Consider the following 55154-nt stretch of genomic DNA (forward strand, 5'->3'; position numbering starts at 1 on the left):
CCCTTTAAAAGTCTCCCCGTTGCCCTGTGTTACAGGAAATCGGGTGTTTCCCAGTCGTCTGTGTTTTTTTTCCCACCTGCAGCTGATGGGCACCGCCCCTTCACGCTGATTGGCTAATAGTTCAGTTACAATGAAACAGGTTTTTGATTGGTTGTGGTTACTGTTCATTATCGGTTTATGGCGCAACTAGCCAATTGTGACAAAGAGGGCGGGTTTTCCGCAATACGGGTGAGAAATGAAACTGTCAGCTGAGCTTTTGTGTTAAGAAGTCGGAAGTGCGGAGAGGAAGCTTGCGGTTTATAGAGCTCTATAAAAACTGAAGTGTCATCCTGCATCTGTGACATGACAGCACGATTGCAGCGTCCTTCTCACCACTGGCATTTACAGGTTGTTTATTCAGATCGCTGTGCTTGTGTTTTCTCTCTCCGAAGCGCTTTATTTCTCGGCCGTATAGGACTGTCATGAGATCAGTTTGGGCATGGCGTCCTTCCCGAGTTTCTGTAAGACGGCGGGAGCAGCGGAGGATGAGAACGGAGAACCGGACCGGTCCCTGCAGCACATGCTGAAGGCCATCGCAGACGAACGGAACCGACTGAATATACGACAGGAGATAAGCGGGATCGGTGAGCATGCATGTCATGTCATGTCATGTCATGTCATTTCACACCATACCATACCATACCATACCATACACAGCTCTATAATACATTTCTCATATAGCTCTATAATACATTATATACTGCTCTACAATACATAACTCATATAGCTCTATAATACATATCTCATACTGCTCTACAATACATATCTCATATAGCTCTATAATACTTATCTCATACTGCTCTACAATACATATCTCATATAGCTCTATAATACATAATATCTCATACTGCTCTACAATACATATCTCATATAGCTCTATAATACATAATATCTCATACTGCTCTACAATACATATCTCATATAGCTCTATAATACATGATATATCATACTGCTCTATAATACACATCTCATACTGCTCTATAATACATGATATACTGCTCTACAATACATATCTCATATAGCTCTATAATACTTATCTCATACTGCTCTACAATACATATCTCATATAGCTCTATAATACATATATCATACTGCTCTACAATACATATCTCATATAGCTCTATAATACTTATCTCATACTGCTCTACAATACATATCTCATATAGCTCTATAATACATATATCATACTGCTCTACAATACATATCTCATATAGCTCTATAATACATTATATACTGCTCTACAATACATAACTCATATAGCTCTATAATACATATCTCATACTGCTCTACAATACATATCTCATATAGCTCTATAATACTTATCTCATACTGCTCTACAATACATATCTCATAAAGCTCTATAAAACATAATATCTCATACTGCTCTACAATACATATCTCATATAGCTCTATAATACATAATATCTCATACTGCTCTACAATACATATCTCATATAGCTCTATAATACATGATATATCATACTGCTCTATAATACACATCTCATACTGCTCTATAATACATGATATACTGCTCTACAATACATATCTCATATAGCTCTATAATACTTATCTCATACTGCTCTACAATACATATCTCATATAGCTCTATAATACATATATCATACTGCTCTACAATACATATCTCATTTAGCTCTATAATACTTATCTCATACTGCTCTATAATACATAACATCTCATACTGCTCTACAATACATATCTCATATAGCTCTATAATACATAATATCTCATACTGCTCTACAATACATATCTCATATAGCTCTATAATACTTATCTCATACTGCTCTATAATACATAACATCTCATACTGCTCTACAATACATATGTCATATAGCTCTATAATACATAATATCTCATACTGCTCTACAATACATATCTCATATAGCTCTATAATACATATCTCATACTGCGCTACAATACATATCTCATATAGCTCTATAATACTTATCTCATACTGCTCTATAATACATAACATCTCATACTGCTCTACAATACATATCTCATATAGCTCTATAATACATAATATCTCATACTGCTCTACAATACATATCTCATATAGCTCTATAATACTTATCTCATACTGCTCTATAATACATAACATATACTGCTCTACAATACATATCTCATATAGCTCTATAATACATAACATCTCATACTGCTCTACAATACATATCTCATATAGCTCTATAATACTTATCTCATACTGCTCTATAATACATAACATATACTGCTCTACAATACATATCTCATATAGCTCTATAATACATAACATCTCATACTGCTCTACAATACATATCTCATATAGCTCTATAATACATAACATCTCATACTGTTTTACAATACATATCTCATTATTTTTCCTCCTTGTACAGTCATACTGTTGATATTATCTTCCATAGATGTTACACTGTTTATCCTGATCATTTCCTTGCTGCTTCTATCACCTCATGGCCGTGTCATATTGCTTATATGTGCAGCTCAGATCTATACTGATGCTTCTTTAATCAAATAATTATCAGATGATCCATCTTCAGTCCAATCACACTGATCACACTGATGGCTTCAAAATTTTAACTATAGTCTAATGTGTGTGTATATATACACATTTATTTTTAATTTGTTAACTGTCAGTCAAACAGTTCAGACAGACGTCTTGTTTAACTGTGATACAATATAGTATGATCCCCCAATCACATGATCCTTCCTATTAATGCTGCTAATTCCTCAATACCATCCAGCATCCATGCTTAATGTAGAGGAAGTATAAGATTAATTTAAAACATCACATGTCATGTGATCTCATATGCCAGACATACAAGTTACTGTTGTCAGTAGCTAAGACCATGAGGTAAGACATGTGACTCTTACGTCACTGTCCTAAACCTTTTCATTCAGTGGTGTCATGGAGTTTTGCTGCCTGTTTATCAGCCATATATCAGTAAGACATTATGGCAAAGAAAGGACAAGACAAAGACTCAAATTATTAATAATTAGAAAAACAATCTGTATTAATTCTCTTGTCTGAAACCTTGAGCTTACAGCATCATCTCACACATTTTTAATATAACAAAGACGGCTACAATATGTCCAGGTTGAATTTGAAATGATCTGTAATTACAAGGTCTGGCATTCAGCCTGCGAGCCTGTTTACCATTTTCATTGTATTTCCATCCCACTTTACTGACCAGGTGTGCAAAGTGACATTGTAGAATAAATTATCATATGAATTGACGTCCTTTTCACTGTTGCAAGGCACAGGCTTATGAATAAACCTTAAAAAATGGAACATCCTCAGCGCGGGTCCCTGAGGAATGGCGCTTGTTCGCAAATTTGTTGTTTGTCTGCTCATGATGTAGCTGCGGTGTAAGAGATTTATTTTTTTTTTGTGCGATAATACTTTGGAAGGTCCAGAGAAGGTAGGTTGTTTGAAAAAGACAAAAAAGGGAGATCAAACTGATTATACAAGAGATTACTTTACATTTACATTTACGGCACTTGGCAGACGTTCTTATCCAGATCGACTTATATTACCGTATTTTTCGGACTATAAGCTGCTACTTTTTACCCCACGTTTTGAACCCCGCATCTTAAACAACGAAGCGGCTAATTTATGGATTTTTCCTGGGTTTTTCTCGGTTTCACAAACTTCAAGCCAAAAAACTGAACCCTATAACATTAGACCAATGAAATTTCCGAACGGAAACGAAAAAACGCACTTCACCTGTGTTCTGAGCTGCACGCCATTGGGAGAAAAAACTTCCACCGGTGGTGATTTTTAAACGCACAATGATGCCAAAAGATAAACTCTCAAGTGAAATAGTTGTAAAAGGAAGGAGGAAGACAGTGAACAATGACTTTCTTGGTAGGCTACTGTTTAGATACAAGCCGCTGTAACGCGTTGAGTCTGGGTGAAGGGTGAGCTTGCTATCTCCAGTTGCAACAGAAATCATATAAGCACAGAAAGGTTTCCAAAACGCGTGCTTTTTTATTTTTCTTGGCAACAGTGTTATGGGTTAGTCAAAGAAACTTAGAAATGAGCATCAGAAAATAATAAGGACATATTCCTCGGTCTTGCACACATGCAGGAATACCGGAAAAAATGCGGCGGCAGGCTATACCCAAAATGCCGCTCTGCTCTTAAAGAAGCCACAACATATTTCACCCGTTATTCCGTGTAACAGACACTGTCTTCCGGTAAAGCCTGTGTAAAGTTCATTAGTTTCAGTGTAGATAGTCAAATTCAGTGGGTGCGGCTTATATTTGTGTGCGCTTAATAGTCCGGAAATTACGGTAATCTCATTCATACAACTGAGAAGCTATTAGCTAAAGGGCCCTGCAAAAATTGCATTTAAATAATCTGACTAATAAATCAAATAAACACAAAAAGATTACAGAACTTAACATTAATGGAAATAGTATGACCGATTGTGCCACTATGGCTGATGAATTTAATTCATATTTTTTACAATCTGTTGAAGAACTAACAAAAGAATTCCAGCTTGTCAATCCTCTCAATTATCCATTAAGAGCAACCTCAACAGATTCCTTTTATATTAAAGAGGTGTCGGATATAAAAGTTGCAGAAATAATTAATAAACTTCCAAATTCTAAGTCTGATGACATTTTTAGGATGAACAGTTGTTTTCTTAAAAAGTATAAGGATGTCCTTGTCAAACCATTGACCCACCTTGTTAATCTTTCTATAAGAAACAGTACATTTCCCAGTGCATGGAAACAAGGTATAATTATTCCTGTGTTCAAAAGTGGTAGCCAAGACTCAATGAGTAACTATCGCCCTATATCGATTTTACCAGTCTTATCTAAAATTATTGAAAAAGTTGTAGTAGTGCAACTGAGTGACCATTTAGAAGCCAGACAGCTACTCCATCCTCACCAGTTTGAGTTTAGAACAGGTTATTCAACAGAAATAGCAAATTGCTGTTTAATTGAAAAAGTAAAAAAGTCCCTGGACAAGGGTAATGTGGTGGGGGCTGTATTTATTGACCTTAAAAAGGCATTTCATATGGTCAATCATAGTTCGCTTTTATCTAAAATGTTAAATTTTAATTTTTCAAATGAGGCAGTGTTGTGGTTTACATCTTACCTCCAGTCTAGAGTACAGTGTGTTAAAGTTGAGCAAAACATATCCACACTCTCAAACATAAAAATGGGCATTCCGCAGGGTTCTATACTTGGCCCTGTGCTGTTTAGTCTTTTTATAAATGACTTGCCCCTGCACTGCTCTGATGCCAGATTTATGCGGATGATGCAGTTATTTATGCACCCGCCAAGTCACCTGAGCAGGCTGCAGCTGTATTGTTTACTAGTATGTTTGACATCCAACAATGGCTCATCCAAAATCAACTAGTTTTAAATCTCACAAAAACAGTTTCTATGTGCTTTTCCATTAAAAAACTCGATTTAAAAGGAAGATTTAATATTAATATACAAAATAAAAAATTAATCCAGTTACAGAATTCAAATATCTAGGATTGGTTTTAGATCCTCAACTAAAATTTGATAAGCTCATAAAGAACATTTTAAAAACAATACAAAGTAATCTCAATTGTTTTAAATTAATTAGAAGTTTTATACCGCACCGGGCAGCCCTGCTGTACATGCATGCTATGATTTTTTTCTCATATATCGTACTGCATGACAGCATGGGCTCAAGCCACTCCTACTGCAACCAAATGCATACGTTCTGTATACAACAGAGCAATAAATATTATGGACAAAAAAACAATTTGACACCATCACTGTACCATTTTTAAGAAATATAATTTAATGAATTTTGAGAGTTTTAGCAATTTTTGCTTTCTTAAATTAATTTACAAGTGCATTAATCATTTAGTACCTGAGCCACTAAGTTCATTTATTGAGAGACAGAGCAGCACTCGAGTCACTAGGGGTTTTACAAATCAAGACTGTAAAATCCCATACTGTAGGACCAGTTTTGGTCAGACTACCTTCTTTGTGAAGAGCTCCAAACTCTGGAACTCATTACCATCTGACATTAAGACTATACTGGAATTTAATGTGTTTACTTCCAGGCTAAAAAAACTGGTTAAAGACAAACCAAAGGTGCACTCATTTTTAACTAGTAGGTAAGAGTTGTATATGATATATGTGTGTATGTAAACTTTATGAGTAAATCTCATGGGTAAATTTTATTGTGTATGACTAGGGACAGGAATAGTCCATATCATGGTATTTGTTTAAATTGAAGTAAAATTGATGTAAATTCTATTGTGTTTAGAGCCCAACCAGGGACAGGAGTTGAAAATTAGCATTTGCTATGAACTTTTTATGCAGCATTTCAGTGACAAGCTTGCTTTGACACTATGTACGTTTGCATTGTCAAATAAATAAAATGAAATGAAAGTGCCCAAGAGTGGCAGCTTGGTGTAGCTGGGATTTGAACTTAAAACCTTTAGATCCAAAGTCCAATGCCTTAACCACTAAGCTACCACCTCCCAGTGGCATTACACCCAGTGCATTCAAAAAAGCAATAGAATTTAACACAACAGCAAACTCAGAAACGCATCAACTACAGCTTGCTAAGCTCTAATGACATCTTCATGTTTCAACTGAAGCCACAACACATACCCAGTGTGACCTTCTGCCTTTCTGTTGATGGTGCAAAATGATACTTCATCACCACTAGTTAATAGACATCAGTCATTATCATTATAAAGGACACTAGACCAAAGAATATAATTACTTAAAATCACCTCTTCCCATGATTCACCTTCTTAGTTATTTTCCTCAGTCTGTATTAATGCATGTAATTAGTTTACTATCGCTTGTTATACCACTTTCTAATTATCTATTCTGTTCATTTGTTGTTTTATCACAGCTCTTGAAGTGGTCAAAGCTGAGCTTTAAATACCTTTTAGAAATATATTCTTATATGGTCTTGTTTTTGCAGTAACAAAAACAAAACTTGCATAATACATTGTATCTCAGGTTTGCTTACATGTAATGCATAAGTTTGGAACAACTTTTAAATTTGCATTTAACCAAACTCATGTATTTCCTTTGTATTTGGATTAATTTGGATTTTTCTGGTAGATATTTGGATGGTAAACTCCACACTCTCTTCTGAAGGTTGTACTGAAAAAATGGCTCTTAATGTGCAGTTATTTCGTTCAGTGATCAAGAAGTGCTAATGTACAGGCCCCACTTAAAGACCCCTTACTTAACAGGTCACGAGTGCACACTTAAAAGACTCATTTAGGCACATTTAGGGCCCTGTGTATTTATTTGTTCTTGATATACAGAATATGGGAAATTTTCAGGTTTCAGTTGGTTTAAAGGTCAACACTATGGGGTACACTTGCAATAATAGGGCTGAGTGGAAAACATGATTCTATTCTGATCTGAAAATTGGGTCTAGGCACATGCTAGAGTGGAGGAACAAAGACACACAGATGGCTTTCAGTTTCGGGTACAAGGAGAGTAAACAGGTTACAAATGTATAACAAGGACACATAGTGTCCTCATGTTTCCTAACACTGTCCCCAGCTTATATTTGTATGTTATCGCTGTAGAATAAATACAAAAACTTTTTGTGGTTATGTTTTCTTTACAGGGAAGCAGTTTGAGGAGCTTTCCCACCATTAACTTAATGTAGCAACTATGAATAGTAAGTTAGTTTTTTTTTTAGTTGAAAGCCATTTTCTCTGAGATGACGACTACTGACATTTAATTTGATGCTTTGTGTAATAGAAATCTTTGCTGATTCTGTTTACTGTTATTGAGGCAGATACATTTCTGGCAGTGTTTGGCTTTGAAGGCCATATGGTTTTACAGAACTGGGGCCTTCTATCCTACTGAGAGGTCCTTCTGGCTTTGAACACAGGGAGTCATTTACCAGCCAGACTGTACTTTACCCTGCTTAAAGAGGGGGATGAATAATAGAATAATATAGCACAAAGAAATCTAAATGGTATGTAATACTATACTATATATGTATAATTTGTATTCATTTAGTTCAGTGCAGGTAACAATCTGTATGAACCCTATAAATAAATGGCACAGGACCTGCTCTTTAAGTCAAGGTATTCCCATCGTGTAAAACCTGACATAGTTTGTACATGTTTATGTATTTTACTTAAGCTGCCAGTTCATATTGGGTCATTGTGTAATTAGAATATTTGTAAAAGCACAACCATTAAAGATCAGACAAATTATTTTATATTTAAAGTCATTATAAGTGAGGGCACAAGACAAAATTATTATGACATGGAAAATGGTGAAACATTTCAGAGAAAGTTGCATCGTCTTAGTTAGTAAGTTGTATAGTTGCTGATCTGTGTCAGTTTCTCCACTCTGACCTTTGCTTAATGACTAAACAGATGTTTAGGGTGGGGGGGGGGGGAGATGGAGGAAAATAGGTTACCTGTAAGTGCAAAACAAAAACATTAGTTTAGAAGGCAACAGCCAGCATCTCAGCATTAACACAAAAACTCCAAAAAGCTTTTACAGTTTGCTTTCTAATGAGCTTTAACATGTACGTTTTTTTAAGTTTTATTCATTTATATACTGTACATTCTCTCTTCTGAATAGCACAACTTCCTTTAGACAAGATTTTAGCATTTACATAATTACATTAATAGTATGCAAAGCTGAGTGCATGGCTGCAATATTATACTTTTAATAATAAAAATAGACAGAAATCATCAGTAGATTCATTTAGGCTCATATTTCCGCTTACTGTAAACATCCTCCAGCTCACTGTTTCTGTGGCATCTAAGATTGACATGAGCTGTAACCAATCAGCAGCAAGTATGTGCAAGTAATCTTATAAGTTTTAGGAAATTTATTTTCTTTCAAATTCAACTAGAACCCCTTACACTCAACTCAACTCAACCCAACACATATTATATATATATAAAATATAATAATATTTTGTGATAAAGAGTGAATAGTTTACCAGCTCTGCTGTCTTAGATAGCCATGGAAATGAGTTTTAAGTCCCGCTCTTGACAAATGAGGTTTAAGTCTCTCAAAGGCCCAAAAAACCAGAACATGGGTGTATTTTAAATGAGGTTCAGGGCTATTATTAGACCAGTGCTCCATTCAACGTGTCTGCCAAGTGCTCTACATCATTAGTGTGTTCTAGCTCTAGTCTTTTAGTACTGCTTCCATGTTTCCATTATTAAATATATATTTTTTTCTTAATAAAGGCTTTCTATACCATTGTGTAACCTACAGTCACACGTCTGCTTCTCCTGTCACAAGTTCCTTGTTAATCATGATGTTCGTCATCTTGTGTACTCACTCTTCAGGTGTGAATATTTTAGAGCTTAGACTTTTGGAGGGTTTTGTGCTTTGCAGTCAATAGAATGATAGAATGAACACTAATGGTGTAATATGGGTCAGTCTTCTGTAGTGGCCCGCAGAGCCGGCTGTAATAGATATTATTGATTGCAGTCCTGCAAAAAATCTATCATAGACGAAAGTGTTAACTTTTAACTATTCCAAAAGAAATGCCGTTGTGTAGCATATGACGTTATTTCCTGCCTTTTTCTGCCTCTGTTTTACATATTTATAGTCACATTGGAGAAATAAGCAAATATTTGTACCATTTTATAAGTAAAGGCTTCATAGACATCTTATTGAATGTGTATCGTTTTATCTTTTCATTTACAGATAGCATATTCATTACATTTATTAATTGCAGCTTATTCTTTTGATTCTGAACATACAGCGGTGGCTTTTCGGACCACATTTAAAATCATAGATTTTTATTTATTTATTTAAAAATTGGAAAGTTTTAAAATATTTAAAAGTATTTGAAGTATGTGATCAGGTGACACTTTGATAGATTGTATGCCAAATGGATGAACAAACTTGTGGCAGGGAACTCCGGCTCGAATTTACTGTCGTTAAAGCAAGAAAATCCAAAGTTCATTTTTATAGACTCTACTTTTCACTCAAGATGTTGTCAGTGATTACATTTTTCGAACTACATCAGAATAGAATGCAAAATAGAAGTGCTCTTAGACGTTTAGACCCCACTGTATATTTACTCTGTGTTTTGGGAAGCCTGGGCTCTCATGTGTTAGAAGGAAACCAGAGAAACACAAAAATGCAGAGAAAGCTCACTACTTCTTTATTTCTGCTCTGGTCATCGTCAGAGCTGTCTGACCTCAGCGGCTTCCTGCACAACACATTCTGGGAATAGTACACTGAGGGTGGAAATAACGAAGAGTAATGGTTTAAAGTACTGAGTGGCCTTGAATCACCCTGCGACTTTCTGCCCTGCTAATGTTAAAGTATCGATTCCAAGAAAAGCAGAATCTGCATATGTTAGTATACTCCATCTTAGAGTCCCATGCTGGTAGAGCCATGATCATTAAGGATTGTTAATTGTTAGAATTAAAGAATAAATATTTCAACAATATTTTAATGACATATGTGCAGTGTTTCTTGTTAAGCCATGCCACAAAGCACACTCACAGCATGTCAGTCATGTTTAAACTCCTATAGAAACCAGAGATTTCTAACATTTGAGGCATCATGACTTTTCAATTAAGGCAAGATGCTTCCTTGTCTTGATTGGTTGCATGTTGGTGGGTCATATTATTTGTTTATACAAATAATTTTTTTTTTTTTTCGACTTCGGTCTGTGTGGGGTTTCTTGGGGCGACTTGGGTCTGTGTGGGGTTTCTCCAGGTTGTCTCATGTATTTCCAACTCTCTAAATTGATTGAGCATTACTAAATATTCTCTAGGTGTGAATGAGTGTGTGACTGAGAGTATCCATTGATACAGTAGACAAGTGTCTCATCTGGAGTGTATTCCTGGGAAAGGTTGAGACTAGCAATAAACTCTGAAAATTAAAGCAAAAAAATATACTCAACAATAAAGCACTTTCCTCAAAGGTGATTTAGGGCTGTGTGCGGTTAAGTTTGTGTCTCGTTGTCTCTCAGATGGTTACATACTGTGCTGGCAGATCACTGTGCTCCCTCTGTCCTCCTAAACAGTTACTCAGTGTTGGTAAGAATGTAGTCTCTCTTTCTTTTCTCTCTCTCTCTCTCTCTCTCTCTCTCTCTCTCTCTCTCTGTCTTTGTTTTGTATTTGTGGCACTCAAGTAAAAGCCTCTGTTATAATCTCATTACTGTGAGTGTCAGTCTGCCCTGCAGTGATGTCCTCTCTGTTCCCATTGCATGCTGTCTGAGTTCAGTTTTAATTTCTCTCTCTCTCTCTCTCTCTCTCTCTCTCTCTCTCTCTCTTTCACTCCCTCTCTCTCTCTGTCTCTCTTGTCTGTCAGTCTGTCTGTCTGCTTTTCTTTCTCTCTTTTTCTCTCTTTTTCTCTCTTTTTCTCTCTCTCTCTCTCTCTTTTGTCTGTCTCTCTGTCTGTCTGCTTCTCTCTCTCTCTCTCTCTCTCTCTCTCTCCTTCCCTCCCTCTCTCTCCCTCCCTCCCTCTCTCTCTCTCTCTCTCTCTCTCTCTCTCTCTCTCTCTCTCTCTCTCTCTCTCTCTCTCTCTCTCTCTCATGCTCCGGATGAAGTCATTGCAGAATTGATTGGTGGTAATTACCCCTGTTCGATATTGTATTTGTGCTGAAATGACAGCAGTGAGCTCAGTCACACTGGCTTAAAATTCTTAACACACTGGTGTAATGTCACGCTCATGACTTAATAAATATCAAGACGTCCTTATCGCAACTGTCCCACCAAACACAAGCATTTACAATCAGATATCATTTCTAAAGCTGTCACTGAGAATATACTATATATAAAATTCTGCACATTTAGTATTTTTATTATTCCTTTGTATCGATTATTGCTTTCCACTTTCACTGTGGATCAATCAAAGTACTTCCGCTTTCATTTACTCAAATCAAGGTCACTCCATCCAGCCTTGCGGGACGTCATCCAGAGGTTGTCTCATCTTCCCGTTTCCATAGCCAAAGCAACAAAACTGTCGTTTTAATGGGACATGAGGACGTATTGATCTTCTCTCTCTCTCTCTCTCTCTCTCTCTATCTATCTATCTATCTATCTATCTATCTATCTATCTATCTATCTATCTATCTATCTATCTATCTATCTATCTATCTATCTCTCCTTCCCTCTGTCTGTCAGTGCTAGTGGAATATGAAGAACTGTTCAGAGTGAATCATCCATCTTTATTCTGTTTCTAATTTTGAATGTCTTTTCTGATGTGTCACTGCTTTTTGGAGACTGTTTCATTTTTTGCTCGTCTCATATGATGTCAGAGTTCCTCAGTCTCTAATACTGACTTTTTACATCAATCGTTTCGATGTTATGAAAGTTAGGCATCAAGTGTGTGTGTGTGTGTGTGTGTGTGTGTGTGTGTGTGTGTGTGTGTGTGTGTGTGTGTGTGTGTGTGTGTGTGTGTGTGTGTGTGTGTGTGTGTGTGTGTGTGTGTGTGTGTGTGTGTGTTTTGTGCATTATGCCAACTCAGAACCCTTGGGAACTACTGTAGTGAAAAAGGCACTATTGATTTGTTGACTTTATACCCCGGATGCCTATTTTCTTCTTTCCTTGTAAGAGCCCATTCCAGCATCCTGAAATAAACTTCTTTTTCAAAGATGGTTTGATGTTGCACTGAAGCCGCTCTTCCTTAGATCTCTGTTAGCACCTTCAGCTTAACTCCGTAATACTGTGCATCGCCGGAGAATGCACAAAGTTAACTTAGGAACACGGAAAAGAAAAAAAAAAAAACGCATGTTTAAATTGTGTTCAGCTTCGTGATGTAATTATTGAGTGGACTTTGTCAACCACAAACACGTTTTACTGCGGAAGCTCTTGCAAAAGCATTCGATATCCTAACCCAATCATGCTAGATTTTGAAGTAAAGTTTAATAAGCAACATGAGTGTGAAACCCATATCTCTATTGGCCGGGTGGTCATGGGTCTTGGTTATTGCTCAGAAGATTTGTAGGTTCAAGCCCCAGAACTGTGGAGCTGCCATTTGTGGGCCTTCAGCAAAGCCCTTTACTCTCTCCTCCCTTGACAACATACCATGGCTGACCTTTTTCTTTGGCCCAAACTTCCTAACAAGCTGGGAGATATAAAGGAAAAACTCTGTAGATTTTTTCTTTTTCTACAAAAGGCACCACTAGATTTATTTACAAAAATGTGCCTTAATAGCTTCCCTTGATTAAACCTAACACCAAAGTATTGTCATTAGCATGCTGCTGTAAATGTTTACCAACATGCAGCAGGAGGGAAAGTAGATCTCTCTCTACATACAAACTCAGTGTGGTGTGAAGGGCAGGGTTAGTCACTGAACACTGTTTGATAATCGTCATGGTAACATTATAAAAGTTTATTTGAGCTTCCTTGAGTTTCCTCTTTAAATTCAGAAGCTGGCAGTTGAAATAAATATGGATTAAAAAATGCTGAATTTGCTGTGTGTGTGTGTGTGTGTGTGTGTGTGTGTGTGTGTGCTAAATTTGTTGTGTGTGTTACTGAATTTGCTGTGTGTGTGTGTGTGTGTGTGTGTGTGTGTGTGTGTGTGTGTGTGTGTGTGTGTGTGTGTGTGTGTGTGTGTGTGTGTGCGTGTGCTGAATTTGCTGTGTGTGCATTCCACTTTTCTCTTATTATCTCTACAGGTATCAGATTAAATGGTGTCAATGTCCAATTTTCTTATAATAAAATAGTCATATTCTGACTCTTATGTAAATGTTAAAATATAAAATAATGTAATACCGTGTGTTAATATAAATCTTATATTTAATATAAATCAATACAACTTGTTTCTGCAAAACAAAGCAGTAGCCTGCTATTGCAATCTCACTGATACTAGGAACTAGGTACTAGGAGTTTTTTGGGTAAATTCCAATTAAGTAGGATTTCATTTCCTCATGCCGTTTCTTTCTTCCTTTCTTTTTTTTTTTTTTTTTTTTTTTTGCTTCCTGTTTTTTTTTTTGTTGTATTTTTTTTTTTTCCAGCCAGATTTTTCAGGAAATCTCTGAGACCTCTCACTGCATCAATCTTTTGTCTATTCTCATAAAATAATAATAAGTCTTGAACTTGAGGTTCATTTTTCTTATACAATTCTAACACATGGACCTTATTTGGGTTTTTTTGTTTTTTTGGCAAAAACAACTCAGTTCTTGTTAGAGCCATTATTTCATGGTCATGGACAATCTCATGATTTAGGGCAGTGGTTCCCAACCCCGGGCTGCGGACCAGCACCGGTCCGTGGGTCAATTGTTACCGGGCCACACAGAAACAATACATAACTTACATTATTTCCGTTTTATTTATTATCTGATTCTGAACGATGTTTTATTTTGTAAAATGACCGGATTCTCTCCACCACATCTGTCTATGACTCATTCTTGATGCATGTCATGATGCCTCTGTCACATGTCTTACCTCCATCCACTACCTTCTTAAAGGGGCTCCGGCCGCTAACACATAATTCATTACCGCTAAATTCAAACCCCCAAGTTAGCAAAATTAACAAAAAAAAACAGCACAGTGGATTCACGTTTATTATTATATTTAGAAAAGTTTTTATGCCGGTCATATCATTTTATTTTGTTGTGTTTATCCGCCACACCTTAATGGCTGGCCAGGAAAATATTGTTTGGCATTAAACCGGTCCGTGGCGCAAAAAAAGGTTAGGGACCACTGATTTAGGGTATACCTACTTTACATAAGAAAAATCTTCAAAAACAACATTCCATGAACATGTTTGTATATTGTGCTGACTTACTCAGACACAGGTTTATTTTGTCAATATGAGTTTAATTAAATTAATTAACTGATTTATCTAGTGTTAGAAGTCAGATAGCGATGTAGGGTGAGGAGGCCCGAGGTTCAGTCAGTGTTTTATTTCATTACTAAAATTTTCAGTAGGGTTGAGGTCAGAGCGCTATTGCAGGCCACTCAAGACCCTCCAATCCAAACCATGCAAACCATATCTTAATGGAGCTGGCTTTGTGCTCAAAAGCATGTCATGCTGGAACAGTTTTTGGTCACAATCCTGAGTCAAACATTGAGGCAGATTATTTGAATTGATGCTTCATTTAGTCAATTTAACCACACACAGCATTGTGTTTCCCCACCATTATTACTGACACACCATTTATTAAACTCTGGAGCGCTCTAGACAGGTGACACAGAAGACTAAAAATAAAAATATGGAGGAACAGAATAAAAATATGGAGGAACAGGGACAAAAAACAGCGCGGGGCGAGGAAAAGATTCATTTGAAATCTTGTTTTTCCACATAAAAAAAAGTTTGCCTAGTTCTGACTTTATTTCTCGCAATTCCGACTTTATTACTGTCAATTAAATACTGTAAATTTAATACTGTAAATAAAACTGTTATTTTTCGCACAAATCCGAGTTTTTTTTCTTGCAATTCTGACTTCATTTTTCCCAATTTCGCAATTTCCGACTTTAACACTCGGGCGGCTTCACCCTCCTGTAGTACCAGAAAGCTTTACACATTGAAAGTGAAATTGGCTACAATCAATAAATTCGCATGGTGGTTAACTGAGCCTCTGATCCCTGGAGAGAACTCTGTCTAACAATCAGCTCTGGAGGAGATTGAACAAGACAGATGAAGCAGATGAGCCTCGTTCATACACCAACAGCTTCAAACTTCAGGCCGACAACATGGTTACCGATGGATGCACCAGAAATGTTGGATATTTATGAGAAAAAAAGTCGGAATTAGGCAAACTTGTTTTAATGTGCAGAAACGGGCTTTTTTTAGGATTCAGGCCAAAGAAAAAACAAGTTTGCAAACTAAAACAAAAAGATACCGTACCGTACGTTTCTTTTTTTTATCTGAAATGTATTTTTGTTTCAGATTTTTTTATTTACATATTTGTATTTGCTTTTTGATCAAATATAGCAATTAAATGCACTAAATGGGTTTAGTTTTCACAGATATTCCTGTATGCAATTTCAGCAATTAGTCTAAATTGGGAACAAATGACTTGTTCATTTTAAGAGATCTGCCTTATCATTTCTTGTATATTTAGAATTGCTCATCAATAAAGAAAAAGTTCTTCTTATCCGATTTTTCGAATAATTGATAGAATAATCAATAGAATACACGATTACTAAAATAATCGATAGCTACATCGCTAGTGAAAATTTGTTTTGTATGTAGTCTTTCGGTTATTGGGTTTTTCTACTGATCATTATTTATTAATCCGTTGAGCCTCAGTGCTATAAAACAACAAATATATAGTGCTGACAGGTTACTGTAGTGAGTTTGTGTTTTCCTACTTAGATAATTACACAAAAAAGTTCTTGTGATAAACTGCCTCGCTAAAAACAGTCACACGTGGTCACTATGTGTTAGCATTAGGTGCTTAGCAGGAAGACAATTATGTTGGGCTACAAAATACATCTACACCTGAACTTTACTGTCTGTCTTAATTTCCCTGGGGTTCAAGTTCAAGGGCAAAGTTTTAGAATAAATACGTAGAATCATAACGTTATCGCGTGATTTATGACACTGATTTTAATTGTGCATACATGTTAAACTGTGATAGGATGATGCTCAGTTGATCTGATGTCGTTATCAGCAGCAATGGGCCAGTTGAAGCACATAAGAAATGAAATGTCAATAACACTATAGATTGCTTTTTCATTGACCTCTCATGTTATCTCTTGCTTTCCAGGGTGTTTTAAAGATGACCGAATTGTGTTCTGGACATGGATGTTCTCCACATACTTCATGGAGAAGTTGTCACCACGTCAGGACGATATGCTGTTCTACGTGCGACGCAAGCTCTCTTACGTCAGCGCCGACAACACCGAAGGGAAAAAGGTGAGAAGAAGCTTCACACTGCCCTCTACTGACTCTGAAAGTTTTGCAAAGTGATGTTCATTATATAGAGTTCACGGGTGCATTTAGGGAGTTTTTTAAGGAAGCATTAAGTGGGATTTTTCCCATATTATGGCACACTAGGAAAAAAAAAATCAGCTGTAATTAATCCTGCTATCCAGTGTATGGAATGTTATGATCACATCCAACAACATCGGCATATGATGGCACACTGAACAGACGACCTACAATGACAGTAATCAAGATTTATTTTACTTTATTTTCATTTTATAATAAATTAAATAGAAATATCAAATTTCTACTACAATACATAACTAAAACCTCAGAGTTCATTACTAGAAGCGAATGTAGAATAAAAATACAGCTTTTAACCAGGTTGTTGGTCTTGATAATGAACTCTTACACAATGAAAACAGTGAAACACAACTTACTTTATTTACAGCTGTACAGAAGCGCATTCAAAACAAAACCTTTCTCCTAAACAGCTCTGCTCTACTCAAGGTAATAAGGCAGCTAATGTACTTCATTTTAAATCAGCTAGTTAGCATCATAAAAAATAAGCCTAGCATACTCAGTATACGTAGATAACTAATATAAGTTTAAGTTTGGCAAAGAACCAAAAAACGGCCTTTTGAAGGTCATTCTAGATTCACTGGTCTCATCATCATTGAGACGCTTTTGACCGATTTAAAGCCTTTCCAAGACCTCCAGTTGCATCCGATTTGCACTTCTTCTCCCCACGTATATAGTCCATTAAGGTTGGAGTTGTAGCAGGAGTTGTACCAGTATGCTCCTGCATAGCTGACCGCACAGTTTCCTTCATATGAATCTTGATCTTTGTCAAAGGTTGAGAATTTTGATCCACTGTGGTAGGACAAGGAATCCCCTACAAAGAACAAGAATGATGCAGTGCAAGCATATTATAACTGTTGATATCCGTTAAATAATATCTGTTAACAGGTAACTTATCGGCTCCCGACTTACCTGCACCGCCGTCTTCAAATTCAGACACGTGCAGCTTGTAGCCATCCAGTTCTGCATTTATAGCCATTGGAGAAATGCCAAAGGATTTGTATTTTGCATAGACCTTATTTCCTTGAAAGTCCTCTAGATCTACACGCAGCTCATAGTTCTTCTTTAGGGTAAGTAGATGAATTGTCTCAAGTCCTAAAATCGAAGAAAGAAAGAAAGAAAAGACACCTTTGTAAATGGGCAAACTATTTTGTTCAAAGGTCAAGGAGTCAAGATGTGTAATGCAAACTGCAGAGGAGATTTTCATGGTCATGCAGCACCTTACCCAGCCAGTATTCTCCACCTGCGTGCCCAAAGCCGTGCTTATACTGATCCCATCCTCTGTAGAAGTTCACAGTACCATCCATTCTTCTCTGAAACACCTGGTGGAGTAAACATCTGAAATATTCAGTGCTGGTAACAAATGTTTAGAACGCAACGTGATAGAATAGAATAGAATTTAATAAAATAAAAATATACTACCAGGTTTGAATCATTGGTTTGAACTAATTGTAAGTAGGAAGACTTAGAACTTGTTTGAGGGAACACTGGACCACATGCATACATCATGGGATTGATCCAAATTGCCATTTAAGTCAGACATTTTGATTTTCCCTTTATACCTAATTTGAATACATTTTTTTGAAATATCTATTCGCCTGTTTTCGTGCTTGCTTGTGTGAATATAGGGTTATACAAGTGATTCTCAAGATATGAATTTAAAATAGTAGTTATTTTAGTTATAATTTATGCTTTAAATTTTCTATCCTAACTTTTTGGTACTTTTTTTTAACATCATATCTGCCAAACTGTTTTTTATATTCATGGTATTATCAGGTTGTAATATTTTGTCCCTCTAGTAGTCGAATGTCCTGCACTATTTTATTTAACAGTCAGACTCTGATTCCTCCCTGCCAGATGTCTTACATTGCCTCTGTCCAATCTGGAGACTAAAAGTATAATAATCTTGAATTACTAGTCATGTTTTTAAATATTTGTTGCATATATATCCATTATATATACTTACTATCCATTTTCCTCCATCAGTGTACATGTCACAGTACGCATAGCGACGAGAGTTTGGTCCGGCAGGGTAGATTATGTAAACTCCACTTGTCCTAGAGCTGTCGTTATAAATGTCTGCACAGTCTAGAGGCTGGAACATCAGGCTTTTAGACTGAACCCCAGTACTAATCCATAAAATTACTAATAGGATCTAGTTGAACATACAAATTACAAAAATATAATAAAAAATGATAAAATTGAAATGACAAAACTGTTGTATTTGATTTTCTCAAATCTGCCATAGCACTAGCACTAGCCTTCTTCAGTTCAATCAGTTAAACTACACATGACCACACAGCTAAATTTTACTTTTAATTTTGAAAAACTCATACAGTTCATTATTTAGAGCATAATTTAAAAAACTTACCATAATTGTAATATGATCTCAAACCAACTTCGGTAAAGTAAAAAATCGTTCAGTCATTCAGCCGGTGTTTTTTCAGAGCTATATATATAGTTATATGACCTATGCTCAGTCAATATTTACATGTTATTATTGTGTAACTTGTGTTTTTCCACCGTAACTACACTTTGATTTTAAATTCAGATTGTTCAGACTAAATACATTATAAATAGCCTACTACAGCAGAACTGAAAATACTATTCCAAGGATATTTTCTCAAATAGTTTTCACCTTATAATGGATTTTATTCCGTTTTTAATTTTGTTTTTTTTTCCACTGTCCCTGAGACCTCTTATCACACTGTTAATTTTGCTGGGTTAGATATGAAATATCGGGAAATCCATGATTTCTTCAAATTATGACAGTGTAGTTAACATGGTAATGCCCCAGTGGCAGTAAAAAATTTACACCTAGCAACCTGTCCCCCCTGACTTGCCCTTATCTGCACCCCCTACCCTAATACATGCTGTGTTATCTGGTCACAAGGTTAGACAAACACAGTCACCTGTCAACATTTTGTTTTTTGAACCATCTTGATTTAAAAGATCGGGGAACCAAAAAAAGACACACACAATTAAAACACAGTCATTAAAACGAGTGCAAGGTGCAACACAAAATTACATACACAAATGTGGAGCAGTAGAAGTGAGCATTCAAGCACTGAGATATATTCACATCCTTTTCATTTCACCAATCAGTGGCTAATCTTTGCTCACAAGTCAGATTAAGAATAGTAAACATAAATATTTGTCCTCAGTTTCATCTGAGTCCGTTTGACTTCACTTAATTCACTTTCATCTTTTCAGTGATTTTGCTCCAAAGACTGGCGTTTTAATTGGTAGTCGTCTTCTTAAAAAAATGTGTGTGTGTGTGTGTGTGTGTGTGTATGTATACATATATATATATATAATGTTCACAGAATTTACAGCACCTTGCACTCGTTTTAATGACTGTGTTTTAATTGTGTGTGTCTTTTTTTTTGTTCCCTGATCTTTTAAATCAAGATGGTTCAAAAAACAAAATGTTGAAGGTGACTGTGTTTGTCTAACCTTGTGACCAGATAACACAGTATGTATCAGGGTAGGGGGTATATAAAATTATTATTATTTATTATTATTATTATTTGTTTAGCCGTGAATTCCAAAGTACTCTTTAAATTTTTATTTCAGTGTCGTGAGTGTTGCCGTTTATGAAGTTTTGTATACCAAAAGGCAAATTAGCTATGCTATGCCATGTCTTGTTTAATTTACAGTATGGGGGATGGGCTTTAATGAACATACACATGCAATTATGAAGTCAGTCAGCATTTATAAAACTGTTTAACAATACAGCAGAACTTTTTAGTTCGGTCTAGCCTATGCATATTTATTCTAAAATAACCCATCAGTTCTAAATCTAGTTAAGAATTAATTAATTACCTACCAAGCACAAACAGCGCTGGTTTGTAAAATGCTTCGGTCAAAGAAATCCAGCTGGCAATAAGTCTGTTTTTCTGTGTATTATGTGATACTCTGTATTCAGTCCAGGCCTTCATTTGATTTATTCTAAATTTATCCAAATTCAAAGTCACTTCTCTAAATTACACTACATCTTACAACTTAGAATATTCCTCTTTATTGCATACATAAAAACTACTGCAACTAATATCACTTGTCAGATCAATCACCAAGCAACTGATGCCATTTCTATGTCTAGTCGGAACAGTAGGATAAATCTGAGCAACAACCCTGATTCTACAGTTTTCTACAGTTTTTTTTTTTTTTTACATGCTTTTTTTGCTGCTGCCTCAAGAGCAGACATTAATTCAATTACCTGAAAGATGACATAGAGGCACGAGATGCTATTGCATTGTCCCTCTCCGACCTATGCTAACGCTGTCTCTTCCCGTTTTTTCTCCTCCTTTCTTTGTCCTTTGTGTATCAGTGCCTGAATTAGCATTTAAATTAAACAGAGCACATAGGTGCATTAATGAAGTTCTTCCTGTGTCTCTGTTTGTTTTTTGTCTTTTTAATGCTAAATTCAAAGGATCCTTTTCACTGTCTTCCATTAATAAACAGGGTTTTAAGTAGAAAAAGCAGGGGCGTGCATTTGCTAATCAAGCATTTTACGTTTTTATGTTGCAGAAAATTTTCTTATCGGATTAGACGAATGAGCGTTAGGATATACAGTATAATCTGTTACACTGGACAGAATGTTTACTAGTTTACTAGTCAGAGGCAAGAAAACCTCATGAAGAAAAAACCTTGAGTGGAACTTGACTCAAAACTTGTGCCACCAGATAGCAGCCTAATGAGCATATTACATTTAACATTAGCATATATACTTTCTGGAATAAGTAATATCTTAATGATTACAGCAGCAGAGCATAGAGACAAAACTACAGAATGCAAATGATGAAAGTTGATAAAACATGAAGTCTTTTTTTTTAGGGGAAGTGCAAATCTGTAAGGTATCCATGTACTTTTTGACAGGATGTACATGGTTGATAACAGTATGAGATACATCTGCTCTGTAAAAGCTACAGAGCTACGCTTTTTGCGACAGGGATTCTGACTGTGGATTAGAAGAAGTTTTAAAGGCTGGGCTCATCTGAAATGCCAGCTTCTCAGCATGGACCTCTACTTATATTGCTCCTTATTAAAGGCATGGCAATCATCACAGTGTGGGATTGATACTCAGAGCCTTTCTGAGCAATCAGCACACATTGGTCCAATTTTTTTCAAACTGAGCTTGGGTCTCTCGGGCTGAGAAAATCAGTCTGAAACCTACCATGTTGCTATTTGTTACTATTTATATTTCATTTTGTTTTATCTACTTGGGGCTAGAGTATTTTGTAGTCCACCTTGGGGAGAAGCTGTGAAGGTCAGCAACAGTGTTGGCAGTATATATTATAGATATATTATATTATAGAAGTTTATATGCTTGTTTTTATCTTTGAGTACCATTCAGACGTTTTATTTTCTCAGAGGAAATGGAGATCATGCCGCAACATTTTTGTAAGACATGCGATTTGTGACATTTGTGTAAGAGGTTTGAGAAGGTTAATATTCTAGAATTGACTGACATAATAAAGTAACATATTTGGTGATCAGAGAATTCATCCAGTTAATGAATTAATCAGTATTATTATTCTTAAACATTAAAATACATGAATACATTTCTGACTCCGTTGCTGCAGTTTTTCAGTCCCAAAACTAAAAAAAGACAAAAAAAAAAAAATACACGTACATTGAGGATGACTGTAGAATGAAGAAACTTTGGAGTTTTTTTAAATTGTTAGTTTGTTGGTTGGGTGCTATAAGTTTAGATTTAGATTTGTGGATCCTATAAGATATGATTTAAGCCAAACTGAAGAACATTGTGCCTCTGCCCCATACATACATTTATACACCTACTCCTCCAGACTGCCCCTGTCCTCACTAACCAGCTGTAAAGGTTAAAGTTGCCCCATGCCGCCCCTCTGCTTCCCAGTTCACCTCTCTTTTATCACCATGGCAACTGTCAAGAGCGCAGCATGTGTCATGCCCTTCACTTGCATGCCTCCTGTGTTTTGTGAAGCAGCACAGCTGAAAATCCAGAAAGACAGGACTCCCAAAATGTATGTGCACAGGATCAGAGGGAGAACGAACACATCCTTTGTTCCTTGACAGACTGTATTAACTCTACAAAAGGACGGTTCGTCCTGTGAGGGATGAGACAGATGGCTCAGACCCAGTCAGTAGAGCTGTGCTTGCAGTGCCAGGTAAATTAGATGATGGCATGTGTAGCTCATAAATAACACTTTGTTTTGCTTTCAGCTCGAGCACTTGGCCTGTCCGTGTTGCATTAGGGCCCACATGCTCAAATGAATCGACGTCATCCTCTCAGTCAAGGGGAACAAAGGCCTGAGCTGAATACAGAGTATCCCGTATACACAGAACAACATACTAATTACCAGCTGGATTTATTCATTTTTATTATTATTTTAATATTTCTTTGTAGTCCTCGTCTGCAAATTCAGTCAGCCAGAATGTGAATGAGGTGTTAAAGTCACTAAAGTGGTTTGAAGCATATAACATATGGAACAGAATCTTAATATGAACACATCTGTATACTCTATGAATTTAAATGAATATAAATCTTGTTCTGGTTCTCAGGTAGAAGTTGAGGTGTACAGAAGGGACTCGAAAAAGCTGCCTGGACTGGGGGACCCTGACATAGACTGGGAGGAAAGTGTCTACCTGAACCTCATATTACAGAAGGTAATCTTAACAATTAGCATTGGCCTGCTCTGTGAGAAAGATAAATGTAAAGCAGTAACCAGCTGCATGACCTTAAAATAGGTATGTACACTCAATTAAATGATGTAGTGTGAGGAGACCTGGTGCATAGTCAGTGTTTTAATTCATCCCAAATGTGTTTAGTAGGGTTGAGGTCAGAGCTCTGCAACAGGCCTCTTAAAGGGATCTTTCATTCCAAATCATGTAAAGTGTATTTTCATGAAGCTGGATTTGTGCACAGGGGTACTGTCATGCTGGAACAGATTTGGCTCTCCTAGTTCAAGTGAAGGAAAAATTTATGTTAGCACATTTAAAGAAATCTCATAAAATTGTGTGCCTTCAGCTTTCTGGTAACAATTTGGGGAAGGACCACAAAAGTCAGGTGTCCTAATACTTTTGATATCATGTATATTGATATTGCAACATGTCCCAATACGCATTTCTGTTGGAGGTTTTGTAATACCAGTGTATAATAGTTAAAATATAACAGTAAACTAATAATAATAAAAAAAAAAGAAATTCACTATATGGAAGCAGCTGATTTAGTGCTATTCATTTTGTGTTTTATATTTTAAATTGTACACTTTATAAAACTATTACTTGTAGATATTTTTATCTTAATCATTTTATTTCAAATTTTTTTATATTTTAGTTTTAAAAAATGACATTTCTGTAAACATTCTATATGTAGTTTATGAGTTCAACACTTTTCAAAACAAAATGCATCACTTGTATAGTTGGTAGTGTGCAAACCTTTCTGTCATCATACGTAATATTTATATGTAGAAATACTTTTGATACGAATCGATACGATTTTTTTCTTATGTTGCCTCATAGACAAATTCATTCATTCATTCATTTTCTCCCGCTTATCCGTAATTCGGGTCGCGGGGGCAGCAGTCTAAGCAGGCCCCCGCCTTTGACTGCTGCCCAATCCTCACAGCACCGTCCCTCACGGTCCCTCCTGCAGGTGGTGAGCCCACGGGAAGCTCATAGACAAATAATATGTTTAAATTACAACTTTTCTTTACATGCAACATTCGCAGTCAGAACTTGCAGCCATGGGAAGACTGATTACTAATAGTGTGATCTGCCAAAATACACAACTGACAAGATGTCAAATCAGTTGCTATCTATTACTGTACCTATTCCAGTGTGGCACGCTTTATATGTTTTATGTTTTAGAGGGACATACATGATAAAAATACAGAGTGTTATTTACTCACATTAGGGAAGGATAGAAAATTATGCAGGTTGATGAATCAAAATTCTTGTTCCATCCATGTAAAACTCTTTCACTAAGACTTTATTATAGAGAAGCAGCGTTAATGCCACACAATGTTTCTCCGCCAGCTGGACTACATGGTCACATGTGCTGTGTGTACACGAACAGATGCAGGAGACATCCACATCCACAAAAAGAAGACGCAGGTAATGCAAACAGAAACGCCACAGTTTATGTACAATTTAAATGTCGTTGCTGTAATGTGCAGATCTGTGCAGCACTGTAAGTCATCACATACTATACATACTTCTACGTCTCCTACGTATTTGTACAGTTTGTATGTGTGAATAAATGCAGTTTGGTGATAAGTGAATTGGCGGATTAATAATTAAACAGCTTTGAATGCCTCAGACCACAACCGTTCTACACGTAGGGACTTTAAATTAATCCAATGCCTGTCTGAGCAGCCGAGACCTTTTTGTAATTTGTTTTCAGATAATTACCTGCTCAGTGTGAAAACAATCTAACCAACAATGTTCTGGGTAATAAGAAGCTGTACGTTTAGCCTCATTGCATTGCCAGCAGCATTGAGGTTGAACCTCCTGGCACAGCAGACAAATCGATAGTAATTAAAGAATTCAGCAGGAAAAAATTAAAACAATCTGCAAACAGAGAATTAGAACCATGTGGTTAACCAATCTATAATATACAAAGAGCAGCAGAAAACCAGTAGACAAAAATGCAGTTTTATTGCTTCTGTTATATATCAGTTGATTTTATACCACAGCACAGTCGAATTCTTAAATCTGATTGGTCAGATTGGTGTTGATTTTCTCCATCATTCCTGACAGTAGTTCTGTCTATAATTCCAATAGCAGGTTTATAATAATGCAATTCTCAATTAATTCAAATTACAATTTCTTCGTTAATAACATTTATAGGGATTAAAGCAGATATATGTATAACTATAAACATATGTATAACTATAAACATATGTATAATTATTAAAATGCTAAGAGGAAACTAGAGGTGATTTTGGTTTATTTAAGTTTTTAGAAGAATAGTGGTTTGTTCCACTATTAAAAAATCTTAGGGGGGGACATCAAAATGCTCAAAATGACCGGGAATGACTGATGATCGCTGCTGTAATGTAGGGGATAACAGGAACTTGTTTTATAGAATGTGAAATGCATCTTTTAAGTTGTTTATTTATAAGTTTCATATGTTATCAGTTGCAATTTGCTTTGATATACAAATTGTTTTTTTTTTATTCTTGATGTGAGACCATGGGAAAAGAATTAGCTCTGGGGTTGTTACAGTAACGGCACTTAATTTTATGATCTTTTCCTTCAAGATCCCTTCACTGTTCTGCTTTATTCATTATTTATCATATATATATGCATATGTGCATATTGAATTAATTGCTTCAGTTTTTACATTTGTCACTTCAATTCATCTATAGTTAAATGTTTATTATGGAGTGATAGAAGTGGGACGTGTTCCAAACCCAAACACCTTTGTTTCCACCCTTATATTATGTCCTGATGATGAGTCTGTGCTGTTATACACATCAATGCTTGCTGTTTATCTGAACTCACCCTTTACTACACAGCAAGTGTTTGCGTCTCCCAGCAAGCATCCGATGGACAGCAAGGGTGAGGAGTCGAAGATGAGCTACCCCAACATCTTCTTCATGATCGATAACTTTGAGGAGGTAACCAGCACATTGATCAGGTTTCCATTGAAACCAAGCTCTTGAGGCAGACCATTGATACGTGGTACTTAAATCCACCTTTAATCATCTCTGACAGGACTTTATAATTACTCATGTCTTACTGCCCAGGAACAAACTAAATTATGCAGTGCAAAAGATTGAAAAACTGGTTAATTCATCTTCCTATAAAATAGGATGTTAGTGAGACAAAGTGCTGTTTTTACAGCTTTTTTTATTTTATTTTTACTCCTATTTTACAAACATTTTATTATTGGAATCATTTTAGTAAATTTGCATTTAAATGCAATCTGATTTCATTTTTCCTTTTTTTTTTTTTTTTTATTCAGGTTCTTTGCATAGCTCCTTTAACAATCGATATTGTCCCAGAACAGCTTTACAGTTATAAATAGGTTATAAAATCTGAATTGCTATGTTATATGTGCTTCTAAGTTAACTATTATAAGTTTATTCTTAATGAGAGAGCCATTGGTGACTATGGCAAAAAAAAACCCTCCCTGAGATTGCATGAGGAAGAAACCTTGAGAAGATCCAGACTCAAAATTGAACCGTCCTCATCTGGGTGGCACCAAATATCCATTCATTGCAGTTCTATTATTGTTTAGGTGTTCTGTTCTGTGATACATGCTTAAATGCAGAACTGCTTATGCAAATTGCAGTCTTAAGCAATTGTAGCAAACTGTTTATATAAATGTACAAGTTAGTGATAGTTGGATTGATGCCATTTAAATTCAGGGACCAGTCACACATGCTAATAAGTATAGAAACACAAAAATAAACATAATACCTTTAAAACTGGAGTGTTGCCATTTAACTCTGAGAATAACTAAAAAAAAAAAAGTGGGTTGTGGACTAGACATCACATAGACCCCTAGTAGCAGCATGTCTCCAGGCATAATTTAAAAAACAGTTTTTAGTAAAATCATCAGATTTTGCTTGAATTAGACAACAATTGGAAATGTCATATTGTGAAACCAACAGTAGACCCCTATGTCATATTGTCTTTAATAGTATAAAACAGAATGCATCATAAAACACATAAATATATTCGTATATTATACATATTCGGTATGTACATACACATATGTATGTGATTTGTGCTCATTCAGTCACAAGAGTATTGGAATCAGCGTTCCAATTCCAATTCATCCCAGAAGTGTTCAACAGGGTTGAGGTTAGATCTCTATAACATTGTCATGTTGGAACAGGTTTGGTACTTTTAGTTCAAGTAAAGAAAACGTTTCATTCTAAACGCATCCAGAGTCGTCCTATACAATCATGTTTTCCCCCGAACTGTGGTAACCACACACGAATGGGAACGTCAGGTGTCCCAATATTTTGTCTCTATAATTTGTATAATATATATTATAATATCAGAATATAAATATAATATAATATCACATTCTGTGACTCACTGTGCCTTACAGAAATCTGGTGAGCACACATCACTTAGATCAACATCTATACGTTGACACAGGTGTTCAGTGATATGACTGTTGGAGAAGGAGAGATGGTGTGTGTAGAGCTGGTGGCCAGTGACAAGAGCAGCACTTTCCAGGGTGTAATCTTTCAGGGTTCCATCCGCTACGAGGCCCTCAAAAAGGTTTACGACAACCGGGTAGGACGAACTCACAAACTCGTTCTCCTATAAAAGCTAATCTTTGCTTAAAATTGATCTTGAACTATGATTTTTTATTTTTTTTTTGGTTTTGTGCATGTACAAGGTGAGTGTGGCTGCTAAAATGGCTCAGCGCATGTCCTTTGGCTTCTACAAATACAACAACATGGAGTTTGTGAGGATGAAGGGCCCTCAGGGGAAAGGGCACGCCGAGATGGCTGTGAGTCGAGTGCCGACTGGAGACACGTCACCCTGCGGCACCGAGGAGGACCAGGACTCGCCGCTGCACGAGAGGGTTACTGCAACACAAATACTTGACCTCTTTCATTTAAACAACCCCTGCAGTCAAAAATGTGATTTCTAAATTCCTTCTGCATTACTGATTCTGGTTATATAACTCGGCCAAGTTAAATACAATACAACAGATTAGAAACAGAAGATACAACAGAATCGCACTCGGTATTAATGTTCTAAACAGCTTTTTTTACCATACTTCATATCTAAATTGTGCCTTTAAAATTGAAATATGTTCTTGTTTATAACCATTAGGGAATTGAAAAGTAATTTTCTACCTTTTCAAACATTTATTATCGATTAATTGCATTTGTTTAGGGATATTTTTTCTCAATTTTTTTACTTTCCTATATCCTTCTCATAGTACGTTTACTTCCTACTCCTTGTATAGGTGACATCGTTCAGCACTCCCCCCACCCCCGAGAAAAACAGACCCTCCTTCTTCTCTCCCTCTCTGCGCCGCAAAGTTCCCAGAAACCGCATAGCCGAGATGAAGAAATCCCACTCCGCCAACGACAGCGAAGAGTTCTTCAGGGACGAGGATGAGGAAGGTGAAGCCTAATGACAATCCTGGGCTGAATGGGCAGAGATTTGCAGGATCTTTTCCTTGTAAACACACTCAAGCAGGCTTCACGTCAGGAGTATTGCGAGAATGAGCATCTTGTCGTTATGAGTTGTTTCAGGACGTGTGCATAAAAATAGGGCTGTGATGAGGACTGCAATAATGATAAACTAGAAGCAGGAAGAATAAACACATTTATGTGTCTATAAATTTTGAAGCATTTTATCATAGAAAAGGAGATCAAAGAGACTAAATAATAATCAATCCTGTATATATATTTTTTTATTAATAATAATCTGAGAATGTCATATAACTGCTATAGATCAAATAGACTACTAATATATAAATAAAATGGTACACCTGTAATGTAATGTAATGGTGGTTACATTGTTGTGTAACGAGCATTATTTGTGTGTGTGTGTGTCTGTGTGTGTCTGTGTGTGTGTGTGTGTGTGTGTGTGTGTGTGTGTGTGTGTGTGTGTGTGTGTAGACCTGTGTAATTCCAAAAACCTTCGCTCACGCTCTCTTTCGGGAACTGGCCGCTCACTCGTGGGCTCCTGGCTGAAGCTAAACAGGACAGAGGACTACTTCCTGCTCTACTCCCATCTCACCTACATCACTCTTCCTCTGCATCGGATAACTACAGGTACAACACAACAGACTGCACGTACACACACTGTGATTGTCTGTGGCTTAGACAGTAAGCATGCATTATTAGCTCTCACTAACGCATGTACACATACACATTTAATTGATCAATCATCTTGTTTTAATTGGATTGAATTCATTTTTTTGTTTTTTTGACACAACATGCAATCATGGAAGTATGTCTGTGATATATTATATAGATATGACAATTTACCCTTGATTTGCCATTCTGACTGTAGTTTTATGAAGTGTTATCAAAAGTTTTCTTGACTAGTTACCATGTGCCACTTCTGCGACTTCATCATGTACAGCAAGTTAGAGCAACCTGCAAACGTGAACTTCTGCGTGAAACTGGGCGAATCTAACACATGCTGAAATGAGTCGTTCGAGTTTAAAATTTAAAGCGATTTACATCAGCTTGTTTTTACTCATTTTGTCATGGTTATGGAATTTCTTTTATAGATATCCTGGAGGTGAGACAAAAGCCTATTCTGATGATCTAGCGGCTCCTGACTCCCTTAGAAGTTGTGACTAAGTGCCTCTCCACATCAGGCCCCTCAGACGTCAGCGCCACCTAGCATCCATATAGAGAGCCAAAAAAAAACAAACAAAAAAAACCACCACTGACTAAAGGAGAGGAGAGGAAATGTAAGAACTAAGGACTTATTAAAAAAAAAAAACCAGCCAATCAAAAGTGCCTCTTCCACCTGTTTTCTGTGACAGTCTGTATGTGGACACGAGCGCAACAACCCGAGTGACTGAACACCGTCCTGAAATGCCTCGTTCTATCTGATCAGCTCAGGCCTGGAAGGCAGGACTGGCTTCACGTCCCACCTGCGTACGAAAGGGAAAAAAAATAATAACATGCAAAAGAATGTCTCATTGTAAATACACTGCTGCTTAGAATACTCAGTGAATCTACCAACCACGACCCTCGGAGCCTCATGTAAACAGAATCTGCTGGGTCTTTCAATGTTGTTGATTTGTGCGTAGTGCTTTTTTCCAAAGGCGACCCCCAACCACACCCATAAACCCCTCTCCTCGCTTCCTCATCTCTGGGCCTTAACACCTCCTTACCAGCTAAAATTACATCTAGACTCTGTTATATGACCTGCTTCATATACAGAGTCTGGAATTGAAAATGCTGGATGTGTCTTAAGTTTAACCTTCTGGTTCACACACAAATAAAAAGGAGAAAAGGAAAAAAAGCCACACATGTAGATTTCTTTTGTTTGTTTGGGTTTTTTTTTTTTTTTTTTTTTTTTTTTTTTTAAAGACATGATACATTTGTTCATTTGTATGTTTGGAGATAGTTGTAATCATTGTGATATTTATTACTCGGTGTGATGCGAACGATGCTGAAGATGAAAGGCCGTAAGGAGTGTAATTTCTTTTGTTTTTCCGAAATTTACACAGTAAAACTGTTACGTTTTAGAAACACACCTACTAACTGTTCTGCAGAAGCCATGAAACACAAGTTGTGCAGGAAAAGTTGAAGAGCTTTGCTGTTTTTTGTTTTTTTTTAATATCCTTTAATAATAGGTTCAAGTTAGCTTGACCATACTAAAAGGCATTAAATTTTTTTAGCAATCCTTCAACATAGACAGACACACAAACACACACACACACACAAACACACACACACACACACACAGTCTGGCTTAGTCTCATTAGTATTCAATAATATAATCACATAATAATCATTAAGTGAATCTTACTGATAGATTGTATGGTATTACATATTCTAGATATTTTAATACAGTGTTTAAAAAAAGGCAAAACAAGATAATATATTGAAACAATGATTACAACTAAACACAACATACAGAAATGACAAAATAACAAAACAATATCATGACATAACACGTTATTAAGTCAAGATTTTTACTTTGTTTCTCCAACCTGCAGTTCAGGATAGTCACACAATTTGGCTTATTTTGTCTGTTTGATTTGAATTTTTTTTAGGGTTTTAGGGATTTGTAAACTGAAACTCTGACCATTACTGTTACGTCTGTCTTTCCTCGTGAAGAATATTTACAGTCTGGTGACTGTTATGTTTTTTTTGTCGATCGCCTTTAAAAATCGCTGGCAATGAAGTGTTTATGGAAGAAGTGAGGAAAAAACTCGGGTTGTCAGTATTATGTTGGGTTTTGTGAGCTGAATGTATTCCTTAGTGACTGCTTTAAAGACGGCTTTAGTAATTATTTCATATTCCAAACAGGCAACCTGATTCGTCAGCAACATTTTTTTAATGCTTTAAAATTTACTTTCTTTGGGTTTCTTTGGATTTGTTTTCCTTGATAGGCTGTAGAAGCCCATGTCAACCAAATAGAAACCTCTTTTCCAGAGAGTTCTTGTGGTATATACACAGCTCTTTAATCGCTTTAACCACGTTTTTTGTATTCAGTTTTAAAAAAACCCTACATGTGCATGTTTATCTTCTATTTATGTTACACTGTTAATAGATGTACATTTTCTGTACCTCTTATTGAAATATAAATTACCAAAAAAAAAAGTGATTTGAATTATTTACAGAACTATATATGACACATCGGAAAGAAATGCAAGCTACAAAAGGTGTGTGTGTGTTTGTGTGTGTGCTTGTGTACATGTATTTGTGCATCCAAACAAATACATTTGCAGTATTCTCAAGTTTCTATCATGTTCCGTGTTTTTTTATTACATGACTTTGTAGTCACATGGTCACGTGACTTTTTATTTACATTAGATATTGTTGCAGATGTGAGCATTGAGTGCAATCCTAAATATATAACAGCTGTCATTGTAATGTCTAATTCAATCAGCCTGCAACTGCCGCACTAGTGCATTTACAGTTTTTTTGGATTGCTTAAGCACGATTTTCAAAACAGGGCCCGTGTCTTCAAAACACTACACACAATTAGCACAACCACACACCCAATTAGCGAAACACTACAGATCCCTTAGCATAATTAAACACTCTTTGTAAAAACTATACACTTCTGTGTAAAAACCACACTTTGTTACCATATAAAACACACGTTTCACATTACTATACTCTGTTTGCACGAGTTACACTCTGCTGTGATAAACCTAAAACACTTTTAGCACTTCTACTTCCCTATGATTAGAGTAGGCTACCATTTATAAAGTACATATATAATGTAAATTCACCAAACACTACACAAGACCAATGTTGCAGACTGAAGAAACTCATTTATTTGTCAACACGCCCAAAAGGTTGACATGGAGACTCATAATTCGGTAACAAAACGTCCCTTCACGTATTGTACTGTAAGTTTACTGTAAAAAGAATAAAGAACTAGACATTGTCTCTTCACCTAGCTGGATCTGGCCAGAGAATTTCATCAACATCGCAGGCAATGTTGTTATTCGCAAGACACCTTGGAAAGAAACGTCTTGAATGACGAATCCATCCTTGCATTGCTGCTACCTCCATCTGGTCACAGGCCTCCTTCATGGCTTGGATGAGGGGTACCTCAGCCTGGAGACGGAGATCATATACCTTCCACCACCATGCCGAGAAAAACTCTTCTATAGGGTTGAGGAATGGAGAGTATGGTGGAAGATATAGGACGGTGAAATGTGGATGTTGCTGAAACCAGTTCTGAACCAGAGCAGAGCGGTGGAAAGACACATTGTCCCAGACAACAATGTATTGCATATGATTGATTTGATTTGCTGCTGTTATGTTGTGCAATCGGTCCAAGAATGTAAGTATGAGTGCTGTGTTGTAAGGGCCCATATGGGCATGGCGGTGGAGAACCCCATTCTGTGTAATGGCTGCACAGAGTGTTATATTACCCCCACGTTGCCCTGGGACATTGACTATAGCCCTGTGGCCAATGATGTTTCTTCCCCTCCTTCGTGTTCTCGACAGGTTGAACCAAGCCTCATCTACGTAAATGAACTCATGCTGGATCTCCTCTTCATCCATTCGTAAGAATCTCTGAAGAACAGTGTCATGCAAAATTGTGTAGTTTAGTGTAGATCTAGTATACATATTACAGTACAGTAAAAGATTATGAGACAGTTTGCAAGAACACACTGCTAAAGTGAATACATACCTCTGCATAATCATGCCGCAGTCGTTTCACCCTTTCGGAATTGCGCTCGAAAGACACTCGAATAAATTTGCTTCATTTGAAGATGTCTTTTTTTTTTTTAGGATGCGTGCCAGGGTTGATGTTGAGACCTGATGGATATTGTTGAAACTGGCATGGTTATTGACAATGTTAGCTTGGAGCTGATTGAGTGTTATAGCATTGTTGGCTAAAACCATGTTTACTATCTCCCTCTCTTGCTGTTCTGTGAACATAGGAGGCCTTCCCCCTTGTCGTTCCTGACCCTCAATCCTATGTGGAAAACAAAACAGTATACAATAATACAGTAATTTCACAGGAAAAGGTAACAGAAGTGCTGATCGTGCATAGAATACAGTACTGTGAGCAGTTACTGAAACCGTGCAGATGTTTTTGATATGATGATATTTTTACAATACCTATTTTCCAGTTGAAATGATCTTATCACACTTGCCACTGTGTATCGGCTTAGATTTGGCTGCACTCGCAGTCCAGCCTCCCTCAGTGTCAGGCCGTGGTTGACAACGTGTTCAACCAGTGTTGCGCGGATCTCGCGCATTTGTGTTGCGCATTTGTCAGATTCGGTCCTCTTTGAGCACCTTCTTGTCTTCCTCTTCCTCTACCTCTACCTCCAGCATGGCCTCCATCTCTTCCTCTTCCTCTGTTGATTCCTCCTCTATTGACTCCTCCTCCTCCCCTTCCTCCTCCTTCTTGTCCTCCTCCTCGTTCTCCTCGTTCTCCTCCTCGTTTTACTCTTTCTCTGACTCCTACCATTGTGCTTGAAGACCGATGAACTCACCTGCTGCTTTTTATAGTGCTTATACACCTGATTGGTGTGTCTGCAATTAAGCAAACAAGTGTTTGCACACCTGATGACTGTGTTGAACCAATTGGCTGGACGGTGCAGTAATTTGACAGTCAGTGCTTTGGTATTGCAAGGAGGTGACTTCATGATAGATTTTTGTGTGTAATGTATGTTAAGTGTGTTTAGTGTTTTTGCAAATCACTGTGTGTAGAGTTTTGCAACAAGTGTGAGGTTGACATTGTGCTTATAGTTGTGCAAATATGGGCTAATGTTTTGCCTCTTGAGTGTAAGGTTTTGCTAAAAGTGTACTACTTTTAATTTTAGTGTGTAAGCAATCCAAAAAAACTGTAAATACTAGCTAAAATATATACACAGATTGACGACACTAGATAAAGATATGTATAAGGGTCTTTCAGTAAGCGATTACCGTATTTTTCGGACTATAAGCCGCTACTTTTTTCCCGCGTTTTGAAACCCTGCGGCTTAAACAACGAAGCGGCTTATTTATGAATTTTTCCTGGGTTTTTCCAAGTTGCACAAACTTTAAGCCAAAAAACTGAGCGACATAACATTAGACCAATGAAATTTCCGAACGGAAACGAAAAAACCGCACCTCATCTGTGTTCTGAGCTGCACGGCATCGGGAGAAAAAAAGTTTTTTTTTTAAACGCACGACGATGCCAAAAGAAAAACTCCCGAGAGAAATAGTTGCGAAAGGAAGGAGGAAGACAGTGAACAATGACTTTCTTGGTAGGCTACTGTTTAGATACAAACCGTTTTAACGCGTTGAGTCTGGGTCATGGGAGAGCTCACTAACTCCAGTTGCAACAGAAATCATAGAAGCACAGACCGGTTTCCAAAACTATTTTTCTTGGCAACAGCGTTACGGGTTAGTCAAAGAAACCTAGAAATGAGCATCAGAAAATAATAAGGACATATTCCTCGGTCTTGCACACATGCAGTAATACCGGAAAATGCGGCGGCAGGCTATTCCCAAAATGCCGCTCTTCTCTTTTCAGGAGCTCTTGTCTTTCGTTAACCCTGTGTAAAGTTAATTAGTTTCAGTGTAGACACTGTATATTTATGTTCAAAATAAAAATCTTTGTCAAATTCAGTGGGTGTGGCTTATATATAGCTTTATAGTCCAGAAATTACGGTAAACTACTCATTAAAAGGTGTTGTTTAAAGCCCAGACCTCACAAGCTGCCGCTGATCTTTAATTCAAACCCATAATTCTCAACTGCTTAGTTGTATTTTGCTTTAAATCTGCTGTAGTCAAACTAGCATCGTTAAATGAATCTGTTATTATGTTGGTTTGACAAAGTCAGCAGTTAGCACAACATAAAAAAATAAACAGTGTTTGCTAGCAAGTGAGCTAACACTAAACGAATCCCTGTGTGTAACTTATCAAACTTCCGAGTCTAGACTGTTGGATCGACGTGTTAACCCGGTTGTATACCACGTGATTTGTGTCCACCACTTTCAGCACTTTCTCCTGTTTATCCAGTGCTTCCTTTTACATCAGACTCATGCACAATCACTAGAACCCTGAAATATTTTGTGCTGTGTAATTTGGGCCTGTAGTCCTCACACTGCTTATACACATGGTTGTAATCAACACAAAACTGTTTGCATCCTCACTTTAGTTATAAAGTAAATCTTCACTAAGAATTGAACTGGCACTAAGATGACACTTACAGGGTTGTGTCTGTGACTATGTGGCTAAATTCTTGTAGATTTTTTGTAATGCTTTGACTTTTTTCTACAGAAAGTCAATACTCGTGGTGTCAAACTCAATCATAGAGGGGGTTAAAATTGAATACTGGGTCTACTAATACTAATACTAAGCAGAGAACCAAACACTATTAACATATAATGGACAACAAAGCAGACAGAATATAGAAGAAAGTATAAAAATAAAGAATGTGTAAAAGCAGTAGATTCTGCTCTAATGCACGTCTGCCTGAGCAAGATGCTTGGCAGCGTTTCATGGCTGTCAGTTTATTAAGGTTTGGGGTTCAGTTCTGTCCTGGAGCAAATCTCAGAATAGAGTAAAGGTGTGCATCAGTGAGACGACACCTGTGTGTGTGCTTTTCTCTTTATAACAAAGAAAACTTTCTCACATTATGTACTTCCAAATATGCAGAATGATTGAACAGCCTGTAGGCGGAAATGGGTCATTGTTTCAGGAATAAAGTGTAGAAACTGTGCAGCGCCCACAGGGTCCCACTTTGCCAGTTATAATAAAAATATAAAATCACCTCACTGGCTGGATATAATGGATCCGTAGGCCTGGAAGTGACCTGGGGCTCTGAGTTTAACATGTCTAGTCTATACTGTTTTGTGAACTGTTTAGATACATTATAAATATACTCTCCCAGTCAAATTATTTATGTTCAGATTTTTTGCAAATAAATCCCTAATAGAACTAGAACCTTGTAGTAATTTGGTCTATTCATTCTCATAAATATTCTTTATTTATGACAGTATATGTTTTCATTTTCAAATAATGAATCAATCATCATACCATCATTTAAGAACTTTTTAATTTGAGGACTGCAGAATTGTTTGTGTCTTTATCACTGTATATTATATTGTAAAACATTAAACATACTGTATATTACTATACATTTAGCAGTGAGTTTAGCATTCATGCTAGCTAGCTAGATTAGATAGATAGTGAAAAACTAAAGATTATGATCATTATGATCATTATTATTATTATTATTATTATTATTATTATTATTATTATTGTGCATTATTAGTTTCATATTAAGACAGTGTTAGCTAAAATGTGCTAACCTGACAGGATCTGTGACAGAAGAAAGTTATTAATATTTAAAATCTCTCTGTCTTACTCAGTTAGCCAACATGTGTGAACTAGACAGGTTTTCTAAAAGAAATTATTTTTACATTAATTTTTAATGAATCATTAGTATACTAGCTGGCTGGCTTAAATACGCCAATGGACTGAATTTTAGTCCATCTGCGTATTTTTCTTGGCGACTAGCATTAGCCATGCAAATGAAGTTTTATGGATATCCCACATATCTGTCTGTATTTTTTTTTCTTGTGAATGCAACTGAATTGAACTGAAAGTTTTTAATTACAATGTTTTACAGGTGGATGTGTGTGTGTGTGTGTGTGTGTGTGTGTGTGTGTGTGTGTGTTTGAGTTGAAAAGCTGATGCTTTTATTTGTGTTTTTTTTAGAAGAAGCTTATTCAGGTACTTTATTTAGCTTACTTCTAAATATTTCTACAATTACAACTTTTTCTTTGTTTTGAATTGTAAATCATTATGCAAATTAGACCTCACCATGTTCTACTGAAGGCAATTTATGATCACAGACTGAGAAAATATGTAGCCCTCTGCCAGAGATGGTAAGTATGAAGTACAAATACTTTGTTACTGTACTTAAGTAGATATTTTTTGGTATTAGTACATTCTTTTTTTTGACAACTTTTTACTTTCACTCATTACTTTTTAATTATTTTTTTTTTACACAAATATCTACTTTCCACTTCTTCTACATTTTTAAACCAGGCTCATTACTCGTTGTTTTAATCTATTTGACGACATGATCAATATTTTTTCTTCTCAATGCGTGCCATTTTTAGCCAATGAACCTGAATACATTCATTAGGTAACAAAATGTTTGATTATTTTGTAGCAATATTATAATATGATGTGAGGTCCAGTTATTCGCGTTATTTCTGATCCTTAAATTTCTTAGGTGTTCACTTATTACCTTCTTTCCCCCGCTGTGAGGAACAAAACCGAACAACACCTGTGTAATCCAGGCTTAAACACAGTTACTATTATTTCCTGTGACCCAATAGAATAGAATATACCCCTGATTATATAAGCTTGGTTTATATTATATATAGACAAACCATGTTGTGAAAAATCCCCCAAAAGACACCAGTCTATCATTATCACTGTTTGTCTTAATAATAATAATAATCATAATCATAATCAATAATAATAATAAACATTTTAATTATTATTATTATATACAACACATTTGTTCATGCATATTCTGTGCACTCACATGCAGGTTGTTCCTTCAGTTTTACAAACCAGAATGCAGTAGGACAGATGTTTGTTGAACAGCTGTTTAGCTCCATCTTGTGTCTGGATCAGTGTTATGAGCAGCTATAAGCAATGAGTATAGCATGGATATGTATCGGATCATGGATTCATTTTAAACAGTTTTGCTCAGAAATCTGTTGTTTCCACCTTTAATCTTTAAGGTTTTATAAAACCATGGTGTAATTCAGTTTATTATCAGTTTTCTTTTTGCAGCAAACATGTCACAAAAAAACAAACTTTTTGTAAAAAAAAAGAAATATATATATATATATATATATATATATATATATATATATATATATATATATATATATATATATATATATATATATATATATAGTATTAATTTATTTTTTATTTATTTATTTTTAATTTATTAACATGGCATTCATAATAGCATTTGCATATGTACTGAAGTAAATGCTCCTTTGGTAATATTGGAAAGTGCTGGAGTCTTGGTGTAAACAGTGTCTGATTTTAAATGGGTTTCCAGTAGGAACTAACCAAAGAATGATAGAGATGATAGTTTTACAACTAATGCAACATTGATTTAGGAATATTTGTGTCTAGAATATAAGGTCTTACCAGTTTAATGTTAACAACACTATCTCTGTTAGGCCATTCAGCAATGATCTACACTATATGGATAAAAGTATTGGGACACCTGACGTTTCCAGCTATATATGGTTCTTCCCCAATTATCAATCATGCTCCAAACCACATTTGTTTTATGTGGGTTGGAGACACACAACTGTCTTTGCACGTTGTGGCATACCTTTTTTCCTTGCGTTGAACTAGGACACCCAAACCAAACAGTCAGCAGAATGAAGATATGTTTAACATGTGTTGGAACAAAATATTATGAGTGGCCTGCTACAGAGCTCTGACCTCAACCTGACTGAATACCTCTGGGATGAATTAGAATGCTAAGTGCACCCCAGACCTCCTCACCTCACATCACTACCTGCCTTTACTAACAGCTTTGTTGCTAAATGAGCACAAATCTCTACCACACACTCCAAAATCAAGTGGAACATCTTCCCAAAAAAGTGGGTTACTATAACAGCAAATTGTGGATTAAGTGTTGATCGGGAGGATCAGAAAGCACAACACAATCTAATGGTCAGGTGTCCACAACTTTTGTCTATTTAATGTCTTGATCTTGATTTTTGATCTTGAAAAACATTTGATAAAATCTGTTAATTTCCCTTATTGATGAAACAATTGTGAAAGAGTAATATATAATCACACTGTCATAAATTTTTTTCTTGAGCATGTTTTTCCTTCCCATTATTTCTTCTGGCTTCAGTTTCCATCAGGAAATTTTGACCACTACATATCTATTGTTAAACGAGCTACACTCTGCTGCACTGCTTGTGTGTAGAACTTCCCATAAGCCAAACTTGAGTCCAGCATGAAGAGAACCAGTGTGTGGCTTAATCTTGACTTGCATCATGGCAATTTTAATCAACAACCTAGTTTGCGAGTTAAAAGAAAGAATCTGACAGTATAGAATTACAGCACCATTGGGCACAAGGATTATTGGGTTCTGTTAAACCCAATTTATCACATATTTTTAGGTTTACCAGCTCAGATATAGCAGATTTAGCTTATGGACAGCCTGTGAATTGTGATAGAAAAAAAAGCACGAAGTTCATAAACCCTGGCTACAAGTTGTATGTGTTTTGTGTCTTTGTGCACGAGCAATAGGAATGAAGATCATCTGTTCTTGTCTTTTACCCCAATTGAATTTGCTGCACCAGCATAATTCACATTAAATACTCATTCTGTTATTTAATAAGTGCACGAAGCTTGCACAATCCGAAACTGGGCGCTATAAGCGTTCCTGTCTTATTAGCTTCATTAATCACACAGCTCCAGTGCCAATCTAAAAAAACTAACTTTGCTTTTTAAATATTTCCTGACTAATTGACTATTTGCAGGACGTGGGAACATATTTGTTTTATTTGGCTGACTAGCAGCGTCTCTGGAGTCAAAATTAGCAATATAAAATTAAGACGTGCAACACCAAGCAATTAGTTTTGCTATCGAGTTCCTTATTGAATATGTTTTTTTGATGAATATTTGTATCGTTGAGGGCGTTTTCTGTGGCCAAGTTCAAAGGTTGCATGCAAAGTAGCAAATATTCAAATACAGCATGGCTTTATATATATTGTATTTCAAGATCTTATGAGAATCTACACAATGAGTTCATTATGAAAAGAGGGTTTCTGCAGGGTTTCACAAAGTCAAATTACGACCTTTTTGAGACAATTAAGAATGAAATTTAAGACCTACATCACGACATAAAAAACACACAAACATGTTAGCAACTGGCCTTAACCAAACCATTAATACATTTCTCAAACCAAATATCACTAAACCTGCACTTCCCTGTATCTGAAAAATAAAATCCATTTTTGTGTGATACAATCCAAGAGAGATTCGTGCCAAAAAAACAGAAAGCTGTTTGGATGTTGGTCTCATTTGTAGTCATGATAAAATTATATTTGGACTGGCGACAGAATGAAGTACAACACCATGAAAACAAAACAGTCTAAAGGGCAGCAGAAGCATTTCAATGAACATCAGAGGTAGCGTTACCAGGACATTGGAGAATCAAGATCCGTTTTAAATTTACATACGACCTAAAACAACAAATTGACCTTTTAAGGCCCAACATTTTATTTTTACATTTTAGCAAACACCTTGGGCAAAACATAAAAACAAATACTTTATTTAGGCCTCAAACAAGCTAAAACATTAACATCTAGTTGCCTGCATGCCTCCAATCAATTAACTGTCAAAAAAGAAATACTTAAAAGTTTAAGAAAATAAAGGTTTCTTTGTAGTTTATAAATTTCCCACACACTTTTATTCTCTTTCTAGGAAGAAGAGGCATTTGGAGAGGTCAAACACAATCCAATTCCTCCCTAAATTAACTTTCCCTTTTATTATGAAGGTCCGAAGTACAAAGCTGAACTCCAATTCATATTGTAAATCTAATTTATGTAATCTGCACACATTCATGGATGTATAAAAAGAGACTCCTCAGCTTCACCCCTTATTTGTTTAGTAATAGCAGCAAAATGAAAAACCTGATGGAATGTTCAGAATGCAGGCGTTTTACAGCCTGTATCTTCACTTCACTTTAAGGTATGTAAAATTCAAAAGCAACCATCGAATTAAAACCAGCATTTATGCATAAAGATTTCACAGTATCTGATCAAATTTGTTGCCAATGCTCACAAAGGGTGTGTGCTGGCATGCAGGTCAAGACTGCTCAAAAGATAAACGTGAGTCAGGTGAGTGATGGCATACAGTCGTGCAAACCACATTCAGGCAATAGATGATGTACGTTTTTTTTATGGTGGGGGCACAGGGCATGGGGAGTCCGTGAGATGGAGAAAAGAGCTTATGCTTTCTTCTCCAGCAGAAGTTTGTGTAGTTCGTCAGCATCCTCTGGCGTTTTAACACGGATCAGCATTGGTACAGGAGTGCTGGGGTTCTTGTCGTCCACAGGGGGATTTGGCATGCAGACCACCATGACGTTGTTTTTCCCTGTCCGTGTGCACGGCATGGAGGAGTGAACCATGATATTCAACAGGATGTTTCCTAGAAAGAAACGTATTTTGGTCAATTTTTTGCTCCGTTTCACATAATTAATGCTGCCTTATTACTAAATTTTTTTTTTTTTTTGGAAGGCTCAGCTATGCTATACAGTCAGTCACATGTTTAGGCCATGTCTGTGCCTAGTTGGTTAGTTTGCTGGTAATTAAATGTCCATGATTTTTAATTAGGGGGAAAAAAATCAATAAGAAGAATCTTAAGTTCTCTGCTAGAAGAGGAAAAGCAGAAGTGGAATACAAAAATGGCTACATTTCTTTCAAACTCCACCAGGGGGACTTACTGTCCCTGAATTTTAGATAAATACTGGTAACACCCACCACACACTCTCACAGTTATAATCACAAGTGCCTTAGAGAAACTGCTATAGACACAAACACAGACACTAGATAGATAGATAGATAGAGATAGATAGAGATAGATAGAGATAGATAGATAGATAGATAGATAGATAGATAGATAGATAGATAGATAGATAGATAGATAGATAGATAGATAGATAGATAGATAGATAGATAGATAGATAGATAGATAGATAGGATTATTTCAAACAGGTACCATTTGTATTATTTACTGTGAGAAATGATTGACACTTTTGTTTACGTGTTAAATTATAGAAGAGGATTTCATGTTTATTTGATCAGTAGTGTTTTACCTAGGTTTGTGTCCGCACGCACTAGGAGCTGCAGCTTGCCCTCTGTAACCAGTTTCAAATGCAGTGTTCCAACTCCTTTCTCTTTAAACTCGTTTTCCTTCTTATAGAACAGTTTACACCTGTAATATGTAGACATGTAAATATCATAGCAATATGAAGTGTATTCAAATAAACTTGAATGTGATGCTTAAAAAAAAAAAAAAAAAAAAAAAAAAAAAGAGAGAGTGAAGTAAACTACTTTTTAGAGTAAAAAGCATCTTTCTCCTTGACTTCTTTTACTACCGGTACTGGCGGCTCATCTGATTCTTCATCGGTGCTGTGCTCTGTGGGGAAGGGCAACAGGAAAACATTACACACTGCAGAGTGTATTCCTTCTGCTGGATTTTTTTTACACTTATTATTTACTTAAATTATTACACTTTGCTAGGAGATAATCATATTTTTTAAATGAAGTAGACATAAGAAATAACAGAAATTACCTACATTTACCATTATTTATGTTAACCTAAGAAATACCAGTTACTAATTAAAAGTTTATTCACTGTAATAGGGCTACAAGGCAGCAGCCGTCTGATCAGAAACATAAATGATGGTTAATAAAATCTAGCTGGATATCATTTCATGTAAATAATGGTGCATAATTGATAATAAGCTCATTTACTGATGAATATCAGTAAAAACTACATATTCTGATCTGCTGTCTGGTATGCACTAGTGCCTGTTTTGATACAAGAATCTAAGTTAGTATTGATCACATGCTGACTGCAGACATGCTTTAAAACCACCAGGCATTTACCGATGTCTAACCGATCTCTCACACACACACACACACACACACACACACACACACATCACAACTCCCATTGTATAGTTTCACCCAGTTCCTAGTGTGTACCTGCTTGGCGTTTGCTGGCTGCTTCAGTCTTGGCCGCATTGAAAGAGAAGGTGCCTGTAGAAGTGCTGGTGCTTGCTGCACCAAACACAGACGTGGCAGAAGAGGAGGTGGGAGAAAACGAAAACCCGGAAGCTCCTGCAGACTTGATCGAGCTAAGCACAGAGTTGTCTACCTTCTGGCCAAAGTTGAAAGAAACTCCTGGAGGAATGGCGCTTTTCTCAGGAGCAACAATGTCCTTGTTCTTCGTAAAGGAGAACACTGCAGGAGCAGCCGATGTAACATTACTGCTGGAAGAGAACGATGGTGTGTTTCTGGTGGCGTTTGCCTGTTTCTCCTGCTGCGCCCCTGCTGCTGCGCCAATGCCGTAGTTGCTCTCAATGGTGCCCAGGTGCCGCTCATAGTCGCGAAAGATGGGGTTGAGATCGCACAGCGGGTTGTCATTCACGTGCTTGGTGATCCAGTCACGCACAGAGCAGTTGAGAGCTGTAAGCTGCCGGTTGTACTCCTTACTGGTACTGCCTCCTCCAGAGATAGTGGGCAGGCTGGGGGCGGAGCCGTTGGCTATGCCGTCACCACTGTTTAAGGGGGAGGACGAGGAGGCTGGGCCATTGGATGATGTGGTGCCTGAGGGAAGAGGAGGGACAGTGAGTGTGAGTGCACTGAATAATGGTGATGCATTTGCACCCAACAAGAAAGCGAGAAGATGGCAGAGGGACGTGTAGGAGTAAATGCCGGTCCTATCTCCCTCTCACTTTCTCTGATAGATATGTTAAGCTACTCCTCCACAAGAAAAAGGCTTAAAAAGCCCACTTTGTAACATCACTCAGCTCAACATAAGTTTGTGCACACAATCCAACTGCTCAGTCTTCAACATTTACCGGCATATGAGCCTTAAATATATTTCTTAAACTTTTGAGCTCACTTTTAGTTTACTTATAATATTCCTACTATCACAGATCTTATTCATTTTCTTAATTATACTCATTGTATAATTATAAGACCAATGAACATTGCAAATTCACGACACATGCTCACATGACACATTTCCATCAGGACTGCATATTTAACTATCTAATAACGACCTGCTTCAAGAATTATATTATACATGAATATATATTCAAAACACAGACACACACACACACACACACACACACACACACACACACACACACACACACACACACACACACACACACACACACACACACACACACACACACACACACGCTCACCGGTGTTCGTCTTGGCAGTGTCAGGGGAGTTAAAACCGCCAAATGTTGGAGTGACTGATGGAGCACTGCCATTGGTCAAAGAGATGGATTTAAATCCAGCCCCATTCCCAGACATGGAGAAAGTTGCTGCAGCCGCTGGGGCCGGACAGAAACCCTTAAAGCTTTTAAACGCTCCTCCGCTCTCTCCCTGAGGCAAAAACACAAAGTTCATTTTTAATTAATCTTCCAGCCCCATACCCTAAATGAACAAGTCCCACTAGACCTTCTACATATACTAAACACAGACTACAGCATACTAATATCCATATGATACAATAATTAATACCTATTAAAATACAATTTAAAAGTAATTACTGAAATGAATTACAAAAACCAAGATAACCTACGCCTCCACTAAAAGACAGCTGGAGGTTTATGTTGCCATTTCATTTATATACAGCTGTTCTCTGTAAAAATGAAACATCATTCCTCCAGGACCAGGGTGTTACATAAAACAACACAACTAAGAAAAACTATGTTTACATAATAAATACTGCACATGATTGTTATTTAGTGGCTAAATATTAACCAGTAAATAAAGATATATAATAGCCTCACAGAGTCTGATGAACAGTCTCAGAAACACAGTATATGGTTTACCTCTGTGCCAAGATTTCGACGCTTGGCTTTCTTAATAGCCCGGTTTTTCATCACTTCCTCACTTGCAATTGAAAATGTTCCTGCCTAATGAAGAGAATTAAAATTAAGTAAATATGGATACTGCAAATTGATTTTTGTTGTAAAACAAATAATAATTAAATAAATAAAAAATATTAATTATAAAAATGACTGGTATACCCAAAACTATTATTACATTATAGGAAATGGTCCTGATCAGCAGCGTAAGTCCAGGATTATTGAAATGAACAGAATAGTTCACATATATTCAGCATCAGGCTGTTCAGTTAGCAGTGAATGTGTCTGGATTCAGTTGTGTTCAATATTCAGCACAAGTCTAGACATCCTGAGAAAGAAGAGCCACCTTTTCACTTGTGGCTGCTCTAAAGTACCCGTGATGGTTTCTGCCCAGAGTTTTGCTCTAACTGGCACTGGGCAAGTGTGTAACTGCGAAACAGATTGTAATGCAGCCTAATTTATTATTCATTTTACAAACCAGTGGATTTGTCTGCCAGTACGAACATTTTTGATGATCAAAGTCGGACAGTGCAGGAGAAATGTTTATTATTGCCACAGTAAAGTGTCAGTGGGTGCTGGTGGCACAGCTGCATGTGAACAGGATAATCCAGTCTAGTGGTAAAGGTACATTGCTTGCACTAAGCTTCATCTTTAGGAATCCATATAATCCTAATTGTGAGTCTTGCAATTATGAATATTGCAGATCACCCACAGTGTTAAAGCACAGCCAACACTCTAAGCAAGGAATTTTAATCAAGCCCTGCATTTTGCAATCATGTGATTGTAAAAGTTTGTAGTTTGATGGTTAATCGACTATAAAAACTACAAGCGATTTCTCTATGTGCTTGTATGGCTAAATGGGGAAAAAAGCTGTAAGCAGAAAATGGGCTTTGTGCATCCACAATTAGCTAAAAAATTTTTTATATTAATTCAGTAACATTAAATTCATAATCGCTACAATAAAGAACACAGTCTAATATTCTGCTCATTAGTTTTGCTGCGTGCTGAAATCATAATGGTCACCGAATTTGCATTCACTGCCTCGACAGTGCAAAGGAAGTTCAAAAGATAATGCTGGGTTTCTCATTACACAAATAAATACCCACAAACAAACGCAGAACAATGGAGACAGGAAACACGAAAACACTGCAAACGTTCCAAAGTTCAAGTTTGTTTAAATCTGACCTGCGTATTAGCGGCGCAATAAAGACGAGTGACTGAGGAGATCCACACGTCACAAAGTGACCTCTTTAGGAAATACGCCATAAAGAACGCCTGATTATTGCCCCAGTTTATACAACGCAAAATAACATAAAATTCACACTTAAAAAAAAGCTGCCTGGTTCATAGTATCACGTACACATGTGCAGATTGTATGGGTTGTCGCCATTTTCACTGTAACTACTCGAAAAAATAAAGTAAGAAAATCACACGCTGAAAGTCTGGTGTGACCGAGGCTTTAGACTGATTGTTTTTTTTTCTGTTTCATGTTTGCTTTTACTCTGCAGGTCTAAGATTTGCATCAAGCTTGACTTGGATGTAAATAAACCAATTACTCATCATCTCAACTAAATGTTTGTTCATATTCTGCTCTTATGCTGCTGGTTTGTTATATAGTGATTAAGCAGCCAATGGGCTTCATAGGGCTTTTTCAAAAGCGGAAACATTCATCCACTGTATTTCCTGAGGTATTTCTCTATACCTGTGCTGAACACAGCAGCTGATACAAAAAGAAAAAAAATGAAAGCTACAGTGGTGAATGGCAGTTAATATAAAAATGAAGCTGTGTGTGATTTTATTTCCCATTGGGATGAATACAGTATCTATCCATCCATCCATCCATCCAGCTGTCGTTCTTTCTTTCACGTTACAGTGCTTTTCCAAATACTGCATCATATATGAATATCCACTTTGAGAAATTTCCAGAACTGACGCAAAATCTTTTTCATGTGTTCCAGAGGAGCACTAAAACTTCTCCACATGTCTCATAATTCTGTGCTCTTACCTCTTCTCCTTCATCCTCCTGATCCCAGTTCCGGTCTGTCAGCTCTTTTTCAGCAATTCGCTTCGCCATTATAGATCTTTTCGAAGATATATTAAACACAATAAAAGAAAGTGTGTCAAATTAGCTTGTTTCCACAAGCTGTAATAAATCAGTCTGGGAAAACCACTTGTAATTTAAAGAGTATATGCACTTGAATGAGACGTCACATAGAACCCAGACGTCACATCTACTCCACATTACAGCTACCTTGCCGCCGCTTTAGCATGCTAGCTAGCCAAGCTAACCTGCCCGCCCGGCTTGTGGGGATTATTCACTATTTACATCGAAAAATGTCGGGTTCTCCTCTACCCGTGCTGTGCTTGACATCTACACTCTCTGTGGTCATTTATGGGGGAAATAAAATAATCCGGTCATCGTGTTTAATCGCGTGACTAGTATGCTAACTGTTAACTAGCGTCACGGTACAACACTATCAGCCTCACGGAGAAGTAAAATGAGTTTATCCGTGAACATGAAACATATAGACGTATACACACCTTTTTCTTCGACAAGTCACAAAAATATTAAGAAACTATCCCGTAGTATGGAACCGGGCGACTAAGTTGTGCTGTTGCAGGTCTTTAGAAGAACAACCGGCAGCTTCCCTGAGCACACGCCGCCATTTTAGAAAAACGGGATATTCGCGCGTCGTGCAGAAATAGTACGCATGCGCAAATAAGTCGAGCTGAGGTTGGGAGATGTCGTTCCCAGCACTCCTGGGTAAGACTACATTCAAAAAGGCGTCAGATTTGTATTTATTTATTTTATTATTTGTTAGTTTGTTTGTTTGCTTGATTTTATTTTATTTATTTATTTATTTATTTTTACAAATAAAGCTGATTATCAGCTACTGTCACTGGAAATAGTATTAAATATTAAATAACGTAGATTAACAACAACAAAAAAGACTTTATTTTCCAATAATGTTTATTGCCATCATATTGTGTTTGTTAAAAAAATAAATCTGTAAAAATAAGAAAAAAAAAATACATTGTAATTTTCACAGAAAACATTTATTCCATTTATCAAACACCCTCAAATCAAATCTCTCATCAAGATCAACTTTAAATGCATTCAATATTAAATAACTTAGATTTACATTCAGGCCGAAAACAAATTTGTTTCCAATTGTGTTTATTTATAAGCAATAATCATAATCGATGTTTTTTCAAAACATGTGTAAAGAAAGGACGAATAAAATAGATATATTTTAATTTTCACAGGTTTTTAAAATATATAAAAAGGGCCTCTATGGTGTCTGTATATACAGTGTGAGTATAAGGTATATGTGACATCCTGTCTGAACTAATACATCTCTAGTTTTTCATGTGTTATCATCAAATAATGTGTTCAACCACACTAATCACATTGTATTAAAAAAAATTATTTATAAATTAACCCCAATATTATCTGCCATCAGTTACCTTTTAGACTGGGGGTATTTGAAAAAGTTTTATATACAAACAGCCTTGAATGGGAACACTTCTCTCTAAAAAAGATTTAAGACTTTATCATTTTACAAGCAAAATGGTTTAAAAATCTTTCCACCCCAATGTGCACCTGCTTCAGTTAAATACAGTATGTGCAGAATTAAACACATTCAAAAGCAAGCCCTCGTGGACTCAATCTTCTAGCCTGATTGTGAAGCTTCACTTTTGGGGATCTCATTAAAAAAAAAACACTATGCTGAATAACAAATGGCTGTGTTCCAAACGTTCAGGATCCCTTGTTGTGGTGCCAACTCAGGAACAGGTGCTGTAGAAAGTAGGAAGTGAGCTCCAGGCCGTGGTCGACCACAGGAAAAGTCTGACCAGCTGGCCAGGAATGTGCACAGAGGGATCAAGTCTTCTGTAAGAGACAAAAGACAGAGGAAAGTATGAGTGTTTTATTTTTCATTAAAAACTAAAACTGAAATAAGAATGTTAACATTTAAAGTAATCAACTGTGGTAAAAAATCACAGCATAAATACTGAATAATAGCAACATTATACAGTGAAGGTTGTGTGTGTGTGTGTCTTACCTTAGAATAGATGAACTCTAGATTACAGTTATTTACTGATTGTAATTGCAAACACAATGTTTTTAGCATCAATAGAACATAATTGAGCACAATAAGAAAGAATGAAGCTAAAAGCAGCTTCTTACGTTATCTGATGGTTATATATTTTGCTTTAATAACAACCTAATTTATAAGCTAGCATATTAAAACCTTAATAAATAATATATGTATGTGCTGTGATAGTGTTATTACGTACTTCCCTTTCAGAATAGTCACTTGAACATTACATGTGAATAATGGCATGTTTAAGATACTTCACATGTTGGTTTACATTATTTTCTATATTCATTTTTGGTTTTTCAAAAAGCACCTTGACATTATTTTTCACAATACTTCTATAATCACAAGACATGATCAAATCTGAAATATATGGATGTTTTTTTTTTTTTGCCTATACTTGCAATAAGATTAACAAACAATGAATGTGACTTTGCACATTAGAGTACACCAAGAGGAAAAAAGCTGTGTTCTGTCTATTGAAATGATTTCTTTTGTATTCAAAATGATTCTTACAAAGAAAAAAATTGAGCCACATAATTTCCATTTTCCCCATGATCATGTTGAATATGATCATAATTGAGCTGTGTGCAGAACACTATCATCTCTGAGCGACACATCTCATTATGCCTTAACCGTATTTTAAAACCACTACAATTCTTTATAAATGTCACTTTTGCTGATGTAAGTGGTATTCACCCGAGTGAGTTTTCTCATTGTGTATACAGCAGCGGATCACAGCAACGGCCACTGAGGTGTATAAAAGAGAGCTGACGAGCAAAATGGAGACTCTTTCAACAAAGTGGCAAAATGGAGGCCTCGTCTAATTCACGCTGAGGACGACACAGCTGGACCACGGAATAATTATTAAGAATAGGAGGATGATAAAAGAAAAATAACAAGGAGAGCATTTAGACTCGTTCTAATGGAGAGTCTTTGGGCTTACACACAATTACACATGGGTCACAGCTGTAACATTCTTTACATGCAAGGAGATTGATTTCAGATTTTTGGCCTGAATTCCATTACAGAGGTTCTATACAGAGTCATTCAGCCTTACTGATGCAATTGATGACTGTTCACAGTTACATAAGTGACTTCACCGCTATTTGAACAGGCCCATTTGTTTGGCTAGTCTAGTTCAAACAACCAGCCATGTCAGCTCCTCTTATGACTGAAAATGTAATCATTTTGAACTCCTCTGTACCCGTAGTAGCACCGCTTCGCCTTCACTTGAATCCGAAACATCGTGTTAATCCTTGTTCTTTTTTTTTCTTCTAATTAAATCACGGAGCCACGATTATAATTTTTCTGCCTGCATTTCTAATTGCAGATCTGCTCACAAGACATGCTTAAATGTCAATCAGGCACCACAGATAAGTGAAACCCTAATTATGCACAATTAGTTAACTGTCATATGGAGTAATTACAGGAGTGAATGGACAAATTAAGAGGAAATTTAATTGGCCGTTCTTAATAAGGCAGAATGTACGTTATCTGTCTGCGTGCACTTTGGCACGGCCCTGCAAACGTTTCGGTTTGTTATATGAAGCTTTATTAAGTATTCATTTTTAAACATTATATAAATATGGTTATTTCTTTCGGTTAATATTTGAAGGGTATTCGAGAATGTGTAGCCGCCGTGATTTCGGATGATCTATGAAGCTCTTTCATAAGGCAACTAATACGAAGTGCAATCATTTCCATTAAAAATGAAACAGTCTGTTATAATGTGTAGTATAATATACAGAATGGGAACCAGACGCTTGTGTAGTAATATAGGCTGGGTTGTGCTTATTAATAAGTTTAAAGATGTATAGACGCCACACAGAAAAAAAAAATTAGACCAATCCCTGTTGCTTCATAGTGTCATAACAGTGCAAGGCTCTGCACATTTATTGAAAACAGTTTTATTTATAGCAGTAAAACGTTTAATGTGTTTAACGTTTCTTCTTTAAAATGAGTCTCATAAATGGCCAAATATTCGACGTTATGATATTTATAATAATAATATTACCATGATATCCAGTTACTGTATACTGTACACTGATGATATACTGCTAATGTATATGATGATAACTTTTATAGCTCCATATATCACACACTGTTCAGTCAGATGTGTGAGACAGAAAAGCTACTTTTTTGCTCATATTTTCATTTATTTTTGTTGATGACTTGTTGCTGGTTACCTAACAATATTTAATTTCTGTCAGTTTTAAGTTCTATTACAAAAACAATAGTTTACTTCTTTCTTTTTTTTCCCCAAGTGACTTTTTCTTTTCTTTTTTTGTTTTTTTTAAAATGGTACTTGCTTCATTCAAACACCATGTGGGTGAATTGGCATTAAATTTATTTCCTTTGTGAATGTTTAATGTTTTCTATGTTAATTGAATGACACATTTTAGAACAATGACCGGAAAAATAAATGATTTTAACACAAATAGGAAAGATGACAGTTGTACAATTAATAGAAATGGAAAAATAAAAATAGAAAGCTCTGATATTGTGTTAGGTTTGTTTCATAGTGTACTATTGTTTCATCCATGAGTATAGAGAGACTTGATTAGTCAGGGTTGGAATGGTTTTGTAGACAGCATGTTTTTTTTTTAAATGCAATAATCAGTCAGTCAAAAACAAAAGAAAATCAGTCAAATGCCTTCTAGTGGCTGCTTTTGGTAGTAAAAGGGCTTCAATAAATCAGCTTTATTCGTCTGGATTTCCTCTGACACACAAGTACCAGCTGAGTGATTATGGTCACTTCACTAATGTGAAAAAGATGTTAGATAACAGTGTATGAGTTTTTAATCTGAAACTATTGGAATTATGGGAGGTAATCATTCTTATTCTTCATGTCCTGGTGGCAAAATATTGTGTTGAAGCTATTTCACAGGCTGGTCACAAGTCCATGAGTTTACTCAATAAAAGGAATTAAAGTCTCTAAAAACAGATGAAAGATTTTATTTCAATGATAATCTTGTCATTTCACTGTCTACTGCGTTAGCTATATATTGTGGAAATGACAATAAAAGCTTCTTGACTTGACTTAATACTTCATTACTGTACTTAAGTAGATGTTTCTGGTATCATTACTTTACTTTACTATTTCTTTTTTTTGGAAATCATTTTACTTAAAAAAAATTTTGTACACAAAAATCTGTACTTTCTACTTCTGACATTTTTAAACCAGACTCGTTACTTTAGTTATAATCTATTTGGTGACATGATCAATATTGTTACTTCTCATTGCCCACCGTTTTGAGCCCATCAACCTATTTTTTGTCATTGAGCGGCTTTTTCAATCTACCACTTGTGTATCATTTCAGCACACACCACTGATAAAGGCTAGTTCACGAAGCTCACAATGAGCAGGCAGAAGGCAACAAGAAGTATGGGGTTAACGGGGATGAGACAGAGGGAGTACATGTCAGAGCCCATACCTCTTTACTTTAACTTAAGTGAAAAGTGTAGTCAATACTTCAGATTTTACCAGAGTCTTTTAAAACACGAGTATCTGTACTTCTACATGAGTGAATGATGTTTGTACTTTTGCCATCTCTGATTATATATATAATGAGGTACTGTACTTTTAAGTCTTAAAGGAACTATTTGTCATTACTAGAGCCCTCTACTGTACGCAAAGAGAATTGCAATGGGAAGATCTCAAACTTTCCTAACCAACCCTATCAAAACTGCTCATTGAGTAAATCTCTGAGCAACTGTGTTCTGACTGAGGAAAAAGAGTATTTTTAAGCCAGAAGGATAATGTTTGTTGTTTGAAAATATTGCAAATATTTTTAATAATAAATTATATTTGTGCATTAGATTGGAAAAAAAAAGTGTAAAAAGTGATTCAAAGTACTCCCGAATTCAAAACATTTGTATTTGCTTTATAATACATGAACATTTTTGGAGAGTGTTATGTACGGATGTCAACAGGCTTTGAGAAGTCGGACGTTAGAGAATGCCAACATTTGATTCACATGGCTAAGCCAGCATGCAAAGCTGATGCTAATGCTAATCTTGATTGAAAGTTTAACCTATGCAAGCTAAATAGCAGTCAGCATCTGCAGAGCATGTACAACAATATTTTGAAATGTTTTATTTCTTCTACACCGCAGCAAAGATTACATTTTTTATCGAGTACAGAACTTCATGTAATACACACAACAAAGTAAGCAGTTCCTGTTGTCACTTGTATAAGACTGTAGAAAGGAGATTACTCATAATCATACACTCGGGTGCTCATGATAGTTCTCATTTTCCAGTGTTTGTAATGTTTTAATGGTTTATAATCACACTCTTGATATCACCCAAATGGGGTTCACCTTTTGAGTCTGGTTCCTTTCAAGGTTTCTTCATCATAAAATCTAAGGGAGTTTTTCCTTGCCACAGTCATGCCAGGCTTGCTCATCAGGAATATATATATATATATATATATATATATATATATATATATATATATATATATATATATATATATATATATATATATATATATATATATATACAGAATGTACAGTAAGGTATATATAGATACACATAAATAAATATAAATAAATAAAATAGTGCAGATGCATGTAAAGCACAATATATATAAAAATAAGTATTTGTACACCCTGCTATTTTGCAAGTTCTCCGACTTAGAAGTCATGGAGGGGTCTGAAATTGTCATCGTAGGTGCATGTACACTGTGAGAGACATAATCTAAAAAAAAAAATCCAGAAATCACAATGTATGATTTTTTAACTATTTATTTGTATGATACAGCTGCAAATAAGTATTCGAACACCTGAGAAAGTCAATGGTAATATTTGGTACAGGAGCCTTTGTTTGCAATTACAGAGGTCAAACGTTTCCTGTAGTTTTTCACCAGGTTTGCACACACTGCAGGAGGGATTTTGGCCCACTCCTCCACACAGATCTTCTCTAGATCAGTCAGGTTTCTGGCCTGTCGCTGAGAAACACGAAGTTTGAGCTCCCTCCAAAGATTCTCTATTGGGTTTAGGTCTGGGGACTGGCTAGGCCATGCCAGAACCTTGATATGCTTCTTACAGAGCCTTGGTTATCCTGGCTGTGTGCTTCAGGTCATTGTCATGTTGGAAGACCCAGCCTCGACCCATCTTCAATGCTCTAACTGGGGGAAGGAGGTTGTTCGCCAAAATCTCGCAATACATGGCCCCGGTCATCCTCTCCTTAATACAGTGCAGTCGCCCTGTCCCATGAGCAGAAAAACACCCCCAAAGCATGATGTTACCACCCCCATGCTTCACAGTAGGGAGGGTGTTCTTGGGATGGTACTCATCATTCTTCTTCCTCCAA

At 36.4% G+C, this 55154-nt stretch overlaps 3 protein-coding genes and 1 long non-coding RNA gene across 8 annotated transcripts; 2 read left to right on the top strand and 2 right to left on the bottom strand.

The window, feature by feature from the left end:
* Positions 1 to 206: 206 nt before the first annotated feature.
* Positions 207 to 32323, top strand: kiaa0930. 2 transcript variants are annotated; one of them, XM_083528604.1, is made up of 10 exons: positions 207 to 623; positions 16688 to 16836; positions 23470 to 23574; positions 24946 to 25023; positions 26430 to 26531; positions 28027 to 28167; positions 28274 to 28462; positions 28853 to 29012; positions 29514 to 29669; positions 30134 to 32323. In XM_083528604.1, the coding sequence occupies exons 1-10, from the start codon at positions 479 to 481 to the stop codon at positions 30172 to 30174; spliced, it is 1266 nt and encodes a 421-aa protein (XP_083384730.1). In that variant the 5' UTR covers positions 207 to 478; the 3' UTR covers positions 30175 to 32323. The 2 variants fall into 2 exon arrangements, 1 of the variants encoding a protein (XP_083384730.1); XR_014531377.1 differs by having other exon boundaries at positions 244 to 623; positions 28274 to 28520.
* On the bottom strand, positions 17094 to 19385 carry LOC310719187 (microfibril-associated glycoprotein 4-like). The gene is made up of 5 exons (XM_083528650.1): positions 19298 to 19385; positions 18893 to 19081; positions 18152 to 18248; positions 17839 to 18021; positions 17094 to 17740 (listed from the first exon to the last, which is right to left on the bottom strand). The coding sequence occupies exons 1-5, from the start codon at positions 19298 to 19300 to the stop codon at positions 17493 to 17495; spliced, it is 720 nt and encodes a 239-aa protein (XP_083384776.1). The 5' UTR covers positions 19301 to 19385; the 3' UTR covers positions 17094 to 17492.
* Positions 32324 to 34906: 2583 nt separating the features above from the next.
* LOC310719236 lies at positions 34907 to 36863 on the top strand. The gene is made up of 3 exons (XR_014531403.1): positions 34907 to 34973; positions 35707 to 35867; positions 35979 to 36863. It is a non-coding gene; the product is annotated as an uncharacterized lncRNA (long non-coding RNA).
* Positions 36864 to 41360: 4497 nt separating this feature from the next.
* On the bottom strand, positions 41361 to 48447 carry nup50 (nucleoporin 50). 4 transcript variants are annotated; one of them, XM_083528581.1, is made up of 8 exons: positions 48277 to 48446; positions 47741 to 47816; positions 45700 to 45783; positions 45061 to 45247; positions 43829 to 44452; positions 43172 to 43259; positions 42934 to 43052; positions 41361 to 42266 (listed from the first exon to the last, which is right to left on the bottom strand). In XM_083528581.1, exons 2-8 carry the CDS (start codon positions 47807 to 47809, stop codon positions 42067 to 42069), a joined length of 1371 nt encoding a protein of 456 aa, XP_083384707.1. In that variant the 5' UTR covers positions 47810 to 47816; positions 48277 to 48446; the 3' UTR covers positions 41361 to 42066. The 4 variants fall into 4 exon arrangements, with proteins under 4 accessions (XP_083384707.1, XP_083384708.1, XP_083384709.1 ...); XM_083528582.1 differs by having other exon boundaries at positions 43172 to 43256; positions 48277 to 48445; XM_083528583.1 differs by lacking the exon at positions 45700 to 45783 and having other exon boundaries at positions 48277 to 48447.
* Between the last annotated feature and the right edge of the window lie 6707 nt (positions 48448 to 55154).

Source organism: Silurus aristotelis, assembly GCF_946808225.1.
Source record: "Silurus aristotelis genome assembly, chromosome: 24".
Lineage (NCBI taxonomy): Eukaryota > Metazoa > Chordata > Actinopteri > Siluriformes > Siluridae > Silurus > Silurus aristotelis.

Coding starts and splice junctions, on each gene's coding strand:
- nup50 (XM_083528581.1), bottom strand. CDS start 47,809: ATGGCGAAGCGAATTGCTGAAAAAGAGCTGACAGACCGGAACTGGGAT. Junction 45,248..45,699: donor GTCGAAATCTTGGCACAGAG/GTAAACCATATA, acceptor TTTTTGCCTCAG/GGAGAGAGCGGAGGAGCGTT. Junction 43,053..43,171: donor GATGCTTTTTACTCTAAAAA/GTAGTTTACTTC, acceptor TACATATTACAG/GTGTAAACTGTTCTATAAGA.
- kiaa0930 (XM_083528604.1), top strand. CDS start 479: ATGGCGTCCTTCCCGAGTTTCTGTAAGACGGCGGGAGCAGCGGAGGAT. Junction 624..16,687: donor ACAGGAGATAAGCGGGATCG/GTGAGCATGCAT, acceptor CTTGCTTTCCAG/GGTGTTTTAAAGATGACCGA. Junction 16,837..23,469: donor ACAACACCGAAGGGAAAAAG/GTGAGAAGAAGC, acceptor TCTGGTTCTCAG/GTAGAAGTTGAGGTGTACAG.
- LOC310719187 (XM_083528650.1), bottom strand. Junction 18,249..18,892: donor CTGATGGAGGAAAATGGATA/GTAAGTATATAT, acceptor TTACTCCACCAG/GTGTTTCAGAGAAGAATGGA. Junction 18,022..18,151: donor AGGTGGAGAATACTGGCTGG/GTAAGGTGCTGC, acceptor CTTCGATTTTAG/GACTTGAGACAATTCATCTA.